This window comes from Rhinoraja longicauda, chromosome 3, assembly GCF_053455715.1.
Source record: "Rhinoraja longicauda isolate Sanriku21f chromosome 3, sRhiLon1.1, whole genome shotgun sequence".
Classification (NCBI taxonomy): Eukaryota; Metazoa; Chordata; class Chondrichthyes; order Rajiformes; family Arhynchobatidae; genus Rhinoraja; species Rhinoraja longicauda.
In genome coordinates, this window is record NC_135955.1 from 98,387,188 (window position 1) to 98,458,808 (window position 71,621).

Sequence of the window (71,621 nt, forward strand, 5' to 3'; positions counted from 1 at the left end):
GTTTAAGAAACAGTTGGCCAGGTACCTGGACCGGACAGGTTTGGAGGGTTGTGGACCAAGCGCAGGCAAGTGGGACTAGCGTAGCTGGGACACTGTTGGCCGGTGTGGGCGAGTTGGGCCTGTTTCCACACTGTATCAATCTATGACTCTAATATAAGTTCATCTTTCTTGGAAATCTAGCTGATTCCTGTTGATGCATCTCGTGACTCTGACGACATTGACTTTTGCTGCCATTGCGTGCAGGTCCCAGTGCCGACATCCACTGAAGCAACAGATGGTGTGTCTGAGTCCTTGTGCCAGGCCTTCTCTGAAGTGCTGCTCCCCGTGAAAGATGTCGATGCAGATGACGGCGACGACCCCATGTTGTGCAGTGAATACGTTAAAGACATCTACAAGTATCTGAGGCAACTGGAGGTTCGATTTGTATTGATTATAAATTTAATCCAAGATTCTTTCAATGCCAAGTTGGGTGCTGCAAATTCTCTTCCCACCCCCATTCACCATTTCCTATACAGTTGCTCCTCAGCGTACGATCCACTCCTTTACAGATGACTTACGATGGGTTTATTGCAACGTAACCCCATCGTAAGTCGAGGAGCACCTGTACCACCCGTATCTCTTGTGCCGTTCTGGTCTCCAATGCACTCTTAATCACGGTGCACTACAAGGATAATCACAGGCTGTTGCACTCCCAGTTTGGAGGGTGTGCAATTTTAAGTTTGGTTGTGCAATCTTCACTGCTCTCATGTAAATGATCGTTGCAATAGTAAACTCAATTAGCATGGTTTCTATTTTAACGAGCATTAGAAAGCCAGTTATCATTTTAATCTTATCCTATTGTCTAACTTGCCATTTATATTTAATTCTCTACAACCAGCAAATATTGTTGGGGCAGCCCTTGGGTAGAGCTTTTAGTTTTAGGGAAGTTTTAGCAAGGAAACGGGCTCTTCGGCCCACAGAATCCACAGCAACTATTGACCATCTGATCCCACTGCACAATAAGGCCAATTTACAGCACCCGAGGCCAGGATCGAACCTGGGACTCTGGCCTTGTGAGGCAGCAGCTCTATTGCTGTGCCACTGTGCAGTCAGTATGGAGAGACTCCAGTTTGTCTGTGAATTAAGTAAAGGTCTTGGATCCTACTTCATCCTCTGCAGTAGAAATGCACTGGGTTCCTAGTTACGTGTGCTTTTATTTCGGGGCGTGGCAGCAACAGGGGAGCTGCTGGCCTTTAAAGTTTGACCTTGGGCTCCTCATGTTTGGGAATGCTAGGATATTGGGTGCTTACCTACAGTTCACGTGCAAGTCAGATGCAGCCTACCCTCGGTATTACAGATCCCTGTGGCTGTCAGTTTTTAACTAATCAATTCACCAATTCAAATTTTCTTTGCTATAAATATTTTAAGTTAAATGTCTTTTCAATTATATTGTGGGTACAGTAGAATTCTATTGTTTGCAAATGCCTAATCTCTGCTTCCGTGACTTTTAAAAATAAAACAGATACAGCTCGTGGAGGTGAAATTAAAATTAACAGAGAAAAGCAAAGAAGAGCAGTTCATTAAATATTATCAATTGGCCTGATACAGAGTGGATCTCTAGTGCAAATATTCAATCGGGTACATCCAAAGTTTAAAGATCACGAAGCAGCAACTCTTCAAGGAATAGTTGTAAATGTCAACTATCAACTTATCCAAGAAGTTGAACAAAAATAATTGTTTGCAAACATTTTATATGCGAAGAAATCGCAGAGGGTTATGAGCACTGCCCAGTAGCACACAGAATCTGCCTACTAAAATGGCGCCGAAATTTACCCATGGCCTACTACGGTTTTTGGAGTCGAGTGGTCTATCTTGCTCCTCTACTATCTTTGCTTCAGACGTCGTCCATTATTATGTGGGTTATCTGTGTCGATGATGTTTCAATGATTTCTTTATGGTCACGTGTACCAGGGTAGTGCGAGATACCTTTTTTTTTTTTTGCATACGGATCGGCAAGACTTTCCTTGTACATGAGCACAGCCCACGGTCAGTACAGAACGGCCCACTGAGTCCATGGGCAAGAGGTGCCATTTTACATACCCAGCTGCAGCCGGCCGCAAAGTCCCGTTGCAACCGTCACCTATATCCAGTGATCCCCTCAAACTAATGTCCTCCACGCCAGTCCCTCTTCACCCCTGGCTTCCCTCCTGCAGTCGACCTCCAAGGTTGTTCTTACCAGGCCCCTTGTTCAGCACCTACTGCCGTCTGGTTCTCTCCACCCTCTCCCCATGCCTGGTTTACGGGCTGGGATAATGGTGCTGGCTGCGCATTTACGGAGAGCACTGTTTTGGGGGAGTGGGGCTCTTCGCCACTAACTTTCCTCTGGTCTTATCCTGTCCGTTTCCATCGCTTTACACGTATAGGTTTGTGGGTTAGTTATTGCAACGTGAAGGAGGAGGCAGAAATTGAGTTGGCTTTGCTCCAAAGTAGGATGCTAAATATGCTATATATTTCTCCCCCCCCCCCCCCCCCCCCCTCCCTTTTAGATGGAGCAGCCCATAAGACCAAGGTTCCTGGAGGGCAAGGAGATAACGGGGAATATGCGTGCTATCCTCATCGACTGGCTTGTGCAGGTTCAGAGAAAATTCCAGCTGCTTCAAGAAACCTTGTACATGACGGTTGCAATCATAGATAGATTCCTGCAGGTGAGAATGTCTAATGTACTTGAATTGTCAAATGGGCCACCTGGAGAAGGTGGATGTGGAGAGGGTGTTTCCACTAGTGGGAGAGTCTAGTACAAGAGGTGATAGCCTCAGAATTAAAGGACGTTCCTTTAGGATGGGGATGAGGAGAAATTTATTTAGTTGGAGGGTGGTGAATCTGTGGAATTCATTGCCACAGGTGCCTGTGGAGGCCAGGTCAAGGGATACTTTTAAGGCAGAGATTGATAGACTCTTGGTATGTTTGTCTGGGGTTATCATCATCATATCATATATATACAGCGCGGAAACAGGCCTTTTCGGCCCACCAAGTCCGCGCCGCCCAGCGATCCCCGCACACTAACACTATTAACACTATCCTACACACACTAGGGACAATTTTTACATTTACCCAGTCAATTAACCTACATACCTGGGAGGGAGAGATAGATCAGCCATGATTGAATGGCAGAGTAGACTTGATGGGCTGAATGGCCTAATTAGACAATAGGTGCAGGAGAAGGCCATTCGGCCCTTTGAGCCAGCACCGCCATTCAATGTGATCATGGCTGATCATTCTCAATCAGTACCCCGTTCCTGCCTTCTCCCCATACCCCCTGACTCCGCTATCCCTAAGAGCTCTATCTAGCTCTCTCTTGAATGCATTCAGTGAATTGGCCTCCACTGCCTTCTGAGGCAGAGAATTCCACAGATTCACAACTCTCTGACTGAAAAAGCTTTTCCTCATCTCAGTTCTAAATGGCCTAGCCCTTATTCTTAAACTGTGGCCCCTGGTTCTGGACTCCCCCAACATTGGGAACATGTTTCCTGCCTCTAACGTGCCCTGCTCCTATAACACGTATCACCGTGCCCTTTATCCCTCGTGTGGCAGAGTGTCCTAATGCATCTACTGTCTCCTAGGACAGCCCAGTGACCAAGAGGAATTTGCAACTAGTCGGCGTGACGGCTATGCTGGTGGCCTCCAAGTACGAGGAGATGTATCCCCCGGAAATTGGTGACTTTGTCTACATCACGGACAACTCCTACACGACGGCTGCCATACGCGAGATGGAGAGGAGGATTCTGCAGAGGCTCGACTTTTCTCTCGGCCGCCCCCTACCTCTACACTTCCTGCGGAGAGCTTCAAAGATCACAGAGGTTAGTCGACTATCTCGATTGCCTTCATGGGGAAAGCATTGTGAAAAAAAATGGAGTTGAAACATTCTTCCTTGCTCTATATCTTGGTGTTGCTCCATGGTTGAAAGACACAGCATGGAAACGGGGCCCTTTAACATTTGCCTGAGGTGGGGTGGTAAAGTTCCTGCTTTACAGTATCCGAGACCCGGGTTCGATCCTCACTATGGGTGACCCCAGTGACAGGGAGCTCCAGTTTCCTCCCACACTCTTTGGTAGGTTAATTTGCTTTGGTCAAAGGTGTAAATTGTCCCTAGTGTGTTGACTAGTGCCAGTGTACAGGGATTGCAGGTCGGTGTGCTGAAGGGCTTGTTTCCGTGTTGTGCCTCTAAAACTAAAAGCAAAGTTGGTTCAAACTCCACTCTACGTTTGGGGCGTGTAAGAAGGATCCGAGAAAGGGTCTCAATCCGGAACGCCACCCACTCCTCCTCTCCAGAGATGCTGCCGGTTCTGCTGAGTTACTCCAGCTTTCTGTGTCTATCTACATTTGGGGTATTCTGTCATACAGACTCTATCAATACTGACCATCAGTTGCCCTGAGATGTGTCGGGAGTTATGGGGCAGAGGCCGGAGAATGGGGTTGAGGGAAAGAGTCAGAAGGATCTTGACCCAGTGTGGCACTTATGTTGAAAGACTGGAGCGACTAGGCTTGTATACACTCGAATTTAGAAGGATGAGAGGAGTTCTTATCGAAATGTATAAGATTATTAAGGGGTTGGACACGTTAGAGGCAGGAAACATGTTCCCAATGTTGGGGGAGTCCAGAACAAGGGGCCACAGTTTAAGAATAAGGGGTAGGCCATTTAGAACGGAGATGAGGAAAAACTTTTTCAGAGAGTTGTTAATCTGCGGAATTCTCTGCCTCAGAAGGCAGTGGAGGCCAATTCTCTGAATGCATTCAAGAGAGAGCTAGATAGAGCTCTTAAGGATAGCGGAGTCAGGGGGTATGGGGAGAAGGCAGGAACGGGGTACTGATTGAGAATGATCAGCCATGATCGCATTGAATGGCGGTGCTGGCTCGATGGGCCGAATGGCCTCCTCCTGCACCTATTGTCTATCCCTGTTCACTTTCACCAGTTGGATCTTGCTACATGGCGTTAATTTACAAGACTCCTCTGTTTGTACTTTACCCTAATCACAGGTCACCTCTGAGCACCACACGCTGGCCAAATACTTCATGGAGCTGACACTAGTGGATTACGAAATGGCGCACTATCCCCCATCTCGGATCGCAGCTGCTGCTTTTTGCCTTGCTCAAAAGGTCCTGAATGCAGGCGAATGGGTGAGTAGAAGAGAGTTCGGTATTACAACTGAGCATGCCCAGGTCGTGGGTCATTCGGGATAAACATTCTCGCCAGCTGAGCTACTGTGTGTATACGTATACTGTGTGTATACTGCATTTCATGCGTATTTTCCAGTTTTGCTTCTTCGAGGTAAGAAAATACTGCTTTCGAAGCCATTAACTGGGTGTATTTATGGTTCATTTGTACAAAACTACGATGATTTTGATGGTTTAATTGTCTTTTCCTTGGTCGCTTGCGTGACGATTAATAACAACCATTTTTCATTGTTTTTGTTTGGGGGGGATGAAATGTATGATTTCTATAACTATCAATAGATAATATGAAAAGTATTTGTTGGGGTTTCTACCTCTTACTATACCAGTCCATGGGCTGCATGCATGTTTGACTTCTGAAGGTGTTCTGATGTACATGTGTAAGTAAAGTTAGTACAAAACTCAGTCACGAGTCACCTGACTAATCATGTCTCTTCTGATTCCCATAACATTGGATAATTCTAATCAGTATTTGACATTCTAATCTTCAGTTAAAATCTTGTGATTGTATAAATTAGTTCAATATACTTGCACCATTTTCTTTTGCATTGTAACTTGTACTGGGCATGCTTACAGATCGTGATTTGATAAGGTCCACATAGCCGAAACAGATAATAAATAAATGCCCAGCACTGAGATGCATTCTCGACTGCACAGATATATTTATAGAACGACCACTGCATCTGCAGTTGCAGGCTTTGACGTGGTCCGACTACAAGAAACGCAACACTGTGAAACTATTGGTTGGAATTGCCCCAAAAGGCATGGTCACATTATGATCAAAAGCCGATCATCTGATTCACACGTTATTAGGAAGAGTGGATTTTTGAACTTAGTTGATCCTGGGGCTTGCATAATGGTAGATAGAGGATTTCCCATTCAAAAAGACTTGACGTTTCGCCAAGCTATTTAGAGATTCTCCCTCCCAGCGGTGGTTATCATCAAATGACCAGAGAAAAAGTACACAAAGCCAAGAAGGCTGCCAATGCCCGCATTGATGTTGAAAGGTCGTCTAAAGTGGTTTAGCATCCTGAGAAACACTTCACCCATCGGTTTAGTTCCGCATATTGATGATGTTTCCACCGTCTACGCGGCATTAAGTAATTTACTGCATTGGTGTGTAAATGGGATGTTGTTGCACTTGTAGATCATTTTGATCAGAAGTTCAACTTTATGTTCGACCAGATTTGACATGAACTGAAATCCAGAACTCAATCAGTAAATGTACAAAAGTTCATACAACTCTTAATTTCTTTTCGTTTAATCATTTATCAACCCATGTTTCGGTGTACATTGGCCATTAAGTTTACTAGCATCATTCTTTGTTTATCGTGAATGACCTTTGACAAATCCCATGATTCCTTGTGTTTATCGAACCACTTATTAAACCACTTGCACTCTTCAGTAAATGTTTTAATGCGCTGATCCTCTGACTGTTTTGACGCCATTCTTTCAGACCACACTTCTGCAGTACTACATGGACCATCAAGAGGAGGATTTGGTATCCGTGATGGAGCACATTGCCAAGAACATTGTCAAGGTTGATCAGGGCCTCACTAAGCACCTGGTAAGCCTGCCTGTAAATCTTGCTGTACGTCAATGCCTCTTGCTTACCTCTGTGCCTCGTAATGAGGTTTAATGCCCAAAGGACAAACTAGTCAAAGTAACACTGAAGTCCATTGCCATCCAATGTGCAGCAAACTCTTCGGACGCTGTTTGCCCAAAGGTAATTGTGTGGCGCAGCAAGTTCATTGCTAGTGAGTCCCACAGTTTAGTAATCCATCCCCTCTTTTTTTTTTTCCAGTTTAATTATAGACTTTAACGTAAGGCTGAAGCTTGCAGATGTAAGCGTTGGAATAGATCGGGTAAACGCACTGTCTTTTACCCAGGGCAGGAGAATTGAGAACCAGAGAACTAGCAGTTTAAGGTGAGGGTGTCAAAAGATTTAAGAGGAACCCAAGGGGCAACCTTTTTTACACAAAGGGTGGTAGGTGTATGGAACAAGGTGCCAGAGGAGGTACTATCACTGTGTTTAAGAAGCATTTGGACTGGTACAAGGATAGATTTAGTGGGATATGTGAGGTAGACATAGTGTAGACAGGGCATGTTGGTCAGTGTGGGCAAGTTGGGCCAAAGGACCTGTTTCCACCCTATCGCCCAGGTGAAGTTGGCCAGCAGAGGTAAATTTGAGACGGATGAGCTGGTCATGACAAAAATCAGGTAGGGTGGTACGGGTGCTGGGGATTATGGGGTTGAGAGGGAAAAAATGGATCAGCCATGATTGAATAGCAGAGTAGGCTTGATGGGCTGAATGGCCTAATTCTGCTCCTATCACTTACGAACATACAAACTCCGTACAGACAGCACCCGCAATCGGGATTGAACCCCGAGTCCCAGGTAAGGCAGCAACTCTACCACTGCCACCCAAATTGCCACATGTACCTTTGCCAATGAAGTTCCTTGGCATTTCAGTAAAATCTTACCACACGGTGAACAAATAGATTACATTGGGGCAGTGCATAACTCACTGCATTTCCAAAGCCATCTTGCAGCGTTCAAGTTGAAAGTCGTGGAGCCTGGTCAGGGGATGCTGTGTAAGGCAGGCACAGGTTACTGATTGTGGATGATCCGCCATGATCACCATGAATGGCGGTGCTGGCTCGAAGGGCCAAAGCTTCTGCACCACTTTCTATGTCCTCCTCTGTGCTTCAGGTCATGTCTGACCTGCACCTTCAGCCTCTTGGAGCAGCACATGGGAACGTTGGTACAGGATGGGCCATGATCACTTGGACTAGTGGGGGCAGCTTCTGAGGAAAGTGCACAATCGACTGTTGAGATGCTCTGACTTTGATCCAGCGTGAAATATCAATAGGTAGTGATCACATCAATGGGGTACCAGGTCTGATGTGATTTTCTTCTGCCTCATAATTAGCAGAAACCAAATGGCTGTTTATTGAAGTCCTCGGCGTTAAATGCTTTTCAGTTTGAAGGGGCGTTAAGGTGGTGCAGCGGTAGAGTTGCTGCATTACAGCACCAGAGACTCGGGTTCAATCCTGACTACAGGTGCTGTCTGTACGCAGTTTTTATGTTCTCCCCGTGACGTGTGTGGGTTTTCTCCAGGACCTCTGGTTTCCTCCCACACTAAAGATGTACAGGTTTGTAGGTTGACTGGCTTGATATAATTGTAAATTGTCCCTAGTGTGTGTAGGATAGTGTTAGTGCGTGAGGATAGTGTTAGTGCGTGAGGATAGTGTTAGTGTCCGCAGGATAGTGTTAGTGCGCGCAGGATAGTGTTAGTGCGTAGGGTAGTGTTAGTGCGTACAGGTGGTGTTGGTGCGCGCAGGATAGTGTTAGTGCGCGCAGGATAGTGTTAGTGCGCGCAGGATAGTGTTAGTGCGCGCAGGATAGTGTTAGTGTGTGAGGATCGAAGGTCGGTGCATGTTTCTGTGCTATATCAACTATTTTTTTTTGCAACTTGATGCTGGTGTTGTAACTTTCTTTCATGTTCTCTGCAGACCATCAAGAACAAATATGCCAACAGCAAGCTTCTGAAGATCAGCACCATTCCACAGCTCAAATCTAATGTGATTGTAAACTTATCCAAACATCTGATCACCCGTAAATAACTTCCATACCACCTCTTGTATAGTCTTGCCTCTTGCATGTTCCCCAGCACCATGTGCTACTGTAAATAAGTGTAGTTACTATTTTACTTCCACTAATAAAGGACGTTTTTAAAAAGCTTGGTACAAGTCTGTTTGACAACTAATTGTATTTAAGTTGAGCTCTCTCTGCCTCTTGCGATGGAAACCATGCAGTTTGTGCTGCGCTGTCCACTGTGGTATCAATGCCACAGCCAATGTTTCTGGTTCAGTACACCTGTTTGATCTCAGCACAACTGTAGTTGTACAGTGAGGAAACAAGCCTTTTGGCCCAACGTGCCCACGCAGAGCAACATGTCCCAACTACACTCCTCCCACCTGCCTGCATTTGATCCATATCCCTTTAAACCTGACCTATCCATGTACCGGTCGAGTGGTTTCTTAAACATTGCAATAGTCCCTGCCCGAACTACCTCCTCCAGCAAGCATTCGGTCTGAAGAAGGGTCTCGACCCGAAACGTCACCCATTCCTTCTCTCCAGAGATGCTGCCTGACCCGCTGAGTTACTCCAGCATTTTGTAAACCTTCGATTTAAACCAGCATCTGCAGTTCTTTCCTACCTCCTCTGCCAGCTCACTCCATACACCCACCACCCTTTGCATGGAAATGTTACCCCTCAAGTTCCTGTAAAATCTTTCCCCTTCACCTTAAACCTATGTCCTCGGGTTCTCGATTTCCCCCACACTCGGCAAGACTGTGCACTTTACCAATCTATTTCTCTCATGATCTTGTACACCTCTATAAAATCACCCCTCATCCTCCTGTGCTCCAAGAATGGAGTCTCAGCCTGTCCAACCTCTCCCTATAGCTCACACCCTCTGAGTCTTGGCAGCATCCTCGTAAATCTCCTCTGTACCCTTTCCAACTTAACTGCTTTCCTATAACATGGTGCCCAATACTGAACACAATACTCTTGCCCTGTATAACTGCAACGTTCCATCTTATCGAAACATATAAGATTATTAAGGGGTTGGACACGTTAGAGGCAGGAAACGTGTTCCCAATGTTGGGGGAGTCCAGAACCAGGGGACACAGTTTAAGAATAAGGGGTAGGCCATTTAGAACTGAGATGAGGAAAAACTTTTTCAGTCAGAGAGTTGTGAATCTGTGGAATTCTCTGCCTCAGAAGGCAGTGGAGGCCAATTCTCTGAATGCATTCAAGAGAGAGCTAGATAGAGCTCTTAAGGATAGCGGAGTCAGGGGTATGGGGAGAAGGCAGTAACGGGGTACTGATTGAGAATGATCAGCCATGATCACATTGAAGGGTGGTGCGGGCTCGAAGGGCCGAATGGCCTCCTGCACCTATTGTCTAACGTGACCTCCATACTCGAGAGTACGAACAGTCAGTACTGAAAATGCAGGATCTTTTGGTATATATTTTTTAAGATAAATTAGCCTGAAATCCTGGACAATTAAACGTTTTAATTTGGTCAAACTGCATTGCTGACTAAAGGTTCTTTGCTTGATAAAGATGTTATAAATGCACTTCAGTATTTTATAGTTGCGCAACACAGAACCAGGCCTTTCAGCCCACACCAACCAACCAACATCTGCACTAGTCCCACCTGCCTGCTTATGACTAAACTTGTCCTATTCATGCACTTGTCCAAATGTTTCTTGTATGTTGTTTAGTTTAGAGATACAGCGCGGAAACAGGCCCTTTCGGCCCACCGGGTCCGCGCCGACCAGCGATCCCCGCACACATTAACACTATCCTACACCCACTAGGGACAATTTTTACGTTTACCAAGCCAATTTACCTACAGACCTGTACGTCTTTGGAGTGTGGGAGGAAACCTAAGATCTCGGAGAAAACCCACGCAGGTCACGGGGGAACGTACAAACTCCGTACAGACAGCGCCCGTAGTCGGGATGGAACCCGGGTCTCGGGCGCTGCATTCGCTGTAAGGCAGCAACTCTACCGCTGTGCCACCGTGCTGCCACCATTCACTGCCATTTAATCTTTCTTGGCCTTTTTTTTACCTGCCTGGAAAATGCAAATTCATAATGGTGGCAAGCTGGGATCAATTCCCTGGTGCGTGGGGGTAAGGGGGGTTCTAACAAGGAGGTAGCAGGTATTTTGTTTGGAGTAATGTTAAAGGAAAGTGAGAGGGGACCCAGTTAACCTCCTCCTTCTGTATAAATACCAATTCCCCTCCACCTGTCTTCATGCAAGCTTTGAGCCACCCCTATACATCTGCTCTTTTAGACTATAACAGCAATACTGTATGCAAGGTCACGGGAGATGCAAACCACGATCAAGGTTGGGATTGAGCCTGGGTTAAATGTTCTGTGGAGATGACACAGAGAGTGGTGAATCTGTTTTTCACACAGAGTGGTGAATCTGTGGAATTCTCTGCCACAGAAGGTAGTTGAGGCCAGTTCATTGGCTATATTTAAGAGGGAGTTAGATGTGGCCCTTGTGGCTAAAGGGATCAGGGGGTATGGAGAGAAGGCAGGTACGGGATACTGAGTTGGATGATCAGCCATGATCATATTGAATGGCGGTGCAGGCTCGAAGGGCCGAATGGCCTACTCCTGCACCTATTTTCTATGTTTCTATGACCAGATATTCCACTAGTACTGCCCTGCATTGAGTCCACACTGAAATTCAAATCTATCCTTTTATGCCTGTTGACAATCAAAATAATCTGCGGATTCATCCTAAAAATAGAGTCTGGCCTTTTGAAGGTGTTCGGATTACTGAGTCATAGCTAAAGGTGTAAACAGGCAATAGGTGCAGGAGTAGGCCATTCGGCCCTTCGAGCCAGGTACATGGATAGGTTAGGTTTGGACGGATATGGACCAAGCGTAGGCAAGTGGGACTAGTGTAGCTGGGACATTGTTGGCCGGTGTGGGCCAGTTGGGCCGAAGGGCCTGTTTCCACACTGTATAACTCTATGACACTAAGTCTGAAGAAGGGTTCCAACCCGAAATGTCACTCGTCCATTTTCTCCAGAGATGCTGCCGGACCCGCTGAGTTACTCCAGCACTGTGTCTATCTTCAGTATAAACCAGCTTTGGCTGTTCCTTCCTATGCATTTTTCTCAGCCCCTGTCCTTTCTTATTGCTATTCCAATAATAAAGCAACAAAGTGCGGGTGGAGAGTGGTTACAATTAAATGCAGTTCAGGGGTGAAAATGTACAACGAAATGCACACGAGGATATATGGACAATAGGTGCAGGAGGAGGCCATTCGGCCCTTCGAGCCAGCACTGCCATTCAATGTGATCATGGCTGATCATTCTCAATCAGTACCCCGTTCCTGCCTTCTCCCCATACCCCCTGGCTCTGCTATCCTTAAGAGCTCTATCTAGCTCTCTCTTGAATGCATTCACAGAATTGGCCTCCACTGCCTTCTGAGGCAGAGAATTCCACAGATTCACAACTCTCTGACTGAAAATGTTCTTCCTCATCTCAGTTCTAAATGGCCTACCCCTTATTCTTAAACTGTGGCCCCTTGTTCTGGACTCCCCCAATATTGGGAACATGTTTCCTGCCTCTAACGTGTCCAACCCCTTAATAATCTTATACGTTTCGATAAGATCTCTCATCCTTCTAAATTTCAGTGTATACAAGCCTAGCCGCTCCAGTCTTTCAACATATGACAGTCCTGCCATTCCGGGAATTAACCTAGTAAACCTACGCTGCACGCCCTCAATAGCAAGAATATCCTTCCTCAGATTTGGAGACCAAAACTGCACACAGTACTCCAGGTGCGGTCTCACTAGGGCCCGGTACAACTGCAGAAGGACCTCTTTGCTCCTATACTCAACTCCTCTTGTTATGAAGGCCAACATTCCATTGGCTTTCTTCACTGCCTGCTGTACCTGCATGCTTCCTTTCAGTGACTGAGTTTTAGTTTTCAGAATTTGCTGTTTATCATGGAATGTTTCCAGCTTGGAAGAAGGCTATTTAACCCTTGTCCACACTCTCCCAATAGGAGTGACTCACTAATTCTGCTGCCTAGCCTTGCAGGTTTTCAAGAAGGCACAGCTATGCCTCCACATTGTTACAGACCTGATATTCGGCATGTCCCCAACAACTCTCACCACTCACCAACTTCTACAGATGCACTGTAGAAAGCATCTTATCGGGATGCTTCACAGCTTGAAACATAGAAACATAGAAACATAGGTGCAGGAGCAGGCCACTCGGCCCCTCGAGCCTGCACCGCCATTCAATACGATCATGGCTGATCATCCAACTCAGTATCCCGTACCTGCCTTCTCTCCATACTCCATACCGCACCTGGAGTACTGTGTGCAGTTTTGGTCTCCAAATTTGAGGAAGGATATTCTTGCTATTGAGGGCGTGCCGCGTAGGTTTACTAGGTTAATTCCCGGAATGGCGGGACTGTCATATGTTGAAAGACTGGAGCGACTAGGCTTGGTTTGGGAACAGCTGCATCCAACAACGCAAGAAACTGCAGAGAGTTGTGGACGCAGCCCAGACCATCGCACAAACCAACCTCCCTTCCATTGACTCCATCTACACCTCACACTGCCTCGGCAAGGCCAGCAGCATAATCAAGGACCAGCTTCATCATCGCTCTTTTCTCTCTCACTCTCACTTCTCGCTCTCTTTTCTCCCATTGCCAGATTGGATGTGTCTTCATGAGTCCCAATATGACTGGAATGTGACAATAGGTGCAGGAGGCCATTCGGCCCTTCGAGCCAGCATACCAATCAATGTGATCATGGCTGATCATTCACAATCAGTACCCCGTTCCTGCCTTCTCCCCATACCCCCTGACTCCGCTATCATTAAGAGCTCAATCTAACTCTCTCTTGAAAGCATCCAGTGAATTGACCTCCACTGCCTTCCGAGGCAGAGAATTCCACAGATTTACAACTCTCTGAGTGAAAAAGTTTTTCCTCATCTCCGTTCTAAATGGCCGACCCCTTATTCTTAAACCGTGTCACCTTAAAATGTTTGAAAGTTCTCCAGGCCTTGCCGTGGCAGCGTGAGGTATCCATGGAGTCATTGGAAGGGAGGTTGGTTTGTGTGATGGTCTGGGCTGGGTCCACAACGATCCACAATTTCTTGCGGACCTGGATGGAGCTGTTCTCTAGACTTCTCAAAAGGTTTGAAGGGCAATTTTCTAAACCTATTTCCCTGGCTGAAGAGATTAGATTTGGAGACCCAGAATAAACGATTTACCATTTATCAATAAACCATTTAGAATGGATACAGAGAATAACTTCGTCACATTAAGTTTGTTAGTCTTTGAAATTCTCAGTCCCCGGAGGACAATGGGACTGCAGTGATCTGAATTTTGGACTTAATAAGTGAATAGAATGATTTTAGATTTTTAGATTTAGAGATACAGTGCAGAAACAGGCCCTTCGGCCCATTGGGTCCACGCCGCCCAGCGATCCCCGCACACTAACACTATCCTACACCCACTAGGGACAACTTTTACATTTGCCCAGCCAATTAACCTACAAACCTGTACGTCTTTGGAGTGTGGGAGGAAACCGAAGATCTCGGAGAAAACCCACGCAGGTCACGGGGAGAACGTACAAACTCCGTACAGACGGCACCCGTAGTCAGGATCGATCCTGAGTCTCCGGCGCTGCATTCGCTGTAAGGCAGCAACTCTACCGCTGCGCCACCGTGCAGCGATCCCGTGCTGTACCTGTCTAACTATTTCTTAAACGATGGGATAGTCCCAGCCTCAACTACCTCCTCTGGCAGCTTGTTCCATACACCCACCACCCTTTGTATGATAAAAGCTACCCCTCGGATTCCTATTAAATCTTTTCCCCTTCACCTTGAACCCATGTCCTCTGGTCCTCGATTCCCCTACTCTGGGCAAAATACTCTGCATCTACCCGATCTATTCCTCTCATGATTTTGTGCATCTCTATAAGATCTCCCCACATCCTCCTGCGCTCCATGGAATAGAGACCCAGCCTACTCAACCTCTCCCTATAGCTCACACCCTCTAGTCCTGGCAACATCCTCGTAAATCTTTTCTGAACCCTTTCAAGCTTGACAATATCTTCCCTATAATATGGTGCCCAGAACTGAACACAATATTCTAAATGCGGTCTCACCAACGTCTTATACAACTGCAACCTCTGAAGGGAAGAGCCACCCATCTTTCTCCAGAGACGCTGCCTGACCGTCTGAGTAACTTCAGCATTTTGCATCTATCTTCGGTGTTAACCCATAGCTATCTGGATTGTACGTCCCATGGCTTTTATTTATTTCTGTAAATTTGTATTCTCACCTTGTCTTTGGCCTATCGTTTAGAGATACAGCGCGAAAACAGGCCCTTCATCGCACCGGGTCCGCGCCGACCGGCGATCCCCGCACATTAACACTATCCGACATCCACTCGGGACAATTTTTACATTTACCAAGCCAATTTACCTACAAACCTGTACGCCTTTGGAGTGTGGGAGAAAACCGAAGATCTCGGAGAAAACCCACGCAGGTCACGGGGGGGAACGTACAAACTCCGTACAGACGGCGCCCGCAGTCGGGATCGAACCCGGGTCAGCCATGATTGCACGATGGAGTAGAGTAGACACGATGTGCCGACAGGGTTTATTCTGCTCCTATCACTTATGAATAGGAAAAGGAGTGCACCCCCTCAGAAACCATCCAGCCGCCCATCCCATCAGACACCTCCTCCTCCTCTACCTGTCAACAGTCAGCTCTTCCCTCACCTCAGGACCCACATAACTGACCGAACAAACATTCATCTGACCGAGGGTCCCGACCTGAAACGTTGCCTGTCCAATCCCTACACAGACGTTACCTGGCCCACTGACTTCCTCCAGCACTTTGTGCTTTGCTGCAGATTCCAGCATCTGCAGTTCAATAGACATTAGACAATAGGTGCAGGAGTAGGCCATTCGGCCCTTCGTGCCAGCATGCACTGTGATCATGGCTAATCGTCCACATTCAGTACCCCATTCCTGCCTTCTTCCCATATCACTTGACTCCGCTATCTTTAGGGGCTCTATCTAACTCTCTTGAAAGCATCCAGAGAATTGGCCTCCACTGCCTTCTGAGGCAGAGAATTCCACAGATTCACAACTCTCTGAGTGAAAAGGTTTTTCCTCATCTCCATTCTAAATGGCCTACCCCTTATTCTTAAACTGTGGCCCCTGGTTCTCCCCCAACATTGGGAACATGTTTCCTGCCTATAGCGTGTCCAATGCCTTAATAATCTTACATGTTTCAATAAGATCCCCTCTTATCCTAAATTCCAGTGTATACAAGCCTGGTCGCTCCAGTGTTTCAACATACGACAGTCCCGCCTTTCCGGGAATTAACCTAGTGAACCTATGTTGGCCGCCCTCAATAGCAAGAATGTCCTTCCTCAAATTTGGAGAGCAAAACTGCACACAGTACTCCAGGTGCGGTCTCACTAGGGCCCTGTACAACTGCACACAGTACTCCAGGTGCGGTCTCACTAGGGCCCTGTACAACTGCACACAGTACTCCAGGTGCGGTCTCACTAGGGCCCTGTACAACTGCACACAGTACTCCAGGTGCGGTCTCACTAGGGCCCTGTACAACTGCAGGACCTCTGCTCCGATTCTCAACTCCGCAACTGACCAAACCAACATCAATCTCACCGAGGGTCCCGACCTGAAACGTTGCCTGTCTATTCCCTACACAGATGCTACCTGACCCACTGACTTCCTCCAGCAGGGGGAGAGGGAGGAGGGGGGATAAGGGGGATTGAGGGGGATGGTGTGGTGGGGGGGAGGGGAAAGGGGGAGGGGAAGATAAGGGGGGTTGTGGGGGGATGGTGTGGTGGGGGAGGGGAAGGAGGGAGGGAAGGGGAAGGAGGGAGGGAAAGGGAGAGAGAGGGGGGGGAATGGGGGTGAGGGAAGGGAGGGGAAGAGGGAGGATAAGGGGGGGGTTGAGGGGGATGGAATGGGGGGGAGGGGAAGGGGAGAGTGGAAAGGGGAAGGAGGGAGTGAAATGGAGAGAGAGGGGGGGTAGGGGAGGTGGGATAGGGGAGGGGGTGGGGATGGAGGGGGAGGGGAGAGTGGAAAGGGGAAGGAGGGGGAGTGGTGGAGAGGAGGGGGGGAGGGAAAGAGGGAGGGGAGGGGAAGATGGAGGGGAGGGGGAGGAGGGGGAGGGGAGGAGGGATGGGAAGGGGTGGAGAGGGGGAGGAGGGAAGATAAGGGGGGGTGAGGGGGATGAAATGGGGGGAGGGGGTGGAGAAGGAAGGGAGGGGGTGGAGAGGAGAGGGGGAGGGAAAGAGGGAGGGGAGGGGAAGATGGAGGGGAGGGGGAGGAGGGGGAGGGGAGGAGGGATGGGAAGGGGTGGAGAGGGGGAGGAGGGAAGATAAGGGGGGTGAGGGGGATGAAATGGGGGGAGGGGGTGGAGAGGATAGGGGGTGGAGAAGGAAGGGAGGGGGTGGAGAGGAGAGGGGGAGGGAAAGAGGGAGGGGGAGGGAAAGAGGGAGGGGAAAGAGGGAGGGGGAGGAGGGAGGGGAGGAGGGAGGGGAGGGTGCTGCACCAATGCAGGAGAGGTTTGGGTCCACTTGCCAATATACTTGAACATTGGCGTCGGCTGTGTCACCAGCGGACGCCGATTGGTCACGAGTGCTGGACTAGCCCAACCCCCCCCCCCCCCCCCCCCCCCAGCTGCGGGCCGCTTTAAAAGGGCCGAAGGGCCGGCGGCTGGAGTAGCTTTGTCGGTCGGGTCAGCGACCTGGCGAGGGAGAAGGAGGAGAAAGAGAAAGAGGAGGAGGAGAAGGAGGAGGAGGAGGAGGAGGAGGAGGAGAGAAGGAGGAGGAGGAGGAGGAGAAGGAGGAGGAGGAGGAGGAGAAGGAGGAGGAGGAGGAGGAGGAGGAGAAGGAGGAGAAGGAGGAGGAGGAGGAGGAGGAGGAGGAGGAGAAGGAGGAGGAGGAGGAGAAGGAGGAGGAGGAGGAGGAGAAGGAGAAGGAGAAAAAGAAGGAGAAGGAGGAGGAGGAGAAGAAGGAGGAGAAGGAGGAGAAGAAGGAGGAGGAGGAGGAGAAGGAGGAGGAGGAGAAGGAGGAGAAGGAGAAAAAGGAGGAGGAGAAGGAGGAGAAGACGGAGGAGGAGGAGGAGGAGAAGACGACGGAGGAGGAGGAGGAGGAGGAGGAAAAACATGGCTTGGCGAGTCAGACGGGTGAGTTGGAGTTGAGTGCTTGGCCAGTCGGGGGTTGCCTTGCCTTGCCGGGGGTGGGGTGAAGCCAGACATACTCTATCTAGTGTTGGGGCGCTGCAAAAGGCAAGGGGGGTAAGGGGGGAAAGGGGGGTAAGGGGGGGGGAAGGGGAAGGAGGTCTCGAACTCCCGGCGCTGCTGAACCACCGGAAGAAAAAAAAAGATCAACCAAAAAAATGGACTAGGAATGGACCTCTCCTTACTTTCAAACAGAAGACGAAGGACGAGCAGAAGAATGTGGACGAGCTGGAGACCAAAGCAAAGGGTTCCGGAGGCATTAAGAAATCTGGCGAGAAATATCTGCTCACTGGGACATCCAAATTAGACCCATTGAAACGTTTCGCGTCCATTTATCTCACTGGGGTGGGGGGTGGGGGGGGTGGACTGTCTTGGAGACCTACATTTGCAAAGCGTCTCTCTTTTGTAAAAAATAAATTGTTTGGGCTTTCTACCTTCCCTTGTAAGTTGTGCAGGGAAATAACTGCGGGTGCTGGTACAAACAGAAGGTATCACAAGAAATGCTGGGGTGACTCAGTGGGTCGGGCAGCATCTGTGGAGAACGTGGATAGGTGATTATTCACAGAGTGCTGGAGTAACTCAGTGGGTCGGGCAGCATCTGTGGAGAACGTGGATAGGTGATTATTCACAGAGTGCTGGAGTAACTCAGTGGGTCGGGCAGCATCTGTGGAGAACGTGGATAGGTGATTATTCACAGAGTGCTGGGGGTAACTCAGTGGGTCGGGCAGCATCTGTGGGGCGAAGGAATGGGTGACTGAAGGAAGGGTCTCGACCCGAAGCACCACCCACCCCTTCTCTCCAGAGATGCTGCCTGCCCGACCCGCTGAGTTACTCCAGCATTTTGTCACGATACCCTCGCTTGTGTAAAGTTGTACACAACCTGTTTGCAGCTGCCGGCTGCTGGCCGTTTCCCCACACGGTCCAGACCTGTCCCTGCCTCTTGTGGGCACCGTCCTGACTGTGTCCACCGCCCTAACAAACCAGGGGGCAGGGCAGAATCTCCAAACATACCTCCCCATGCCTTGCTTCACCAAGCAACCCACCCACCCACCCACCCACCCACCGCCGGCTCCATGCTTCCCAATTCTCTCCTGCCTCTGTGCTGCAGAATCTCCGTTAAATCAAAAATAAATTCCCCAGTCGATGAAGTTCATTTCGCTGCACATCTTTCATTTCACTGCACATCGTGTATGTGAATGTGACAAATAAACTTGACTTGACTTGACTTGCAGCAAGTGTTGTTTCAGAAGGCGTCTGTCTGCATAGTCTGATGCAGGGCATGGAAGTCCAGTCAAGTCAGTTTTATTCGTATAGCACATTTAAAAACAACCCACGTTGACCAAAGTGCTGTACATCAGTTCAGGTACTGAAGGGTGCAAGCGAGAAGAGACTTGGTCTTGGTGTCATGACTGGTACAGACGTTGTGGGCTGAAGGGCCTGTCCTGTAATGTTCTGTGTAATGCTGAATTCTTAAACTACCCCCCCGCCTTTTTTTAAAAAGTTTGCAACCACCCTTTAATTTTTTTTAATTGATTTGTGTGTGAAACATAGAAAATGGGTGCAGGAGGAGGCCATTGCCTCCTGTGTGCAGTTTTGGTCTCCAAATTTGAGGAAGGATATTCTTGCTATTGAGGGCGTGCAGCGTAGGTTTACTAGGTTAATTCCCGGAATGGCGGGACTATCATATGTTGAAAGACTGGAGCGACTAGGCTTGTATACACTGGAATTTAGAAGGATGAGAGGAGATCTTATCGAAACGTATAAGATTATTAGGGGGTTGGACACGTTAGAGGCAGGAAACATGTTCCCAATGTTGGGGGAGTCCAGAACAAGGGGCCACAGTTTAAGAATAAGGGGTAGGCCATTTAGTACTGAGATGAGGAAAAGCTTTTTCAGTCAGAGAGTTGTGAATCTGTGGAATTCTCTGCCTCAGAAGGCAGTGGAGGCCAATTCTCTGAATGCATTCAAGAGAGAGCTGGATAGAGCTCTTAAGGATAGAGGAGTCAGGGGGTATGGGGAGAAGGCAGGAACAGGGTACTGATTGAGAATGATCAGCCATGATCACATTGAATGGCGGTGCTGGCTCGAAGGACCGAATGGCCTCCTGCACCTATTGTCTATTGTCTATTTGGCCCTTCGAGCCAGCACCGCCATTCATTGTGATGATGGCTGATCATCCACAATCAGTAACCCGTGCCTGCCTTCTCCCCATAATCCCTTGATTCCCCTAGCCCCCAGAGCTCTATCTAACTCTCTTTTAAATCCATCCAGCGAATTGGCCTCCACTGCCCTCTGCGGCAGAGAACTCCACAAATTCACAACTCTCTGGGTGAAAAAGTTCCTTCTCGCCTCAGCCTTAAATGACCTCCCCTTTATTCTAAGAAGGTTATTCTTGTTGTACTTCGTGGTCCGGTATCTGTTATACCTTCGTTATGACTCTGGACTTACCACAAGCACACGTGTTACAACAAAGTAGTCCTTGCAATATCACAACAATTCTTAGAAGTTAAGGACAAAGTGCTGGAGGAGCTTGGTGGGTCAGGCAGCATCAGGTGGTGCAGTGGTAGCGACCTGGGTTCCATTGTGACTATGGGTTTTGTCTGTATGGAGTTTGTATGTTCTCCCTGTGACTGGGTTTTCCGATTTCCACCTACATTCCAAAGATGTACAGGGCTGCAGGTTAATTAGCTTTGGTAAAAAATGTGAATTGTCCCTTGTGTCTTGGAGAGTGCTAGTATATCAGGATTGCTGGTTGGCATGGACTTGGTGGGCTGAAGGGCCTGTTTCTGTGCATAGAAACATAGAAAATAGGTGCAGGAGTAGGCCATTCGGCCCTTCGAGCCTGCACCACCATTCAATATGATCATGGCTGATCATCCAGCTCAGTAATCTGTACCTGCCTTCTCTCCATACCCCCTGATCCCTTTAGCCACAAGGGCCACATCTAACTCTCTCTTAAATATAGCAAATGAACTGGCCTCAACTACCTTCTGTGGCAGAGAATTCCACAGACTCACCACTCTCTGTGTGAAGAAATGTTTTCTCATCTCGGTCCTAAAAGACTTCCCCCTTATCCTTAAGCTGTGACCCCTGGTTCTGGACTCCCCCAACATCGGGAACAATCTTCCCGCATCTAGCCTCTCCAACCCCTTAAGAATTTTATATGTTTCTATAAGATCCCCCCTCAGTCTTCTAAATTCCAGCGAGTACAAGCCTAGTGCATCTCTAAACTAACCTGTGGAGGGAATGGGTAGATGATGTTTTGGGCTGGGACTCGTCTGCAGCCTTTGTTTTACAGCTGTTGTGTAAATTATATTTTATTTTGCCTTGTTTTGGAGTTCTTTATCTTATCCCTTGACTTCTCCCACTTAAATATCCTCCACAGCGAATACAGATAAGATTCACTAGACCTTGCTATGGCGCCCAGGTTAAACACAACATGCTGGAGTAACTCAATGGGTCAGGAGGCATCTCTGGAGAAACTGGATGGGTGTTGTTTTGGGATGGGGCCCTTCTTCAGACATGGTGCCTAGTGTAGATTTCCAATTAGTTTTTAATGGCTCCTTTTTTTAAAAACTTGCTTCCCTTCTTGTCCATGTGTTTATAAATGTTTTTGTTTTCTTAATCTTTGCTGATGTGAATCTTTAGAACCTGCTTTTTAAAAAATCAACAATTATTTGCCTTTTCTTGCCAAATTTTAATGTGGCCTCTTGTGTCTGTTAATGAAGACCTGGTCAATTATTTCCCGTTGATATCAAAGCCACTGTTTTCAAGTGTCTTGGATTTAATGATTCCTAATTAGAACTGCAGTTCTACTCAGGATTTCACCTGATTTGTGTAGTCTTGCTTACACACTTTGTCTGCTGCTCTCCAATATAAAATGCACAAAACCTCAAACAAATGAGGGCAAACAAGAACTTTACTTTTCTCTCTTGCCTTTGAAAACACTCATTATTTACACACTAAATGAAATCTCTTTAATACTTATGTTTTGTTTGACAAAGCCCAGGACACGATACTGCTGTATAATCAATAAAATTGAACTGGTGACCAAAAATATCTTGAGGTGGTTTAAAATTGTAGTGATAATAAGTCGTAAATTGTAACGGTTAGCTACTTTGGTTCGGTGCAATCCCCACAATCTTAAAGTTAAATGCTGACATCCTCCATAGTTCAGACACAAGACCCAGGTTCGATCCTGACTAAGGGTGTTGTCTATACAGCGTTAGTACATTTTCCCTGTGACCTGCAAGGGTTTTCTCCGGGTGCACTGGTTTCATAGAAACCAAGAATAGAAAAATAGGTGCAGGAGTTGGCCTTTTGGCTGTTTGAGCCAGCACCACCATTCAATATGATCATGGCTGATCATCTAAAATCAGTACCCCGTTCCTGCTTTTTCCCCAATTCTAACCCTCTTTTGAAAACATCCAGTGAATTGGCCTCCACTGCCTTCTGTGGCAAAGAATTCTGCAGTTTCACAACTCTCTGTGTGAAAAAGTTTTTCCTCATCTCAGTCCTAAATGGCCTGCCCCTTATTCTTCAAACTGTGACCCCTGGTTTTGGACTCTCCCAACATCGGGAACATTTTTCCTGCATCTAGCCTGTCAAATCCTTTAAGAATTTTATGTTTCTATAAGATCCCTTCTCATCCTAAATTTCAGTGAATACAAGCCCAGTTGACCCATTCTTTCATCATAAGTCTGTCCTGCCATCCTGAACCTACACTGCACTCCGTCAATAGCAATAATGTCCTTCCTCAAATTAGGAGACCAAAATTGCACACGATACTCCAGGTGTGGTTGCACCAGGGCCCTGTACAACTGCAGTAGGACCTCCTTGCACCTAAACTCAAATCCTCTCACAATGGAGGCCAACATTCCATTGGCTTTCTTCACTGCCTGCTGTACCTGCATGCTTACCTTCATTGACTGGTGTACAAACACACCCAGGCTTTGTTGCATCTCCCCTTTTCCTAATCTGACACCATTCAGATAATAATCTGCTTTCCTGTTCTTGCCGCCAAAGTGGACAACCTCACATTTATCCACATTATACTGCATCTGCCCACTCACCCAACCTATCCCAGTCACCCTGCAGCCTCATAGAATCCTCCTCACAGTTCACACTGTCATCCAGCTTTGTGTCATCTGCAAACTTGGAGATGTCGTCTTTAATTCCCTCATCTAAATTGTTAATATATATTGTAAATAACTGGGGCCCCAGCACTGAGCCTCGCGGCACCCCACTAGTCACTGCCTGCCATTCTGAAAATGACCCATAAATTCCTACTCTTTGCCTCCTGTCTGTCAACCAGTTCTCTATCCATGTCATATCATATTATATCATATATATACAGCCGGAAACAGGCCTTTTCGGCCCACCAAGTCCGTGCCGCCCAGTGATCCCCGCACATTAACACTATCCTACACCCACTAGGGACAATTTTTACATTTACCCAGACCAATTAACCTACAAACCTGTACGTCTTTGGAGTGTGGGAGGAAACCGAAGATCTCGGAGAAAACCCACGCAGGTCACGGGGAGAACGTACAAACTCCTTACAGTGCAGCACCCGTAGTCAGGATTGAACCTGAGTCTCCAGCGCTGCATTCGCTGTAAAGCAGCAACTCTACCGCTGCGCCACCGTGCCGCCCATAATGTCAATACGTCAATACCCTACCGCCAATACCATGTGCTCTAATTTTGCACACTCATCTTTTTTTGTGTGGGACCTTGTCAAAGGCTTTTTGAATGTCCAGATACACCACATCCACTGGCTTGCCCTTATCCAATCTACTTGTTGCATCCGAAAAAAATTCCGGAAGATTAGTCAAGCATTATTTCCCCTTCATAAATCCATGCTGACTTTGACCGATCCCGTCACTGCTTTCCAAATGCGCTGCTTTTACATCTTTAAGCATCTTCCCCACTACCAATGTAAGGTTAACTGGTCTATAATTCTCTGCTTGCTCTCTCCCTCCTTTCTTAAAAAGTGGGGTTACATTAGCTACCCTCCAGTCCACAGGAACTGATCCAGAGTCGAGAGAACTTTGGGAACACTTGTTTCCTCCCACACTCTGAAGACTTGCGGGTTTGTGGGTTAATTGGCTTTGGTAAATTGTTCCTAGTGTATGGGGATCGCTGGTCAGTGTGGACCTGGGTGGGCTGCAGGGCCTGTTTCTGCACTGTTTCACTGTATACACTGGAATTTAGAAGGATGAGAGGAGATCTTATCGAAACGTATAAGATTATTAAGGGGTTGGACACGTTAGAGGCAGGAAACATGTTCCCAATGTTGGGGGAGTCCAGAATAAGGGGCCACAGTTTAAGAATAAGGGGTAGGCCATTTAGAACTGAGATGAGGAAAAACTTTTTCAGTCAGAGAGTTGTGAATCTGTGGAATTCTCTGCCTCAGAAGGCAGTGGGGGCCAATTCTCTGAATGCATTCAAGAGAGAGCTGGATAGAGCTCTTAAGGATAGCGGAGTCAGGGGGTATGGGGAGAAGGCAGGAACGGGGTACTGATTGAGAATGATCAGCCATGATCACATTGAATGGTGGTGCTGGCTCGAAGGGCCGAATGGCCTCCTCCTGCACCTATTGTCTATTGTTTCGCAAAACTTAACTAAAACTTTAGGTGGGGAGAAAAAAAATAACACTAAGTTAATGGCCTTTTATTAATAACTTGTGTTCAGTGCAAATTAATGTAACATTGCATCCGCATGTTTGAACTTTCAGAATCTTGCAGCGTGGGAACAGGCCCTATGACCCAACTTGCCCACACCGGCCAACATGCCCCACTTGCCTCCATTTGGCCCGTGTCCCTCTAAACATGCCCTATCCATGTACCTGTCTAATTGCTTTTTAAACATCGTGATTGTACCTGCCTCAACTACCTCCTCCGGCAGCTCGTTCCATACACACACCACCCTTTGTGTGAAAAAAGTGACTCCTCTGATTCCCATTCAATCTTTCCCCCCTCACCTTAAACCTATGTCCTCTGGTTCTTGATTTGCTCTACTCTAGGCAAGATGCTCTGTCTACCTGATCTATTCCTCTCATGTGTACAGTATCATGGTTTGATTTGCCTTGAACTTTGTGCAATGTGTCTTTCCAGGTTCCACGTGCTGCTACAGCAGATGTCCAAGTAAAGAGCCTTCAAACAGTGACTGCCTTGGAAGATCGAGCTGCTTTGGTGGATATCAAAAACAAACCGTTTGGCATCAAGTTGGGCCTTAAAAAGGTGAACCTGCTTCATTGTCACAACTTCCACAATTTTTACGTTGTCCTGTGATTAATGATTTGCTTTAAATCCACTCTAGTTCAGAGATACAGCACGGAAGTTTAGAGATACATTCGGCCCTCTGAGTCCGTGCCAACCAGAGATTCCCCCGCACACTAACACGCATTAGGAACAAGTTTTGACAATTATAGCAAGCCAATTAACTTACAAACCTCCACATCTTTGGAGTGTGGGAGGAAACTGGTCTCTGAGAAAACCTACGCAGGTCACGGGGAGAATGTACAAACTCTGTACAGACAGCACCTGTAGCCAGGATCGAACCTGAGTCTCTGGTGCTGTGAGGTGGCAACTCTACTGCAGTGCCACCGTGCGGCCCTGGTATAAACTGGTAGGATATTTGTATGAAGGGTCTTGACCTGAAATGTTACCCATCCTTTTTCTCCAGAGATGAACTGGCCCTCTGAGTTGCATTTCCAACATTTAAGAAACATTTAGACAGGTACATGGATAGAGCAGGTTTAGAGGGATATGTGCCAAGGCAAGTAGGACCAGTGTAGGTGGCACATGTTGGCTGGCATGGGCCGCGCTGTAAGACTCTATGACTCTATGAATAATGGAAGGTATTTATTCACAAAATGCTGGAGTAACTCAGCAGGTCAGGCAGCATCTCTGGAGATTGACTTCTCTGACTTTAGATAGTTCCTCTGTCATATTATATGGAATAATGGATGGTGCTTCCAATTTCAATGGAAGCACATCCTAATATGGAGTCTAGTTCTTGCTGACATGTTTCAGCTTTAGGGTCTTTTTTTTGATCGATTGAAAGATACAGCATAGAAACAGGCCCTGCAGACAATTGAGTCCATGGTGACCATCGATCACTAGTTCCATTATCCCACTTTCACATCCACTCCCTACACTAGGTCATAAGTGATAGGAGTAGAATTCGGCCCATCAAGTCCTCTCCACCATTCAATCATGGCTGATCTAACCCAACCCCATTCTCCTGGCTTCTCCCCATTACCTCCGACATCTGTACTAATCAAGAATCTTTCCATCTCTGCCTTAAAAATATCCACTGATTTGGCCTTCACAGCCTTCTGTGGCAAAGAATTCCACAGATTCACCATCCTCTGACTAATGACATTTCTCCTCAGTTCCTTCCTTTAATTCTAAGGCTGTGACCTCTAGTCCTAGACTCTCCCACTAGTGGAAACATCCTCTCCATCCAGGTACAGTAGATACAGGGTGGCCCATTTGTCAATTAAACAAGCACATTAGACATTCTTACCTGCAGGAATCGATCTATGATTGATATGGTCAGGTACAAAGTTTCTTGAAGCAGCTGGAATTTTCTCTGAACCTGCACAAGCCAGTTGATCAGGATAGCACGCATATTCCCCGTTTATGTCCTTGCTCTCCAGGAACCTTGGTCTTATGGGCTGCTCCATCTAGTCCTAGACTCTCTACATCCACTTCATCCAAGCCTTTCACTATTCGGTGAGTTTCAATGAGGACCCCCCTTCACTCTTCTAAACTCCAGCGAGTACAGGCCCAGTGCTGACAAACGCTCATCATAGGTTAACCTGTGGAACCTAGTTGCACCAGGTGCAATTTAGAGGCTAATTTGCCCACATGTCTTTGGAATGTGGGAACAGCCGGTGGAAATGCATAAGGTCATTGGACGAACTCCATGTGGTCAGCACCCAAGGTCAGGATTGAACCTTATCGTTGTATCTAGAGTTCCTTTTGATACTTAAAACATCAAGTATATTTTGAGGAATGGTTCTTTGCCTCTTGCTTTAGAGACAGTGGTAGTTTTCGACCCTAAACATCACCCATTCCTTCTCTCCGGAGATGCTGCCTGTCCCGCTGAGTTACTCCAGCATTTTGTGCCTACCGTGGGTAACTCTTTTTTACATTTTTTAGATTTTTAGATTTAGAGATACAGCGCGGAAACAGGCCCTTCGGCCCACCGAGTCCGCGCCGCCCAGCGATCCCCGCACATTAACACTATCCTACACACACTAGGGACAATTTTTACATTTGCCTAGCCAATTAACCTACATATCTGTACGTCTTTGGAGTGTGGGAGGAAACCGAAGATCTCGGAAAAAACCCACGCAGGTCACGGGGAGAACGTACAAACTCCGTACAGACGGCGCCCGTAGTCAGGATCGAACCCGAGTCTCCGGCGCTGCATTCGCTGTAAGGCAGCAACTCTTGATAAGCAAGGGGCTAAAAGTCCTAGTAAGCAAAGGGTTAATGAATTGCTGGGCGACAGTCTTGTATATTACATTATGGTTGCAATCTGATCAGCTTGAGTGACACAGCGGTAGAGTTACCACCTTACAGCGCTCGAGACCAGGGTTGGATCCTGACTGAGTGCTGTCTGTACGGAGTCAGTACATTCTCCCTGTGACCGTGTGGGTTTTCTCCGGGTACTCTGGTTTCCTCCCACATTCCAAAGACGTGCAGGTTTATAGATTAATTGGCTTCTGTAAACTGTGCCTCGTGTGTAGGACTAGAACTAGTGTATTGGTGACTGCTGGTTGGTGCACACTTGGTGGGCCGAAGGGCCTGTATCACTAAACTAAATGAGCTGGTTAGCCAGTGCGGTAGGCTTGTGACCAAATATCCTACTCTGCTTGAATTTGTATGAATTTCCCGTTGAACCTGGGCAAGACTCAAGAGTGGCTGTTTTAATGGGAATTAATTAAGGGGCCGATGCAAAGCAAAAGGAAGGGAAATCTTTTTTAAATAGCAAGAATATTTTTACGCACTTTCATAAGCTTTTGAAAAGCTCTTTAGTTTTCATAATTTCAAATAATAGCCCAGCCTGTAAAGCTAGGGGCAAGCTAGACAAAGTGATGGAGTAACTCAGCGGGTCAGACAGCATCTCTGGAGGAAGAAGGATGGGTATTTTTTTTCGTCGGGACCATTCTCCAGAAACATCACCCATCCTCTTTTCCAGAGATACTGCCTGACTTGCTGAGTTACTCCTGCAGTTTGTTTATCTTTGATATAAACCAGCATCTGCAGTTCTTTGTTTCTACACGAGGGACAAGGTTTGGTTAGGAAGGCTTTCAAAGATGCTTCCCAGTGGCGTTCGGGAGACTATACAAGCCTACAAAGCTTTAGGCATTAAAGAATGTGGTGGTCATATCTTGGTGTGCCATTTTGATGGACAAAAATACCACTACCTAATATTTAAAGTTCTGATTTAGAAACATAGAAACATAGAAAATAGGTGCAGGAGTAGGCCATTCGGCCCTTCGAGCCTGCACCGCCATTCAATATGATCATGGCTGATCATCCAGCTCAGTAACCTGTACCTGCCTTCTCTCCATACCCCCTGATCCCTTTAGCAAAAAGGGCCACATCTAACTCCCTCTTAAATATAGCCAATGAACTGGCCTCAACTACCTTCTGTGGCAGAGAATTCCACAGACTCACCACTCTGTGTGAAGAAATGTTTTCTCATCTCGGTCCTAAAAGACTTCCCCCTTATCCTTAAGCTGTGACCCCTGGATCTGGACTCCCCCAACATTGGGAACAATCTTCCCGCATCTAGCCTCTCCAACCCCTTAAGAATGTGCTGATGCACAAGAGAAATATCCACATTTGCCACAACTAATTTGAGGTTCGTCATTAAAATTTCTACTCGTGTATTTAAGATCTGTTGCTCTCAATATTTGGTTAATGAATCTATTAAATTCAGTTGTATTGGTTTCCTGGTGCAGGCTGAAATGGTGACTAACTCAGAGATGGCAAAATCTCTCTCTCCAAGAAAGGAAATTCTGGTGAAGACGTTGAGACAGCCGGAGGTTCCACTGCAGGAATTCTTCTTCCCAGAAGAAGTGGTAAAGATTGAGATTTAAACTTGGTTGACAGATCGAGTAAAACCGTGCATATTTGCTTCGAATAAAGAGAAAGTGCTTGAGTAATTCAGTGGGCCAGGCAGCATCTCTGGCGAACATGGACAGGTGACATTTTGGGTCAGGACCCTTCTTCGGTCATCTTTATGTCCCGATCCGAAATGTCGCCTATCTATGTTCTCTTGATGCTGAAACATTGTAGATGCTAGTTTACACCAAAGATAGGCACAGAGTGCTGGAGTAACTCAGCAGGTCAGGCAGCATCTCTGGAGAAAAAGGATGGATGATGCTGGCATCAGTGAATGGTAGGGCTCAGGGGAGTGTTGTCGAGCAGAGGGTTCTCGGAGTGCAGGTACATAGTTCCTTGAAGGTGGAGTTGCAGTTGGATAGGGTGGTCAAAAAGGCTTTTGGCACATTGGCCTTCATCAGTCAGAGTATTGAGTATAGAAGTTAGGAGGTCATGATGCAGTTGCATAAGACGTTGGTGAGGCCACATTTATCGTGTTCCGTTCTGGGCACCATCTTATAGGAAATATGTTGTCAAGTTACAAAAGATAGAGATTTACTAGGATGTGGCCAGGACTAGAGGGTTTGAGCTATAGGGAGAGGTTTAATAGGCTGGGACTCTATTCCTTGGAGCGCAGGAGGATGAGTGGTGATCTTGTAGAGGTGCATAAAATCGGAGAAATAGATTGGGTAGATGCACAAATAGATTGGGTAGAGTCTCTTGCCCAGAGAGGGAGAATTGAGGACCAGAGGACATAGGTTTAAGTTGAAGGGGAAAAGATTTAATAGGAATCTGAGGGGCAGCTTTTCCACACAAACAGTGGTGGGTGTATGGAACGAGCTGCCAGAGGAGGTAGTTGAGGCTGGGATTAGAAGCATTTAGACAGATACATGGCTAGGGCAGGATTGGAGGGATATGGGTCGTGCAGACAGGTTGGACTAGTGTAGATGGGTCATGTTGGTCTGTGTGGGCAGGTTGGGCCAAAGGGCCTGTTTCCACACATGTACCACTCTCTGACTTTATGACACAGTCTGCAATGATGTATCTCTTTAGGCATCGTACTGATCCTGGTCAACAATTGACCTAACGGGGAACCACCCTGCCTGAGATCATCTGTTGCCGGCCCTGATTTTGGATTTTCTCCCCATCCCCCTTTACAATCAGTTTGAGGAAGGGTCTCAACCCAAAAAACATCACCCATCCTTTTTCTCCAGAGATGCTGACTGACCCACTGAGTTATCCCAGCACTTTGTCCTTCTTTTGTAAACTAGTATCTGCAGTTTCTTTCTTTGGTTTAAATGCTGACCTTTGGTAATCTGGAGCACGAGGGAATTGAAATGAATTTTTGGCAATCATTGTTTAATAAGTTTGAATTTCCAATTTGGCCAATACAAATTGCAGTTAAAGCTTGCTTACCCCTGCAACTTGAGGATGTAATCTTCTTTGAGTTTAGAAATTGGCTTTTCCCTGCATGGCACAGAATTTTTCAGATGGGTTCAACAGTAAAAATGGATCCTTGAACTGGTTTAAAATTTACAATGGATTAAAGTTTGAGCAGTTTTGTCAACTGCTTTGTGTGAAAGGATATGTGATCCCAGTTTGCATAGGCCCTTGATTTCCTAACTGTTTACGGCATTGTTTTAAATATATAATGAAACTACTTGATAATTGAACATTTGGCCAATGCCTAGCTGCTGATTAGTTACACTGAGCACCATTTTCAAAACAGTCTTGATTTGCCATTTGATTAAACTTGAATGTTTCAAAGAGATGGGTGTTAGCCTCTGTAACTTTGAATGGGATTTGCCATTTTAGAGTCAGACAGCGTGGAAATTGTCCCTTTGGCTCGTTCTACCCATCTGCACTAGTTCTACCAACCTGCGTTTGGCCCATATCCCTCTAAACCTGTCCTATCCACGTACTTGTCCATTTGTTTCTTATCCCATCTTTATACCATCATTTTAGGCGATGTGCCACTTTCTCTACGGGTAGATCATATATTTGATGGAATTTAATGCAGAGAAATGTGAGGAATTGCATTCTGGGACGTTTAACAAGGGCAGGACCTACACAGTGAATGGTGGGCCTCTGGGGAATGTTGTAGAGTAGGGGGAGTGCAGGTGCATGATTCCTTGAAGGTTGAGTCGCAGGGAAATAAGGTCGTCAAAAAAGCTTTTGGCACATTGGCCTTCATCAGTCAGAGTATTGAGTAGAGAAGTTCAAAGGTCATGTTGCAGTTGTATAAGATGTTGGTGAGATTGCATTTGGAGTATTGTGTTCAGTTCTGGGCACCATGTTATAGGAAAGATATTGTCAAGCTTGAAAGGGTTCAGAGAAGATTTACAAGGATGGTGTCAGGGCTAGAGGGTGTGAGCTATGGGGAGAGGTTGAGTAGGCTGGGTCTCTATTCCTTGGAGCACAGGAGGATGAGGGGTAATCTCTTAGAGGTGTATAAAATCATGAGCAGGATAGATTGATATGGACCAAACGCAAGCAGGTGGGACTGGTGTAACTGGTGTAGTTGGCCAGTATGGTCAAGGTGGGCCAAAGGGCCTGTTTCCACATTGTATCACTATGACAATAAAGTCATAGAAACTAGAAATGTTAAATTATGTTGCGTTTCAGAGCTTCAACTTGAGATGCTTAATTCTGTGGGACATGTACCACTTCTCCAAGTTAATATTTCACAAATATTGTACAGGTGCCACCATTGCCAATGGACATTTCAATATGTTCATCTGAACTCTATGATGCCTTCTCTGTCGAGATCCTTCCTGTTGAAGATGTTGATATAAAGGACAATGATCCAGTGCTCTGCAGCAACTATGTTAAAGATATCTACAAGTATTTGCGGCAACTGGAGGTTAGTTTTCCTTTTTCTGAACTTTTACCTAGAGTTGTATGCATCAGTGTTGATTAATTGTGGAATGATACTGGAGTAATGCAAGTGATTTTGGGCCCCATATCTGAGGAAGGACGTGCTGGCTCTGGAGAGGGTCCAGGGGAGGTTTACAAGAACGATCCCAGGAATGAGTGGGTTGACATACGATGAGCGTTTGACAGCACTGGGCCTCGACTCGCTGGAGTTTAGAAGGATGAGGTGGGACCTCATCGAAACTTACCAAATAGTGATAGGCTTGGATGGAGTGGATGTGGAGAGGATGTTTCCACTAGTGGGAGAGTCTAGGGCAGGAATCGTAGCCTCAGTATAAAAGGACGTTCCTTTGGCGAGGAGATGAGGAGGAATTTCTTTACTCAGAGGGTGGTGAATCTGTGGAATTCATTGCCACAGTAGGCTGTGGAGGCCAAGTCAATGGATATTTTTAAGGCAAAGATAGTCTCTTAATTAGTACGGGTGTCAGAGGTTATGGGGAGAAGGCAGGAGAATGTGGTTCTTCTTGCGTTTGAGGCAGCAGAAGTTATGAAGCTGCTTCTGCTGTCTCTGTTTGTTGTCGTTCGCCTGACTGAGGTCAGTTGACAGGGCTCACCACGGGGAGGTCGGCAACGTGAGCCCCGAGAATGTGGTTTAGTGGAGAAGATAGATCAGTCATGATCGAATGGTGGTGTAGGTTAGATGGGACGAATGGCCTAATTCTACTCCTATCACTTATGAATACTTTATTGTCAATGTTATTATGTATAGTAAAATGCTTTGTTTTGCATACAACCCAGTAAAATTATACAGTGGACCTCGAGACCAGTAGAGTAAAATCACACAGTAGACCATACAGTACCAAGGGCCATCACGTTTCTGAAGCCGACAAAGTTACAAAAGTTCGCCGAACAGTAACATGAATGACTAGTAAATTGCTATTGAGGGCGTGCAGCGTAGGTTTACTAGGTTAATTCCCGGAATGGCGGGACTGTCATATGTTGAAAGACTGGAGCGGCGAGGTTTGTATACACTGGAATTTAGAAGGATGAGAGGGGATCTTATCGAAACGTATAAAATTATTAAGAGGTTGGACACGTTAGAGGCAGGAAACATGTTCCCAATGTTGGGGGAGTCCAGAACCAGGGACCACAGTTTAAGAATAAGGGGTAGGCCATTTAGAACAGAGATGAGGAAAAACTTTTTTAGTCAGAGAGTTGTGAATCTATGGAATTCTCTGCCTCAGAGGGCAGTGGAGGCCAATTCTCTGAATACATTCAAGAGAGAGCTAGATAGAGCTCTTAAGGATAGCGGAGTCAGGGGGTATGGGGAGAAGGCAGGAACGGGGTACTGATTGAGAATGATCAGCCATGATCACATTGAATGGCGGTGCTGGCTCGAAGGGCCGAATGGCCTTCTCCTGCACCTATTTTCTATTGTCTATTGTCTAAATCTAGTACAATGTACTAGAACAGTACACTTTGTTCAATTTCTCTTTTGGGTGGGGAGTGACTTTTGAAGTTTGGGATGAAATACTGCTGTTGCTCTAGGTCCAGTTGACATGGGTTTAAGGCATGGGTTCCCAACCTTTTTTCATCCCGTTTACCCCCGGCAACTTTTTGAAAGTATATTTACCCCACCCCGTTGTTCAGTAATTTGGGTTTCCACTTCTACCATAATCAAGCAACTGACGAAGGGGAAATTTTAAAATACTGTTTTTAACATTATTATTTTAAGTTCAAATAACACCGTAATGGTTGGTGAAATTTACCCCCTAGCCTCAATTTAGAATTCAGAATTGTCCTGTAGCTTTAAGCTAGTCGAGCAAGTGAGGCTCGCCTTTGTGGGGGGGGGGGGGGGAGCATTGAATAGGTAACCGAGATGCATCTTAGACAATAGACAATAGACAATAGGTGCAGGAGGAGGCCATTCGGCCCTTCGAGCCCGCACCGCCATTCAATGTGATCATGGCTGATCATTCTCAATCAGTACCCCGTTCCTGCCTTCTCCCCATACCCTCTGACTCCGCTATCCTTAAGAGCTCTATCTAGCTCTCTCTTGAATGCATTCAGAGAATTGGCCTCCACTGCCTTCTGAGGCAGAGAATTCCACAGATTCACAACTCTCTGACTGAAAAAGTTTTTCCTCGTCTCAGTTCTAAATAGTCTTCTGAGGAAGATTAAGATGGTAATGAAAACTTAGTGCATGTCTGTATTACTGAGCATGCGAACATTTACTAGATGTGTACTTGGTCAGGACTGACATGGATAAGTCTCTTTTAAACAAAAAGCCAATTCAAAGATGTAACCCAAATGGAGCAGACGATGGCCCATGTACAATGATATAGGACAGCAATGGTGCCCAACTGATCCATGCCAACTAACATGCCCCATTTAAACTAGTCCCATTTGGCACATATCCCTCTGAGCCATTCCTGCCTGTGTGCCTGCCCAAGTGCCTCTTAAATACTGTTACAGTACCTGCCTCGACTACCTCCTCTGGCATCTTCTTCCATATGCCCACCACCCTCAGTGTAAAAAGTTGCCCTTGGGTTCCTTATCAAATCCTGCCCCTCTCATTTTGAGTGTATATCCTCTGGTTTTTGATTCTGGGGACTCCAAGCATTTACCCTCTGATTTGAAACACTGCCAAGATTACCCCTCAGCCTCTTGAGCTCCAAGGAATAATGTCCTAGCTTGTCCAACCTCTTCCTTTAGCTCAGCCCCTCAGCTGCACCCAAAGGTAAAGGTGCCTGAGCGGCACGGTGGCGCAGCGGTAGAGTTGATGCCTTACAGCGAATGCTGCACCAGAGACCCAGATTTGACCCCGACTACGGGCGCCGTCTGTACGGAGTTTGTGCGTTCTCCCCGTGACCTGCGTGGGTTTTCCCTGAGATCTTCGGTTTCCTCCCGCACTCCAAAGACGTACAGGTTTGTAGGTTAATTGGCTGGGCAAATGTAAAAGAAATGTCCCTGGTGGGTGTTGGATAGTGTTAATGTGCGGGGATCGCTGGTCGGCGCGGACCCGGTCGGCCAAAGGGGCCTGTTTCATGCGCTGTATCTCTAAACTAAACTATCTACCACCTCCTATTAGCTGAGTTTGGTGTGGTATTCCATACTTTCAAAGGAGTTTTTAGATGGACACATGGACGTGGGTCACCTGAAGGCAGAGGAGATTAGTTTAACTTGGCATGTTTGGCACTGAGATTGTGGGCTGAAGGGCCTGTCCCTGTGTTATTAACACCACTGAGTGCTACCAGTTCAGCCACTACAAATTCATGTATCACATTGCTCAATTGTGCTTGTTCAAAAGGTGTTCAGAACAAGTAATAAAACTTTATCAAAAAACAAAACAATTACATTTTGAATTTGGAGACAAACCACAAAAACTATTAGCACGTCAGTTACGAAAAATGGAAGGGGAAAAAATAATTCAGAAAATTAGAACAGAGACAGGAGAATTATTAAAAATGCCCAAGGACATAAATGATAGATTTCTCCAATACTATCAGAACCTTTATTCAACTAAAACCGTAGCACAATCAGAAGGAATAGCAGACTTTTTAAAAAAATGTAATTTACAAGGTTTAGATTCAAAAGATAGAGAAGTACTAGAAAGGGAGATTACGATAAAGGATATTGAGGAGTCTATTGGTTCTTTAAAAAATGGTAAAGCAGTAGGACCAGATGGTTTAGGCTCCGAATTTTATAAAAAATTTTATGATTTGCTTAGCCCACGTTTACATAGACTGTATGAGTATATATATACTCAACAGAAACTTCCAGATACTCTAAATGAATCTATAATAACACTTATTCCTAAAGCTGATAAAGATCCGGAAGACCCGGGATCATACAGAGCAATTGCACTTTTAAATACAGATCAAAAAATTTTAACTAAAATACTAGCGCATAGATTAAGTACAGTGATGAATAAATTAATACACCCTGACCAAACAGGCTTCATTCAGAAACGATATTCATACTATAATCTAAGAAGATTATTTAATATTATATATTCCAAGAGAATTATTAAGGAAGATCTAGCAATAATCTCACTTGATGCTGAAAAAGCATTTGATCAGGTTGAATGGTCTTATTTATTTTCGGTGATGGAAAATATGCAGCTAGGGGAGAAATTCTGTACATGGATAAAACTGTTATATACAAATCCCACGGCCAGAATATTTACAAACCAAAGGTTGTCATCGAAATTTAGCCTATCTAGAGGTTGTAGACAAGGATGCCCGTTATCCCCATTATTATTTGCGCTTGCTATTGAGCCACTGGCAGAAAGAGTTAGGGGGCATCCGGAAATACATGGATATAACACAAAGGACACAGTGAATAAAATTTCTCTATACGCAGATGACGTATTAATTTACATTACAAAACCAGAAATTAGTATTCCAAACTTATTAAAGCTAATAACCCAATTTGGTTCACTTTCAGGATACAGAATAAATTGGAATAAAAGCGAAATTATGCCAATAAGGGAACATAATAAACAGATAATACAACAATTTCCATTTAAAATAGTAAATGAAAAATTTAAATATCTAGGTATCTATGTAACTAAGATATATACATCATTATTTAAAGCAAATTTCCCCCCATTACTGAACAAACTACATAAGAATATTCAATATTGGAAAACACTCCCTATCTCAATGGTTGGCAAAATTAATGCCATAAAAATGATTTTTTTACCGCAAATATTATACCTTTTTCAGACAATTCCGATATATCTGACAAAAAACTTTTTTAAAAAATTGGACTCTATTGTTAATGATTTTATCTGGGATTATAAGAATCATAGGATAAACAAAAGACACTTGTGTAAATCAAAAATAAATGGAGGCCTGGCTTTACCCAATTTTTTGTTTTATTTCTGGGCAGTTAATATTAAAAATATGAATTTCTGGTTGGAAGAAATAGATCATCAACCAGACTGGTTAAAAATGGAAAAGGAGGATTGTTTACCTTTTGATATTGGTTCGATATTATTTGCTACGTCTAAATTAAACAAAAAAATTTATAGGGAAAACCCTATAATATTTAGTGCTATACGAATTTGGAAACAATTAAAAAAGACATTAAAATTAGATAATTTATCACTTTTTCTTCCAATTGTGAATAATCCTTTGTTTAAGCCTTCATGGGTAGACGGGGGTTTTACACAATGGAAGGATTATGGAATTAAAAATATGGGACAACTTTATAAGGAAGGCACTTTTCTGACATTTCAGGAGTTGCAACAGACTTATGGTCTTCGTGGAAATGATTATTTCAGATATCTTCAACTTAGAGATTATGTAAAATCGAACTCCCAAAATTTTCGAATTAGAAATTCAGAAATTCTTGATGAATGTTGGAACAAACATCCTAATACAGAAAAATTAATATCTTATATATATAATATCTTATTAGACAGTGACATTCCCTCCACGGACTTATACAGACAAAAATGGGAAAAAGAATTAAACCAAGTAATTACGAAAGATACTTGGGAAGAAAGTTTGCAACATATACATCAGTGTTCACTAAACGCCAGACATTCTCTAATACAATTTAAAGTAATACATAGGTTACACTATTCAAAAACAAAACTACATAAAATTTTCCAACATATCTCACCTAAATGTGATAAATGTCAACATTTAGAAGCTACATTATTTCATATGTTTGCAAACTGTATAAAAATTAAAAAATTCTGGGTAAATATTTTTAGCATAATATCTAAAGTAACCAGCACACAATTGGACCCAGATCCAAAATTAATTATACTCGGAATATTAGAATTAAATCAAACATTTAGAACAACACAAAGAAACTTTATGGATTATAGTTTAATAACAGGAAAAAAATTAATTCTAAAATTTTGGAAAGGCCCTACGTCCCCCACAATCAAAATGTGGATTATAGAAATGACGGAGACCTTAAACGTGGAAAGAATCAGATTTTCCCTGTTGGATAAACAGGAATTATTTATTGGAATATGGTCTCCTTTTATTGATTACTTAAAGGGTCAGAATGGTTCAGCACAGGAACCTGACTAGCACTCGGACTAAAGAATGGATGAAATGCTATACTTTGAAATGTACGAATATATCTCGAATGAAGTTTTTGTTATTTTAATAAATTTCTCCACTCTTCTTTAACTAACTTTTTCCTTATCTTTATAATCTGTTTTTGTTTTTGTTTTTATTTTTCTTCTCTCTTTTTTCTTTCTTTACTTCATCTAGTTCTTTAGTTCTATCTAGTTTAAAAAAAAAGGGGCAAAAGGTATTGGAGACAATATAATAATAATTGACAATATTATCAATTTAAAAATGTATGACTGTAAAGATGTAAACAGGTTATGTACCTATCTCCAATAAAAAATTTATTCAAAAGGTGTTTAGTTCTATTTCCAATGAAAGATTCTATGAATTTAACACATGAAACACTATAACGTCCATGGCTTTACCACTAAAATGTTGCTTGGACAGTTTGCAGCCCAGCGGTATGGTTATTGAATTTTTTAACTTCAAGTAACCTTGAAGGATATTCTTGCTATTGAGGGCATGCAGCGTAGGTTTACTAGGTTAATTCCCGGAATGGCGGGACTGTCATATGTTGAAAGACTGGAGCGACTGGGCTTGTATACACTGGAATTTAGAAGGATGAGAGGAGATCTTATCGAAACGTATAAGATTATTAAGGGGTTGGACACGTTAGAGGCAGGAAACATGTTCCCAATGTTGGGGGAGTCCAGAACAAGGGGCCACAGTTTAAGAATAAGGGGTAGGCCATTTAGAACTGAGATGATGAAAAACTTTTTCAGTCAGAGTTGTAAATCTGTGGAATTCTCTACCTCGGAAGGAAGTGGAGGTCAATTCTCTGAATGCATTCAAGAGAGAGCTAGATAGAGCTCTTAAGGATAGCGGAGTCAGGGGGTATGGGGAGAAGGCAGGAACGGGGTACTGATTGAGAATGATCAGCCATGATCACATTGAATGGCTCGAAGGGCCGAATGGCCTCCTCCTGCACCTATTGTCTATTGCACTCCTCTCTTTCCGTCCCTCTCCCAGCCTCGCTGTACTAGTTTCACTGTCGTCCTGCTTCGTTTCACTGTTTGTATAACTCGTTATCACCTTCTCCACAACCAACAATGGACCACTGTGAGCTCCACCTTTCCCTTGTGGCTTTGATTTGTCCTCTTGCATACCATTCACAAGTGACAGGAGCAGAATTAGGCCACTCGGCCCATTGTCTGCTCTGCCATTCAACCTTGGCTGATATATCTTTCCCTCTTAACCCCCATTCTCCTCCCCATAACCCTTGACACCAGTACTAATCAAGAATCTATCTCTGCCTTAAAAATATCCACTGACTTGGCCTCCACAGCTTTCTGCGGTAATGAATTCCACAGATTTTCCACCCCCTGACTAAGAAATTCTTCATCTCTTTCCTAAAGGAATGTCCTTTAATTCTGAGGCTCTGGTCCTAGGCTCTCCCACTGGGTGGAAACATCCTCTCCACATCCACTCTATCCAGGCCTTTTGCTGTTCATTCACTCCTGTAAAGACCCTACTCCCAATTCCTCCGTCTACGCCGCACTTACGCCCAGGATGAGGTATTCCATACAAGGGCATCGGAGATGTCCTCATCCTTTAGGAAACAGGGGTTACCCTCTTCCACTATAGATGAGGCTCCCACTAGGGTCCCCTCAATATCCCACAGCTCTGCTCTTGCTCCCCCTCCCCCTATTCGTAACAAGGACAGAGTCCCCCTTGTCCTCACCTTCCACCCCATCAGACATCGCATACAATATATTATCCTCCAAAATTTCTGCCACCTCCCAACGGGATCCCACCACTGGCCACATCGGCCCATCTCCTCCCCTTTCTGCTTTCCACAGAGACCGTTCCCTCCGAAACTCCCTGGTCCACTCGTCCCTTCCCACGCAAACCACCCCCTCCCCAGGTACTTTCCCCTGCAACCGCAGAAGATGCAACACCTGTCCGTTTACCTCCCCCCTCGACTCCATCCAAGGACCCATACAGTCCTTCCAGGTGAGGCAGTTCACTTGCACCTCCTCCAACCTCATCTACTGTATCCGCTGTTCCAGGTGTCAACCTCTCTACATCGGCAAGACCAAACGCAGGCTCGGCGATCGTTTCGGTGAACACCTCCACTCAATCCACCTTAACCTACCTGATCTCCTGGTGGCTCAGCACTTTAACCCCCCCTCCCATTCCCAATCTGACCTTTCCGTTCTGGGCCTCCTCCATTGTCATAGTGAGGCCCAATGCAAATTGGAGGAACAGCACCTCATATTTCGCTTGGGTAGCTTACACCCCAGCGGTATGAACATTGACTTCTCTAACTTCAGATAGTCCCTGGTTTCCCTCCATCCCCTCCCCTTCCCAGTTCTCCCACTAGTCTTCCTGTCTCCGACCACATTCTATCTTTGTCCCGCCCCCTCCCCTGACTCAACCTGAAGAAGGGTCTCGACCCGAAACGCCACGCTTTCCTTCTCTCCTGAGATGCTGCCTGACCCGCTGAGTTACTCCAGCATTTTGTATCTACCTTTTTGATTTAAACCAGCATCTGCAGTTTTTCTCCTAGTTCATTCACTTGTTCTGTGTGGCTTTTTTTAATATCTCTTGTTTCCCTCTCCTCTGACTCGCAGTGTGAAGAAAGGTCTTGACCTGAAACGTCACCCATTCCTTCTCTCCAGAGATGCTGTCTGACCTGCTGAGTTACTCCAGCATTTTTCTGCCTACCTACAGAATGTGACCAACCTGATCTCCCGGTGGCTGAGCACTTCAACTCCCCCTCCCACTCCCAGTCTGACCTTTCTGTCATGGGCCTCCTCCAGTGCCAATAGTGAGGCCCACCGGTAATTGGAGGAACAGCACCTCATATTTCGCCTGGGCAGCTTGCAGCCCAGCGGTATGAACATCGACTTCTCCAACTTCAGATAGTTCCTCTGTCCCTCTCTCCCCTCCCCCTTCCCAGTTCTCCCTCTAATTTCCTGTCTCCACCTATATCCTTCCTTTATCCCGCCCCCCTGACATCAGTCTGAAGAAGGGTCTCGACCCGAAACGTCACCCATTCCTTCTCTCCTGAGATGCTGTCTGACCTGCTGAGTTACTCCAGCTTTTTCTGCCTACCTACAGAATGTGACTAGTCCTTTACCCCACAGGTTGATCAGGCAGTAAGATCAAACTACCTGGCAGGACAGGGGATAACGGGAGCCATGCGCGCTATCCTAATAGACTGGCTCGTGCAAGTGCAAGTAAAGTTCAAGCTGCTTCCAGAAAGCCTATACATGACGGTGTCAATCATAGACAGATTTCTCCAGGTAAGTGTTCTGGGAGGGGGGGGGGGGGGGGGGGGGAGAATGGGCTCTGTATTGTTACCGGCAAACTATCTGCCCATCTATTTTTAATCTGTCGATGACACCTGGAAGAAATGTTTAAAATGAGTGGATTAAGCCAATTTCCAGTGATTACCTGTCTCGGTTCTATAAGTGTCATGGACATAAACAGTGAAGGAACAGCAAAGGAGCAATATGCTTTCCCAACCAGTTCCATTCAAACTTTGGCCTTTATTCTTAATGCATTGAGTTCTCCAATTTGGAGTGAATAAAATCATGAGGAATAGATTGGGTACATGCACATTGCTCTTGCCCAGAGTAGGGGAATCGAGGCCCAGAGGACATGGGTTTAAGGTGAAGGGGTAAAGATTTGATAGGAATCTGAGTGGTAACGTTTTCACACAAAGAGTGGTGGGTGTATACCTCTTTGGATCTTTCACCTTCGGCGGCACGGTGGAGCAGCGGTAGAGTTGCTGCCTTACAGCGAATGCAGCGCCGGAGACTCGGGTTCGATCCTGACTACGGGCGCCGTCTGTACGGAGTTTGTACGTTCTCCCCGTGACCTGCGTGGGTTTTCTCCGAGATCTTCGGTTTACTCCCACACTCCAAAGACGTACAGGTATGTAGGTTATTTGACTGGGCAAATTTAAAAATTGTCCCTAGTGTGTGTAGGATAGTGTTAATGTGCGGGGATCGCTGGGCTGGCGCGGACTCGGTGGGCCGAAGGGCCTGCTTCTGCGCTGCATCTCTAAAAAGAAATCTAAACCTTGTTGTGGTGAAGAGGCTTGCGTGCCCCCATGATTCCGAGAGCGATGTTGTCGGAAGCACTAGCTTCTGGTGAGACCACCCGATGGCGGTAAGATCGAGGATGAGGGTCCAGACCAAGAACGGCAGACCAGGCGGACGAAGTTATCTTGAACTCAACGGCTGTGACGGCGGATGAAGGCTGCAACAGATCTATCAGCTCCAGTCGTCTTGGTTCCCTTGCCATTGGAATGAGTTGATTGATTTGTGAAGGGCCGTGTGCTTCTCGGAGTGCAACATCAAGCACACGTTAAACAAACGCACACACGGGCGTCTTTCTTTATGTGAGCAGCACAGAACTTCACTCAAGACTTTCGGCGATGGGGGAAGGGTGACGGGAGCGGGTCACGTGACGGCTGGAAGCTCCTAGTCAAGAGCCGGCACGGAATCGATGAATACTTGATTCAATCGCTCAAGTTTGGACAGAAGCGGGAAAGTTGTTCGGAGGCAGTATTCATGTCTGAGCAGCCCTATTTTGGATCCACTCTGCCCACCCTGAACTGGGAAGGGGTTAGAAAAGGTGCCCAAAGAATAGTCTGCTTCGCCTCGTTCACCCTGTCTGGAAAACCGCGTCCAGGAGGATCGCCACCATGCGGTCGAAAACCATCAAGAAGCAAAACTATGAAACTTGGAATATACGAACTCTGATGGACAACCCAAACCAGAGAGAAGAACCACCTTTGAACAACTGACTCGAGCCTTTAGCCGAGAAGATCTTTCCGGAGACACAAAGCTATCCACATCATTAAGGACCACTTACCCCCAGGGATCGAAATCGTCTGCAGAACAGATGGCAGACCTTTCAATCTTGCCCGTCTCAAGTCCAAGACTAAGACATCTACGAGTTCCCTCATCGAGATCCGATACGCAGACTACAACAGTGTTGCAGCTCTCTCAGAAAATCATCTGCATCAGATCCTGACTGCCTTCAACAGTGCAAACACGAAACTTGGACCTACCATCAACTCCAAGAAGACTCCAAGAAGACTCGGGTTATCTACCAATCGTCACCAACTGAGACAAATCGGAAAGAACCGTCAATTCAACTTGGTGAAACAACCCTGGAAAATGTGGATCACTTTCCGTACCTTGGAAGTCACCTCTCCTCCAATGTCGACCTTGATGACGAGGTCCAACATCGTCTTAAGTGTGCTGGAACAGCTTTTGGACGTCTTCGAACGAGAGTCTTTCAAAATCGGGGCATCCGAACAGACACAAATGTTAGTGTACAAAGCAGTGGTGGTTCCAATGCTCCTGCATGCATCAGAAACCTGAACAACATACCGATGCCATTGGAAACTACTTAGAGTTCCATCAACGATGTCTTCGAAGCAGCTTAAATATCAGCTGGGAAGACAGAAGAACCAACGTCAGCGTGTTAAATGAAGCAAAAACATCAAGCATCGAAGCCTTTGTCATCAAGAACCAACTAAGATGGAGCGGTCATGTTGTGCAGCTGGAAGACGAGCATCTACCAAAGCAAACCTTCTACTCCCAGCTTAAAGAAGGCAAACTAAAAGAGGCGGACAAAAGAAGAGATTTAAAGACGCTTTAAAAGCCAGCATGAAGAAATGTGAAACCGACATCGACAATTGGAAAACCAATGCCAAGGACTGGAAACTCTGTCAAACCATCATCCAAAAAGGAACAGTGACCTTCAAAGCCAACTGATGCACAGAATTAGAAGAAAAGGGGAAGTTAACGGAAGGAGAGGCAGCAATAAGCAAAGCCCAATCTGACATCTGGAATTACCTGCCCTGAGTGCCGAAGAAACTTCAAAGCCAGGATTGGACTCGTAAGCCACCTGAGAGTTCATGAAAACATAGAGCATCATCCTCGACCTCGAGGAACAGCCACCACGATGACAGTGGGTGTATGGAACAAGCTGCCAGAGGAGGTAGTTGAGGCAGGGACTATCCCAATGTTTATACAGGTACATATAAGAAGATAACTGCAGATGCTGGTACAAATCGAAGGTTTTTCTTCACAAAATGCTGGAGTAACTCAGCAGGTCAGGCAGCATCTCGGGAGAGAAGGAATGGGTGACTTTTCAGGTCGAGACCCTTCTTCAGACTGATGTCAGGGGGGCGGGACAAAGGAAGGATATAGGTGGAGACAGGAAGATAGAGGGAGATCTGGGAAGGAGGAGGGGACGGGAGGGACAGAGGAACTATCTAAAGTTGGAGAAGTCGCAGCCCAGTGGTATGAACATCGACTTCTCCAACTTTAGATAGTTCCTCTGTCCCTCCCGCCCCCTCCTCCTTCCCAGATCTCCCTCTATCTTCCTGTCTCCACCTATATCCTTCCTTTGTCCCGCCCCCCCCTGACATCAGTCTGAAGAAGGGTCTCGACCCGAAACGTCGCCCATTCCTTCTCTCCCGAGATGCTGCCTGACCTGCTGAGTTACTCCTGCATTTTGTGAAATAAAAACCTTCGATTTATACAGGTACATGTATAGGACATGTTTGGAGGGATATGGGCCAAACGCCGACAGGTGGGACTAGTGGAGCTGAGACATGTTGGCCGGTGTGGGTAAGTTGAGCTAAATGGCCTGTTTCTGTGCTGTATAACTCTGATTCTACAACCCGCCCCCCCCCCACTTACCCTGTTCCTTTCAACCTATATCCCTTCCTCTGGTTTCAAATTTCCTGCCTCTTCTTATCTCAGGCTTTTGTCATCTTCCCATCTCTGGCCTCTGCTCGCCCATCGGCCAAACACCACTTGTCTTGCCTGCATCCACCTATCACTCGCCCTTTCCCATTGCCACACTGACCTTCCTGTCCTGGACCACCGAGAACGAGATGCCACACAGACTGGAGGAACAGCACCTCGTATTCCATCTGGGCAGCTTACAACCCAGTAGTATGAACATTGAATGCTCCAATTTGAGGTGATCTCTAATGACACCTCGAAGGTATTTATTTCACAAAATGCCGGAGTAACTCAGCGGGTCGGGCAGCATCTCAGGAGAGAAGGAATGGGTGACGTTTCGGGTCGAGACCCTTCTTCAGACTGATGTCAGGGGGGGGCGGGACAAAGGAAGGATATAGGTGGAGACAGGAAGATAGAGGGAGATCTGGGAAGGGGGAGGGGAAGGGAGGGACAGAGGAACTATCTAAAGTTGGAGAAGTCGATGTTCATACCACTGGGTTGCAAGCTGCCCAGGCGAAATATGAGGTGCTGTTCCTCCAATTTCCGGTGGGCCTCACTATGGCACTGGAGGAGGCCCATGACAGAAAGGTCAGACTGGGAATGGGAGGGGGAGTTGAAGTGCTCGGCCACCGGGAGACCAGTTTGGCCAACGCGGACCGAGAGCAGGTGTTCAGCGAAGCGATCGCCGAGCCTGCGCTTGGTTTCGCCGATGTAAATAAGTTGACATCTAGAGCAGCGGATGCAATAGATGAGGTTGCAGGAGGTGCAGGTGAACCTCTGTCTCACCTGGAAAGACTGTTTGGGTCCTTGGATGGAGTTGGGGGGGGGAGGTAAAGGGACAGGTGTTGCATCTCGTGCGGTTGCAGGGGAAAGTGCCCGGGGATGGGGTGGTTTGGGTAGGAAGGGACGAGTGGCAGGGGAAAGTGCCCGGGGATGGCACCTCGTACTTCACCCCCACACCCCTCACATGTATTTCTCCCCTTCCCTTTCCTCTTGCATTCCTTCCTCTAGCTTCACAATTTGTAACTCTTCAATCCTTCTGTCTCACACTACCCTGCTTTAAACTCTTTCCTTTGTTCCAACCATCTGCCTACAAACTCCCCTCACCTGTGTCCACCTATTACCTGCCATGCTCTGTCCTGCCTCTCCTCTCCCAGCTACCTTTCACCCACCCTCCTCCCCCAAATCTGTCTGAGGGTCCTTCCTGAACCTATCAATGTTCTCCAGGTATACAGGGGAAGAGAAAAAGACATTCTGGCCTTCCATCACAGTGAGGAGATGACCTGGAGGAGACTCACTGTGATGGATGTTTCTTTTGTTTGGTGTTGGTTTATGATTGTGTGTGTTATTGCATTTTTATTGATTATTCTTATTGGTCTTATTGTTGAACTGCGGGTAAGTTTTCATTTCACTGCACATTTATGTGTATGTGACAAATAAATTGACTGTGACTATGATACTGCCTGACCCACTAGGTTAACCCCAGCACCTTTTGTCCTTTTGTAAACCGGCATCTGCAGTTGCTTGTTTTTACTTGCCAGGGTTTGTCTCGCCCCACCAACCACTCTTCCAGCCTTCCCCTTGCTGCAGTCAGTCTGAAGAAGGGGCCTGACCTGAAACGTCACCTATTCATGTTCTCCAGAGTTGCTGGCTGACCTGCTGGGTTACTCCAGACCTGTCCCTTCTGTAAATCAACATCTGCAGTCCCTTTAAATACTAGCTTTATTGTACGTAGGTCTTTGATAAAGCAAACGTTATAAATGCAATTCAAGGCAGAAGTAATTCTGAACTCTTCTGCTTTATAACATGGACTACTCTTGTCTCCCAGGATAACCCAGTAACCAAGAAGAACCTGCAGCTTGTTGGCGTGACGGCGATGTTTGTTGCTTGCAAATATGAAGAGATTTTTCCTCCAGTCGTTGGAGACTTCGTGGTCATCACGGACAACGCTTACAGCAGCGCTCAAATCCGTCAGATGGAGAGGTGGATACTGAGGAAGCTTAACTTTTCCCTTGGCAAACCTCTTCCACTGCATTTCCTCAGAAGAGCATCAAAAGTTGCAGACGTAAGCACTTTTTCTTACAAGTCTACGTTGCTTTCATGACTGGGGAGAATGGGGCAACGAAAGCTTTTTTGCTGTACCTCCGTGCGCGTGACAATAAACCAACATTTGTCAGGGGTCACTCACGGGTGTCGGGGGTTATGGGGAGTGGCAGGAGAATGGGTTTGGGGAAAAGATAAATCAGCTGTGATTGAATGGCAGAGTAGACTTGATGGGCCGAATGGCCTAATTCTGCCCCTAGAACTTATGAACTTGCGACAGACAAGACAGATCAATGTAGAAAATATTCAGACGGGTTTCCTGACAGAAACCTGTCCACAGTTCCAATGGAAATTGTGGTATCACGTCAAGCTTATATTTTGTATACTGCCCATTTCTGTGAATTCTATATGGCTTAAATTGAATGGTCCCATTAGATTTAGATTTAGAGATACAGCGCGGAAACAGGCCCTTCGGCCCACCGAGTCCGCGCCGCCCAGCGATCCCCACACATTAACATTATCCTACACCCACTAGGGACAATTTTTACATTTGCCCAGCCAATTAACCTACATACCTGTACGTCTTTGGAGTGTGGGAGGAAACCGAAGATCTCGGAGAAAACCCACGCAGGTCACGGGGAGAACGTACAAACTCTGTACAGACGGCGCCCGTAGTCAGGATCGAACCTGAGTCTCCGGCGCTGCATTCGCTGTAAGGCAGCAACTCTACCACTGCGCCACCGTGCCGCCCATTGAATTTCCTGCAATTCCAAAGGAAAGGCGATCGATCTGACTGCGGAAACTATCGTGGAATTGCCCTGCTAGCAACAGCAGGCAAGATCCTCGCCCACATCATGAACAACCGACTCAAGCCTTTAGCCGAGAAGATCCTTCTGGAGACACAAGCCGGTTTTAGACCATCACGTGGGACAGCCGACATGATCTTCACAATGCGTCAACTACAAGGAAAATGTTGTGAACAACTTCAACCTTTCTACACGGCATTCATCGACCTCACTAAGGCCTTTGACTCGGTATCAAGGGAACTCTTATGGGACGTCCTATCCACCCATGGATGTCCTGAAAAGTACCTTTGAATCCTGAGACACCTCCACGATGACATGCTTGCCACAGTCATGACCAACAACAGCAAGTGTGAGCCATTCCAAGTCAGATCAGAAGTGAAACAAGGATGCGTGATTGCCCCAACTGTGTTCACCATCTTCATTGCGACAACCATCCACATCATCAAGGACGACCTTACCCCCAGGGATCGAAATCGTCTACAGAACAGATGGCAGACTTTTCAATCTTGCCCGACTCGAGTCCAAGACTAAGACGTCTACGAGCTCCCTCATCGAGATCCAATACGCGGACTACAACTGTGTTGTAGCTCTCTCAAAAAATCATCTGCAACAGATCCTGACTGCCGTCAACAGTGCAAACACGAAACCTGGACTTACCATCAACTCCAAGAAGACTCGGTTATTTACCAATCGTCACCAACTGAGACAAATCGGAAAGAACCGTCAATTCAACTTGGTGAAACAACCCTGGAAAATGTGGATCACTTTCCGTACCTTGGAAGTCAACTCTCCTCCAATGTCGACCTTGATGACGAGATCCAACATAGTCTTAAGTGTGCTGGGACAGCTTTTGGACATCTTTGAAAGAGTCTTTCAAAATTGTGGCATCCGAACAGACACAATGTTAGTGTACAAAGCAGTGGTGGTTCCAACCCTCCTGTATGCCTCAGAAACCTGGACAACATACCGACGCCATCTGAAAACACTTCAAACACTTCAACGATGTCTTCGAAGCAACTTAAATATCAGCTGGGAAGACAGAAGAACCAACGTCAGTGTGCTGAATGAAGCAAAAACATCAAGCATCGAAGCCTTCGTCATCAAGAACCAACTAAGATGGAGCAGTCATGTTATTCGGATGGAAGACGAGCGTCAAGCAAAGCAAGCCGCCTACTCCCAGCTTAAAGAAGGCTAAAGCGAACCTTCAAAGCCAGGATTGGACTCATAAGCCACCTGAGAGTTCATAAAAACAACGGAACGTAGATCATCAGCCTCGACCGCAAGGGATAGCCACGACGATGACCTATTTAGATTGTTTGAATTTCCTGCAATTGTCTCTAACGAGTATAATTTAAGGGCCACAGTTTAAGAATAAGGGGTAGGCCATTTAGAACTGAGATGAGGAAAAACGTTTTCAGTCAGAGTTGTGAATCTGTGGAATTCTCTGCCTCAGAAGGCAGTGGAGGCCAATTCTCTGAATGCATTCAAGAGAGAGCTAGATAGAGCTTTTAAGGATAGTGGAGTCAGGGGGTATGGGGAGAAGGCAGGAATGGGGTACTGATTGAGAATGATCAGCCATGATCACATTGAATGGCGGTGTGCTGGCTCGAAGGGCTGAATGGCCTCCTCCCGCACCTATTGTCTATTGTCTATAATTTAATCTTTCAAGCTTTTGTATCTCGCATAGTAAACACTGCCAAGTCCATCATCGGTACTGGCTTTGCCACGGTTGATGGAAGCTGTAGGAGGTCCTGCCTCAAAGGCAGTCAATGTCATCAAAGACCCACACTACCCTGGCCACACTCATTTCAATCCTACCACTGGGCAGAAGATCCAAGAGCCTGAATACCATGACCATTAGGTTCAAGAATAACTTCTTTCCAACAACCACTGGGGGGCAGCACAGCTGCCTCATGGCACCAGAGACCTGGGTTTGATCCTGACCTTGGGTGCTGTATGTGTAGAGGTTGCATGTTTTCCCCGTGATGGCATGGGGTCCCTCTTACATCCCAAAGACATGTGGGTTTGTAAATCAATTGCCAGGTGTGTGGGGGGTGGGACAATGCAGAATTAATGCACAGGTGATCGACGGTCTGCATGGACTCAGTGGGCCGAAGGGCCTGTTTCCATGCTGTATCTATAAACTAAGAATCGGGCTCTTGGCGACTACACAACACTAACATCAACTTTGAACTTCCATAGTTCGTCTCTGGTTGCACGAAGGACCTTGGGTTTTTTTGCACCAGCATTACGGTTACTATTACAGACACAAAAAGATGGAGTAACTCAGCAGTTTATTCACAAAATGCTGGAGTAACTCAGCGGGTCAGGCAGCATCTCGGGAGAGAAGGAATGGGTGACGTTTCGGGACACCCATTCCTTCTCTCCTGAGACGACCCGAAACGTCACCCATTCCTTCTCTCCCGAGATGCTGCCTGACCCGCTGAGTTACTCCAGCATTTTGTGAATAAATCGATTTGTACCAGCATCTGCAGTTATTTTCTTATAGTAACTCAGCAGGACAGGCAGCATCTGTGGAGAGAAGTAATGGGTGATGTTTGGGGTCGAGATCCTTCAGACCGATCACTGTTTCTAATGCTGGTTACAGCTACTGAATTTTTAATTGATCTGTGTCACATTTGACAATAGACAATAGGTGCAGGAGTAGGCCATTCGGCCCTTCGAGCCAGCACCACCATTCAATGTGATCATGGCTGATCATTCTCAATCAGTACCCCCGTTCCTGCCTTCTCCCCATACCCCCTGGTATGTAGGCCTATTGAGCTGCTGCAAGGTATGAATTTCATTATTGCATTGAGTACAGATGAGAATTAAACACTGCTGACGTGCTCGACATGCCATTTTGTTTAGGCCAGCACAGAACAACATGCTCTCGCCAAATACTTGATGGAGCTGACTATGGGCGATTACGACATGGTCCATTTCCCTCCATCCCTGCTTGCTGCTGCTGCCTTCCACCTCACCCAGAAGCTCCTCCACGCTGGTGAATGGGTGAGTATATTTTGCACGCTGCCAGTAATTGTGGCTTGAACCTATGTATGCATAGTGCAATTGTGGTTTAGTTCAGTTTTTCTGGTTTGGAGATACAGCAGGAAACAGGCCCTTTCGGCCCACCGGGTCCGCGCCGACCAGTGATCCCTACACATTCTAGCCTTAGAGGGAGTACAGAGAAGGTTCTCCAGATTGATCCCTGGGATGGCAGGACTTTCATATGACGAAAGACTGGATAGACTAGGCTTATACTCGCTGGAATTTAGAAGACTGAGGGGGGATCTTATTGAAACATATAAAATTCTTAAGGGGTTGGAGAGGCTAGATGCGGGAAGATTGTTCCCGATGTTGGGGAAGTCCAGACCCAGGGGTCACAGCTTAAGGATAAGGGGGAAGTCTTTTAGGACCGAGATGAGAAAACATTTTCCAGTTCATTGACTATATTTAAGAGGGAGTTAGATGTGGCCCTTATGGCTATAGGGATCAGGGGGTATGGAGAGAAGGCAGGTACAGGTTACTGAGCTGGATGATCAGCCATGATCATATTGAATGGCGGTGCAGGCTCGAAGGGCCGAATGGCCTATTCCTGCACCTATTTTCTATGTTTCTATGTTAACACCAACCAACCCCCACTCACGAGGGACAAGTTTTACATTTACCAAGCCAATTAACCTACGAGCTCCGTCATCGAGATCCAATACGCAAACTACAACAGTGTTGCAAATCTCTCTCAGAAAATCATCTGCATCAGATCCTGACTGCCTTCAACAGTGCATACACGAAACTTGGACCTACCATCAACTCCAAGAAGACTCGGGTTATCTACCAATTGTCACCAACTGAGACAAATCGGAAAGAACCGTCAACTCAACTTGGCGAAACAACCCTGGAAAATGTGGTTCACTTTCCGTACCTTGGAAGTCACCTCTCCTCCAATGTCGACCTTGATGACGAGATCCAACATAGTCTTAAGTGTGCTGGAACAGCTTTTGGACATCTTTGAAAGAGTCTTTCAAAATTGTGACATCCGAACAGACACAATGTTAGTGTACAAAGCAGTGGTGGTTCCAACCCTCCTGTATGCATCAGAAACCTGGACAACATACCGACGCCATCTGAAACTACTTAAAGTTCCATCAACGATGTCTTCGAAGCAGCTTAAGTATCAGCTGGGAAGACAGAAGAACCAACGTCAGCCTGCTGAATGAAGCAAAAACATCAAGCATCGAAGCTTTCATCATCAAGAACCAACTAAGATGGAGTGGTCATGTTTAGTTTAGAGATACAGCGCGGAAACAGACCCTTTCGGCCCACCCTGTCCGCGCCGACCAGTGATCCCCGCACATTAACACCATCCTACACCCACTAGGGACAATTTTTACATTTACCAAGCCAATTAACCTACAAACCTGTACGTCTTTGGAGTGTGGGAGGAAACCGAAGATCACTGAGAAAACCCACGCAGGCCACAATTGTATCTGCTCCCACCACCTGTGGTAGTTCATTTTGGGCAAAAATTTAAAATCCCCACCCATATCCTTTAAAGTTTGCCGTTCACCTTTAAAGTTATTCCTTTGACCTTGCCATTTTAACCCTGGAGGTTTGACGGTCGGTATATCAAAACTATATATGCCTCTTTTTTATAATTTTGTGTCCTTCGATCGGGTTTCTCCTCAACCTGACATTCCAGATTAAACGATCCAAGCTTGTTCAACCTTGTAGCTTAATGCCCCTAAATCCAGGCAGCAATCAATAAACATCCTCTGCATTCTCTCTCGCGTCACCTTCTCCGTTCTGTAATGAGGTAGTTGTTTTTGGAGCCAAAGAGGAAACGATTAAAACTCAGCACTCAGCATCAATTGGCGATGTTAAAAACCACAGACACAGCCAGAAATCTTGGTGTAGTCATGGACTCGGCCCTGAATTTCAACAGCCACATTAAGACAATTCTTAGCCTACTAAGACAAAGTCAGCCTACTATCAATTTAAGAATATATCGAGGGTTAAAGGACTTATGGCTCAGCAGGATTTGGAAAAACTTGTCCATGCATTTATCTTCAGTAGATTTGACTACTGTAATGCTGTCTTTACATGTCTCCCTAAAAAAATGATTAGACAGCTGCAGCTGATCCTGTTCGAGTCCTCACTAAGACCAAGAAAGTGGATCATATTCACAAAATGCAGGAGTAACTCAGCAGGTCAGGCAGCATCTCGGGAGAGAAGGAATGGGTGACGTTTTGGCTCGAGACCCTTCTTCAGACTGATGTCAGGGGGGCGGGACAAAGGAAAGATATAGGTGGAGACAGGAAGATAAAAGAAGGGTCTCGACCCGAAACGTCACCCGTTCCTTCTCTCCTGAGATGCTGCCTGACCTGCTGAGTTACTCCTGCATTTTGTGAAATAAATACCTTTGTTTTGTACCAGCATCTGCAGTTATTTTCTTATAAGAAAGTGGATCATATCACTCCAGTTCTGAGGTCCTTACACTGGCTTCCAGTCTGTCAAAGAATTGATTTCAAAATTGATTTATAAAGCACTGAATGGTTCAGGGCCAAAATACATTTATGATCTTCTGCTACATTATGAACCACCCAGACCTCTCAGGTCGTCTGAGACAGGTCTGCTCTCTGTCCCCAGAGTCGGAGCTAAACATGGAGAAGCAGCATTTAGCTTTTATGCACCACGTATATGGAACAAACTCCCAGAAAACTGCAGGTCCGCTGCAACTCTCAGTTCTTTTAAATCGGGACTTTTCTGTTTGACGCTGCCTTTTATTAAATCTAATAATTATTCACTTCTTACACAGCACTGTAACTTCTATTCTTGTATTTTATACCTGTCACATTCCATTTTAGCTTGTTTTTATTTTCTATTCTCTTCAATGACTGTTTTTAACTGCTCTTTAATGTTTTATGTAAAGCACTTTGAATTCACAAAATGCTGGAGTAACTCAGCAGGTCAGGCAGCATCTCGGGAGAGAAGGAATGGGTGACGTTTCGGGTCGAGACCCTTCCTCAGTCTGAGGAAGGGTCTCGACCCGAAACGTCACCCATTTCTTCTCTCCCGAGATGCTGCCTGACCTGCTGAGTTAATGAGCATTTTGTGAATAAATCGATTTGTACCAGCATCTGCAGTTATTTTCTTATAAGCACTTTGAATTGTCTTGTTGCTGAAATAGACAATAGGCAATAGGTGCAGGAGGAGGCCATTCGGCCCTTCGAGCCAGCACCGCCATTCAATGTGATCATGGCTGATCATTCTCAATCAGTACCCCGTTCCTGCCTTCTCCCCATACCCCCTGACTCCGCTATCGTTAAGAGCTCTATCCAGCTCTCTCTAGAATGTGCTCAATAAATAAACTTGCCTTGCCTTGTTTTTTCAGACTCCCCTCTTGCAGTATTACCTCTCGTATGAAGAAGAGGATCTTCTTCCAGTTATGCAACACATAGCAAAAAATGTTGTGCAAGTCACCAGCTGTCTCACCAAGCACACGGTAAGTTGTTCTCAAACTTTAGCAATATTGGCACTACTTAACGTCTTCAAAGTTGGTCTTTCTCTGTTTAGTTTCATCGAGATGTCCGAGTCCCCACTGACCAGCGATCACCCCGTACACAGTCGGGACAATTTACAATCTTTCTACTGAAGCTAATTGACCTACAAAACCTGTACATCTTTGGAGTGTGGGAACAAACCTGAGCACCCGGGGAAAACCCACGCAGGTTACGGGGAGAACTACCAAACTCAATACAGACGGCACCCGTGGTCAGGATCGAACCCGGGTCTCTGGCGCTGTAAGGCAGCAGCTTTATCGCTTTGCCACCTTGCCGCTCCTTATGTCATTCAACAAAACATGTCAACCTTGCCTGAAGTGCAGAAAGATGTCCTGGCAAAATATTGCCCAGGGGCCCTCAACACTGAACTATATGATGGTCGCTGTATTCCAGCCTGGTCAAAAATGTACCTTTAGACACGACAAATTGCAAGCAGCAGTGCATAAACACCCTTGTGAACACACAACAGTGCAACGCACGAACATGCTGTCCAGTCCACAGTGTCTGTGCCAAATATGATGCCAGGTTAAACTAATCTCCTCTGCTGCATGTGATTCGTATCCCTCCATTCTCTGCTTATCCATGCACCTTACTAAAAGCCTTGTGCATCACTTTCTGCCTCTGCCACCTCTGGCAGTGCATTCCACGCACTCAATGCTTTCTTTTTTTTTTTAAACGTTCCCCTAAATCTTTAAACTTTGCCCCTCTCACCTTAAAGCAATGCCCTTTGATCTTTATTTCCACCCTGGAAAGAACGGTTTGTCTGTCGACCATATCTATTCTTCATAATTTTGTATACTTTGTGTCTCCCGTATTGTGCAGAGATAAAAAAATAAGTAGAGAAATAAGCAGTAAAATAAGTAGAGAAATAGTCCACGTGCCTGACTAAGTTTTAGATTTTTAGATTTAGAGATACAGTGCAGAAACAGGCCCTTCGGCCCACCGGGTCCGCGCCGCCCAGCGATCCCCGCACATTAACACTTTGGACAATTTTTACATTTGCCCAGCCAATACATACCTGTACGTCTTTGGAGTGTGGGAGGAAACCGAAGATCTCGGAGAAAACCCAGGCAGGTCACGGGGAGAACGTACAAACTTCGTACAGACGGCGCCCGTAGTCAGGATCGAACCTGAGTCTCCGGCGCTGTATTCGCTGTAAGGCAGCAACTCTACCGCTGCGTCACCGTGCCGTGTTTTCTACATTTGTGCATTAGTTAAAATTCTTGCAAGCCAGGTGCTTTGGTTTAATTTAGAGATACAACATGGAAACGGGTCCTTCGGCCCACCGGCCAGTGACCCCTGTACACCTACACTATCCTGCACACTAATTGTAGCCAATTAATCTACAAACCTGTGCATCTTGGAGTGTGGGAGGAAACCGGAGCACCCGGAGAAAACCCACACAGGTCACGGGGAGAACATACAAACTCCGTGCAGACGGCGCCCGTAGTCAGGATGGAACGCGGGTCTCTGGCGCTGTAAGGCAGCAACTTTACCGCTGCGCCACCGTGCCGCCATTATGTGCATTTATCAGATGCTGTTGTCTTTTCTCTTTGCTGCAGACTGTGAAGAACAAGTACGCTAGAAAGAGTGAACTGAGGATCAGTACCGTCATGCAACTGACTTCAGTCCTGATTCTCAATTTGTCAAGATCACTAAACGCCAATTGGCATCAAAATTAAGTGTATTGTTTGCACAACTTGACTCACTATTTTAACCTGTAATTTATTGTTTTATCTCTTTTAATTAATAAAGCATTTATTTTCCGTGTGCTTCGTCCCCTTTGATCTCTCATTTGCACACCTTGCCCTTCTGTCCATCTCTCGTTTCCCTCCCCCCTGACTGTCTGAAGGGTCCCAACTAGGGATGCCAACTATCTCACTCCCAAATACAGGACAAGGTGATGTCACCGCCCCGCGCCCCATGTGACCTCATCCAGCCAGCTCCACCAACGGTGGTCACCCAGGCCGGGAGGCGGGTTGCGACACAACCTCCGTTCTGCGGCGCCGGGGCCTCCGGACCTAGGCTGTCGGAGCCTAAACTGTCGGGGCCTAATACGGGACAAACCAATTTAGCCCAAAATAACAAAATAAAATCTACACTAACAACCAACCGAGAAGCGAAAGGTGCATGTTGCTTTATCGATGTAGATGACCTTGGCGTAACTGCCCAAGACAGTGACTTCAGTGCTGTTGAAGAACGACTCTCATGCCCCCAACAAACTAACACCTTACTATGAAAAGAACCACCTCTGTGCAAATCCATCAAGGACACAGGTGTGTGCATTCCATCTGCGCAACTGAGAAGCCAAGCTCTGACTGAACGTCACCTGGTCTGGTATCCCTCTTGAAAACTGCGATCACCCAGCATCTCTCAGAGTCACCTTAGATTGTTGTCTCTCCTTCAAGACGCATGTTGAGAAGACAACAGCTAAAGTCTGTGCAAGAAACAACATTGTCAGCAAACGTACTGGAACAAGATGGGGCACAATTCCTGACACTCTACGATCAACTGCCTTGGCCCTTTGCTACTCCACAGCAGAGTACGCATGCCCAGTCTGGGAAAGATCAGCCCATGCTGAGAAGATTGATCCAGCCATCAATACAACCTACCGCCTTATCACTGGATGTCTTAGACCAACATCAACTGACGGCCTGAACATACTATCTGGTATAGCGCCACCAGAGATTCGTCGCAGTGCAGCAAGCAGCAGAGAACGCCATCGCCAGACCACAGATGTACGACATCCCCTATTCGGCCATGAACCCGCAAAGAGTCGGCTAAAGTCCAGGAAAAGCTTTCTCAACGAAGTTGAACCGAATGCTGAAGATGAAGGTACTAGAGTTGCATTATGGGAAGAGAGACTAGCCAATCTCCCGTCAACGACGTCCATGTCCATAAGAGCCAAAGAAGAACTCCCTCCTGGGGCCGAATCAAGCTGGGCTGAATGGAAATGCCTCAACAGACTGAGAACTGGTGGTCGTAGTAGTCAGAGAGAGGGCCTGCTGGTGCCGGTACTGGTCGTCGTAAAGCGACTCTCAAGAAGTGGGGTTATCTAGACACTGAAGACATCACCTGCACATGTGGCACTGAACCACAAACTATGAGACCTATTGAGACGTTCTCTATTGGAGCTCGAATGCAAAGTTGGGGACCCCGCAGTGAACAATGATATTGCTCAGAGTTGTGTTCAGTTTTGGCTGAAACACAATATCTAGCATCTGTGGGCACGATAAGAAGAAGGCTGCCAAAATACGGGATGTCCCGACTAATACGGGACAGTTGGCAACCCTGGTCCCAACCCAAAACGTCACCCATTCTTTCTATCCAGAGATGCTGCCTGTCTTCCTGAGTAACTCCAGCACTTTGCGTCTATCTGTCTCAGCATTTATTTTAAACTAGACCAAGTGGACCCGTTGGGCCCAAACCTCTCCTGCATTGGTGCAGCGCCCTCTCCTCCCCCACTCCCCCTCCCCTCTCCCCCCCCCTCCCCTCTCCCCCCCCTCCCCTCTCCCCGCTCCCCCCCCTCCCCTCTCCCCCCCCCTCCCCTCTCCCCACTCCCCGCTCCCCCCACTCCCCACTCCCCTCTCCCCACTCCCCGCTCCCCCCCTCCCCTCTCCCCACTCCCCGCTCCCCCCACTCCCCTCTCCCCACTCCCCCCCCCCTCCCCTCTCGAGCTATCAGACTTTACTGGACTTTATCTTACACTCATACATTATTCGGTTTATCATGTACCCTGTGGACGGCTTGATTGTAATCAGGTAGAGTTTTTTTGCTGACTGGATAGAAACATCGAAACATAGAAAATAGGTGCAGGAGTAGGCCATTCTGCCCTTCGAGCCTGTACGCACCGCCATTCAATATGATCATGGCTGATCATCCAGCTCAGTAACCTGTACCTGCCTTCTCTCCATACCCCCTGATCCCTTTAGCCGCAAGGGCCACATCTAACTCCCTCTTAAATATAGCCAATGAACTGGCCTCAACTACCTTCTGTGGCAGAATTCCACAGATTCACCACTCTCTGTGTGAAAAAAAACATTCTCATCTCGGTCCTAAAAGACTTCCCCCTTATCCTTAAGCTGTGACCCCTTGTTCTGGACTTCCCCAACATCGGGAACAATCTTCCTGCATCTAGCCTGTCCAACCCCTTAAGAATTTTGTACGTTTCTATAAGATCCCCCCTCAATCTTCTAAATTCCAGCGAGTACAAGCCGAGTCTATCCAGTCTTTCTTCATATGAAAGTCCTGCCATCCCAGGAATCAATCTGGTGAACCTTCTCTGTACTCCCTCTATGGCAAGAATGTCTTTCCTCAGATTAGGAGACCAAAACTGTACGCAACACTCCAGGTGCGGTCTCACCAATGCCCTGTCCAACTGCAGCAGAACCTCCCTGCTCCTATACTCAAATCCCCTCGCTATGAATGCCAACATACCATCCGCTTTCTTCAATGCCTGCTGCACCTGCATGCCTACTTTCAATGACTGGTGTACCACGACACCCAGGTCTCGTTGCATCTCCCCTTCTCCTTATCGGCCACCATTCAGGTAATAGTCTGCTTTCCTGTTCTTGCCACCAAAGTGGATAACCTCACATTTATCCACATTATACTGCATCGGCCATGCATTTGCCCACACACCTAACCTATCCAAGTCACGTTGCAGCCTCCTAGCATCCTCCTCACAGCTAACACTGCCACCCAGCTTCGTGTCATCCGTAAACTTGGAGATGTTGCATTCAATTCCCTCGTCCAAATCATTAATATATATTGTAAATAGCTGGGGTCCCAGCACTGAGGCTTGCTGTACCCCACTAGTCACTGCCTGCCATTCTGAAAAGGACCCGTTTATTCCTACTCTTTGCTTCCTGTCTGCCAGCCAGTTCTCTATCCACATCAATACTGAACCCACAATACCGTGTGCTTTAAGTTTGCATACTAATCTCTTATGTGGGACCTTGTCGAAAGCCTTCTGGAAGTCCAGATATAACACATCCACTGGTTCCTCTACATCCTTTCCTTGTCCTGCCCCCTCCCCTGACATCAGCCTGAAGAAGGGTTTCGAACCGAAACGTCACCCATTCCTTCTTTCCTGAGATGCTGCCTGACCCGCTGAGTTACCTTCTGTGATACCTTCGATTTGTACCAGCATCTGCGGTTATTTTCCTGCACAACTGGCCGCTGCACTGTGATTTCCCCTCAAGGTATGTCTACTTTGAAGAAGTTCCCCTCCTCTCTTCGACGAGGGTTTAGCAACATGCTCCCTCACTGCTCCCCCTCTGTGATTCCTCCTGCCCTCCTACTCTACGACCGCATTTTGCTTCCTGTCTCCAACTACATCCTTTCTTTGTCGTCCCCCCCCTGACATCAGCCTGAAGAAGGGTTTCGACCCGAAACGTCACCCATTCCTTCTCTCCTGAGGTGCTGCCTGACCCGCTGAGTTACTCCAGCATCTTGTGACCCCACTGATCAGCGATCACCCCGTATACTAGTTCTATCCTATACACTTGGGACAATTTTGCAATCTTTCTACTGACGTTAATGAACCTACAAACCTGTACATCTTTGGAGTGTGGGAAGAAACCAGAGCACCTGGGGAAAACCCACGCAGGTCACGGGGAGAACTACCAAACTCAATACAGACGGCACCCCTAGTCAGGATCGAACCCGAGCTGTGTAGACAATGTCACTACCACATAACGCATTTGTGTCTTTCCCAATAACAAACCATGGATGAACAAAGACGTCCAACTCCTGCTAAAAGCCCGCAACATGGCTTTCCTGTCCGGCAATACAGAGCTGTACTGCGGCCAGATTGCTGGTCGGCGTGGACCCGGTGGGCCGAAAGGGCCTGTTTCCGCGCTGTATCTCTAAACTAAACTAACAAGCATTTAATCTTGCACTCTTAACAACCCAAGGTACACAGCACCTAAAAGTCGTCAGAGGTGTGCGTTTTGCCTGAAGGGGGAGGGGAGAAGAGGGAGTGACCAGGGTGAGACTGGTCCTTGATTATGCTGCTGGCCTTGCCGAGGCAGCGTGAAGTGTAAATGGAGTCAGTGGAAGGAAGGTTGGTTTATGTGATGGTCTCGGCTGCGTCCACATTTGAAGGAAGTATCTCTGAAAGCTCTCGGGTAGAACAAGGTTGTGGTTGGGTTGGACCGGGAACCGCTCCAGTAGGCCGAGCACGCGGGACGACCAGACGCGCGGGACGACCAGAAGTGGCGGCAAAACATGGCAGCGCCCGCATGTGTAAATATGCAAAAGGAATCTCACTGGGCAGTTGCACATGTGACAACTAAAACACCATTGAACCACTGAAGTTATAACCATTGCACCCCTGACCTCTAGCCCAGCCTCATTAAGTTCGCATTGGCATGCTTGCTGCAGGCCTCTGCTAAGCAACTTCCAGCTAAATCCCAATGTCACTTAGCAACCACATGAAACAAACACCGACATTTGAGCTCGCCAGTAATCTCTGGTTCGACCTGAAGTTTGGAAGAAGAGTGGAAATCAAACGTTTTGTGCGTTAAGTCTTGTCGGCTGGGCTTGCAAACGTATGGGACTGAGCGTGGCAGAGGTCAGGATGTCACGGGTCGATTCCGGGATGGTCTAAACGCAAGTGGCAATCGCAATCTTCAGACCATGTCTAGACCGTTCGGCAGCCAGAAAAAGAGAGTGACATTCAGAGGGTTGCAAACCAACAGTGAGTAACCAACCGCACATATCCCAACACTGGCCTGAATGCAACCTGGGAGTGCCCTGCCCAGTTTAGTTTAGTTGAGTTTAGAGATACAGTACGGAAACAGACCCTTTGGCCCACCGAGTCCGCACCGACCAGTGATCCCTGCACATTAACGCAATCCCACACACACTGGGGACAATTTACAATTTTACAGAAGCCAATTAACCTACAAACCTGTACGTCTTTGGAGTGCGGGAGGAAACCGGAGCACCCGGGAGAAAACCCACGCAGGTCACAGGGAGAATGTACAAACACTGTGTCTATCTGCTCAAAGGAACTGCAGATACTGGTTTAAACCGTAGATAGACACAAAATGCTGGACGTCTCAAGAAGGGTCTCAACCCGAAACGTCACCCATTCCTTCTCTCCAGAGATGATGCCTGTCCTGCTGAATTACTCCAGCATTTTGCATCTATCTTCTGTCTATCTTTACACTGTGAATGGCTTGTCTTTCCGCTGACTGGTTAGCAAGCAACAAAAGCTTTACACTGTACCTCAGTACACGTGACAATAAACTCAACTGTTAACCTCCTGTTTAATAACCTGATAATACCTGTATAATAAGCTATTTTTGTTGCCCGCTGAATTTTCCTCCTGTGTTGAACTGGGTGGCACGGTGGCGCAGCGGTAGAGTTGCAGCCTCACAGCGCCAGAGACCCTGGTTCAAGTCTGACTACAGGTGCTATCTGTGCGGAGTTTGTACGCTCTCCCCATGACCGCGTGGGTTTTCTCCAAGATCTCCGGTTTCCTCCCACACTCCAAAGATGCACAAGTCTGTAGGTTGAAGGTAGACACAAAATGCTGGAGTAACTCAGCGGGACTGGCACCCATTCCTTCTCTCCAGAGATGCTGCCTTGGTGGTGATTTGGTGGGCTGAAAGGCCTGTTTCCACGCTGTATCTCTAAACGAAACTAAACTAAGCTAAACACATCGGCCCTCAAAGCAGGTTTACTTATAACCCTTCTCATGTCCTTCCTCTAACAGGAGCAAAGGCAGGTGAAAGCACGCATCACCATGGGACTGTAATCCGGACCCACTTCGCTTCCCTGGTCAAAGAGCTAAAGTTATCTTCCCCCTTCTACCGGGCTCTGAAGGAGAAGGGAGTCTTAACCACCGAGCAAGTCGGACAGATTGAGGTAGTGATCATCTTTGATCTTTTGTTTTGATTTCTGTTCTCCTTTGAAGCTTGGCACCGTGACTTGCCAACTGTGCAGAAGGAAATAACTGAACAGATAAATACACAGATACCAAGAGCAGGCTCAGAGATCGTTTGTAGACACAAAATGCTGGAGTAACTCAGCGGGTTGAAAGCTGCCCAAGCGAAATATGAGGTGCTGTTCCTCCAATTTGCCTCTATGACAGTGGAGGAGGCCCAGGCCAAAAAGGTCAGTGCAGGAATGGGATAGGGATGTCTTCGACACTTTCAGAAAACCTTCGACACTTTCAGAAAGCCTTCGACAAGGTCCCACATAGGAGATTAGTGGGCAAAATTAGGGCACATGGTATTGGGGGTAGGGTACTGACATGGATAGAAAATTGGTTGACAGACAGAAAGCAAAGAGTGGGGATAAATGGGTCCCTTTCGGAATGGCAGGCAGTGACCAGTGGGGTACCGCAAGGTTCGGTGCTGGGACCCCAGCTATTTATGATATACATTAATGACTTAGACGAAGGGATTAAAAGTACCATTAGCAAATTTGCAGATGATACTAAGTTGGGGGGTAGTGTGAATTGTGAGGAAGATGCAATAAGGCTGCAGGGTGACTTGGACAGGTTGTGTGAGTGGGCGGATACATGGCAGATGCAGTTTAATGTAGATAAGTGTGAGGTTATTCACTTTGGAAGTAAGAATAGAAAGGCAGATTATTATCTGAATGGTGTCAAGTTAGGAGGAGGGGGAGTTCAACGAGATCTGGGTGTCCTAGTGCATCAGTCAATGAAAGGAAGCATGCAGGTACAGCAGGCAGTGAAGAAAGCCAATGGAATGTTGGCCTTCGTAACAAGAGGAGTTGAGTATAGGAGCAAAGAGGTCCTTCTACAGTTGTACCGGGCCCTGGTGAGACCACACCTGGAGTACTGTGTGCAGTTTTGGTCTCCAAATTTGAGGAAGGATATTCTTGCTATGGAGGGCGTGCAGCGTAGGTTCACTAGGTTAATTCCCGGAATGGCGGGACTGTCGTATGTTGAAAGGCTGGAGCGATTGGGCTTGTATACACTGGAATTTAGAAGGATGAAGGGGGATCTTATTGAAACATATAAGATAATTAGGGGATTGGACACATTAGAGGCAGATAACATGTTCCCAATGTTGGGGGAGTCCAGAACAAGGGGCCACAGTTTAAGAATAAGGGGTAGGCCATTTAGAACGGAGATGAGGAAGAACTTTTTCAGTCAGAGGGTGGTGAAGGTGTGGAATTCTCTGCCTCAGAAAGCAGTGGAGGCCAGTTCGTTGGATGCTTTCAAGAGAGAGCTGGATAGAGCTCTTAAGGATAGCGGAGTGAGGGGGTATGGGGAGAAGGCAGGAACGGGGTACTGATTGAGAGTGATCAGCCATGATCGCATTGAATGGCGGTGCTGGCTCGAAGGGCTGAATGGCCTACTCCTGCACCTATTGTCTATTGTCTATTGTCTATTGTCTAAAATGTTTGGCAATCGGGTGATCACGTAGGCCAAGGCGGACTGAGCGGAGGTGTTCAGTGATCCGAAACGTCACCCATTTCTTCTCTCCAGAGATGCTGCCTGTCCCTCTGAGTTACTCCAGCTTTTTGTGTCTATCTTTGAGCTTAGTTAGTTAGTTGGTTAGTTTATTGTTACATGTACCGAGGTACAGTGAAAAGCCTTTGTTGCGTGCTAACCAGTCAGCGGAAAATCAATACAGGATTAAAATCAAGCCATCCACAGTGTACACATACATAGTAAAGGGAATAATGTTTAGTGCAAGATAAACTCCAGTGAGGGTGAATCAATAACTAAAGGACTTCGGTCTAAGGTGAGAGGGGTAACATTGAATAGGAACCAGAGCGGCAACATTCTCACTCAGAGGGTGGTGGGTGTATTGAACGAGCTGCCTGAAGAGATAGTTTAGGTAGGTACAATAACAACATTTACAAGACAGTTGGACAGGAACATGGATAGGAAAGGTTTAGAGGGATTTAGGCCAAATGAGGGTAAATGGGACTAGCTTAGATGGGGCATCTCAGTCAGCATGGGCAAGTTGGGCCGAAGGGCCTGTTTCTTTGCTGTGTGACTATTTGGTGAACCCGACAGAATTGTGACTGCCATTTTGTGTTTTCTTACATCAAAGCTATCATGTAATGTACACTAGGAAAAATAATATACGTGACTTTAGTTAAACAAACTGAAACCAGTGACTGATGATCCATACAGCTAGAGAGCCTGCCGGAACTGAAGGTGGCCAGACTTCTTGAGATTGTTAAAAATGCCGAGAGCCACCTGTTCAAGTCGTTTTGCAGCGTTCTGGGGGAGCTGGGATATTGGTACCTCGCTCAGACTCTTCGAACGGCCACTGAAGACCAGGACTGGACATCTTCTGCAGGTAAAGAACAAACAGAATTGATGTGGACACAAAATTGATGTGCTTTCCTCCCACACTCCAAAGAACATAGAAAATAGGTGCAGGAGTAGGCCATTCGGCCCTTCGAGCCTGCACCGCCATTCAATATGATCATGGCTGATCATCCAACTCAGTATCCTGTACCTGCCTTCTCTCCATACCCCCTGATCCCTTTAGCCACAAGGGCCACATCTAACTCCCTCTTAAATATAGCCAATGAACTGGCCTCAACTACCCTCTGTGGCAGAGAATTCCACAGATTCACCACTCTCTGTGTGAAAAAAAACTTTCTCATCTTGGTCCTAAAAGACTTCCCCCTTATCCTTAAACTGTGACCCCTTGTTCTGGACTTCCCCAACATTGTCCCTGGCATGTAGGATAGAAGTAGTGTACGGGGTGTTCGCTGGTCGGCGCGGACACGGTGGGCGGAAGGACCTGTGTCCACGCTGTATCTCTAAACGAAACTAAACTGTAGAGTGATTTTTAACTTTTAACTAGACCAAGTGGACCCGTTGGGCCCAAACCTATTTTACATTGGTGCAGCACCCTCTCCTCCCACCCTCCCCTCCCCCAACCCCCCTCCTCCCTCCCTCCGCCAAAACTTACAGTTTTGGTTTCCTAATCTGAGGAAAGACATTCTTGCCATAGAGGGAGTACAGAGAAGGTTCACCAGATTGATTCCTGGGATGGCAGGACTTTCATATGAAGAAAGACTGGATTGACTTGGCTTGTACTCGCTGGAATTTAGAAGATTAAGGGGGGATCTTATAGAAACTTACAAAATTCTTAAGGGGTTGGACAGGCTAGATGCAGGAAGATTGTTCCCGATGTTGGGGAAGTCCAGAACAAGGGGTCACAGTTTAAGGATAAGGGGGAAGTCTTTTAGGACCGAGATGAGAAAGTTTTTTTTCACACAGAGAGTGGTGAATCTGTGGAATTCTCTGCCACAGAAGGTAGTTGAGGCCAGTTCATTGGCTATATTTAAGTGGGAGTTAGATGTGGCCCTTGTGGCTAAAGGGATCAGGGGGTAAGGAGAGAAGGCAGGTACAGGATACTGAGTTGGATGATCAGCCATGATCATATTGAATGGTGGTGCAGGCTCGAAGGGCCGAATGGCCTACTCCTGCACTTATTTTCTATGTTTCTCCCCTCCCTCCTCCCCTCCCTCCACTCCTTCCCCCCCCCTCCCCCCATTCCTCCCCCCTCAACCGTTATCCTCCCTCCTCCCCCCCTCCCTCCCTCCCTCCCTAGGAGATAGATTTAAATTTTAAAATGTGAATAACTTTAAAAATATAACACCAATTTCAATGAAACTTCTTCCATTAGCACCAAAGGGACGGCGGTGAGTAAAGTGGGCCTAAAACTGTCGCGCTATCGTGTACCGTTTTGGCTGTAGTTCAGGAACAAACAAACGAGAGTTTTAGTATATAGATGAACCTCAGTTGCAAAATGAAATCAGTTAATGTTGGAAGTGCAGTCAGCATCTGTGATGACGAGAAACGTGTTAATATTTTCAGTGTGTTTCTCCATCTCTTAAACATCAGCTGAAGGTAGTATCTGAAACATCATAGTGTTTCTTCCTCACAAATAGAACATAGAACAGTGCAGCCTAGGTACCAACCCTTCGACCCACAAACCTCCTCAGATGTTTCTATGATTAAAAAATGGCAGGCTTGCGTATAGGCATACAGAACAGCAGATCTTTGATTTAGGCAGCAAAACACAAAGTGCTGGAGTAACTTAGCGGCTCAGGCAGCATCTACGGAGGGAATGTACAGACTACCTTTCTGGTCTGGACCATTCTTCAGACTGAAGAAGGGTTCCAACACAAAGCATCATCCATCAGTGTAAAGAAGGGTCCTGACCTGAAACATCGCCTAACCATTGAATGTAGAGTATACAGTTAAAGGCAATATCTTTAACATCATTGATGTGCAGCGGGATCTTAGGAGTCCAGGTTCATTGCTCACCAAAGGTGGCAGCACAAGTAGATAGTGTGGTAAAATATTCATTATTTGCACTATTGCCTACATTGCGAGGGGTATTGAGTACAAGAGTAAGGAAGTCGTGATGCAGTTCTATCAGACTTTGGCTCGGCCACATTAGGAGTATTGCGTGCAGTTCTGGCTGCTCCATCATTACAACCAAGATGTGGAAGCTTTGGAGAGGGTGCAGAGGGGGTTTACCAGAATGTTATAAGAAAATAACTGCAGATGCTGGTACAAATCGAAGGTATTTATTCACAAAGTGCTGGAGTAACTCAGCAGGTCGGGCAGCATCTCGGGAAAGAAGGAATGGGTGACGTTTCGGGTCGAGACCCTTCTTCAGACTGATGTCAGGGGGGGGGCGGGACAAAGGAAGGATATAGGTGGAGACAGGAAGATAGAGGGAGATCTGGGAAGGAGGAGGGGAAGAGAGGGACAGAGGAACTATCTAAAGTTGGAGAAGTCGATGTTCATACCACTGGGCTGCAAACTGCCCAGGCGAAATATGAGGTGCTGTTCCTCCAATTTCCGATGGGCCTCACTATGGCACTGGAGGAGGCCCATGACAGAAAGGTCAGACTGGGAATGGGAGGGGTAGTTGAAGTGCTCGGCCACCGGGAGATCAGTTTGGTAAAAAACAGAATGTTGCCTGGATTAGAGGGTTTCAGTTACAGGGACAGGTTGGATAGACTTGGATTGTAAGTCACATCGTCTATCCTGCATCCCATTAATGATTTTATTTTTGTGTGGAGTCCAGGTGGCTCCAAGCCAACAGAGCTGCCAAAGGGAGATTGGAGTTCTGTGACGCATAATCATTCAATCCCTGACCCAGGTGAGGTTACTCAATGCTTCAATGGTGCTTTATTGTCACGTGTGCAAAACAGTGAAATTGTTTTTCGAGTCTCCAGATTTGAGCCATTTCCAAAATACGACACAACTGCTGGCATTTTGAGTACACTGACTGTGTCTTCATTTCATTTTGCTGTTGGTAGGAAGCATTTCTATAAATGATAAACCAACCATGAAAGAAATCTTTCTCATTTCCAAAGAAGCCAATAAAAATCTGAAAGAAGACAACCTGGAGTTGGGTCAAAAGGTGGAATTCACGAGGGAAGAATATTTACAAAGGTAAACCCAATATATGTATATATATATATATTTCTTTAATTGTCCCACACCGGGGAAATTTAGTGTTACAGCAGCAAAGTGGATGGTAAGAGATCATTCATTATAAATAAAAGTAAAAGTAAAGACAAGGATAAATTGTCATCAGTTTACTGTGTATTCCTTAACTGTTTACTGTGTATTCCTTAACTGTTACTGGTCTGCTGGGAGCCTGCTGCTGAGTGCTGGTTGTACAGTCTCACAGCAGCAGGAAGGAAGGACCTCCTATATCTCTCCTTCACACACTTGGGGTGAAGGAGTCTGTCACTGAAGGAGCTACTCAGTGCAGTGACAGTGTCCTGCATGGGGTGGGAGTCGTTGTCCAGCAGCGAAGTTAACTTTGCCATCATCCTCCTCTCTCCCACTGCCTGTACTGAGTCGAGGGGGCAACCCAGGACAGAGCTGGCCTTCCTGACCAGCTTGTCAAGTCTCTTCCCCTCCGCCGCTGAGATGCTGCTGCTCCAGCAGACCACCCCATAGAAAATGGCTGATGCAAATTATTTTCGAAATATAGAGGTCGAGAATTTAAGTTTAATTACATGAGCTACACAGTACAAACAACTTAGTTTAGTTTAGATATACAGAGCAGAAACAGGCCTTTTGGCCCAACTAGTCCGTGCCGACCAGCAATCCCCGGACACTAGCACTATCCTAAACACAATTTACAATCTTTACTGAAGCCAATTAGATTTTAGGCTCAACCTTCGTCACTGTCCACACCTCAGATTTTGGTGTCATCTGCAAACTTACTCATCAGACCACCTGCCTTCTCCTTTCTTTTCGAATGACCTGTTTCTGCTACCATAACATTCCTGGGGGAGAACTGAACTGACAAAGAGAATGAAAAGAAATGGGGAAGGAGGAATAATTAACATTGACGCATGAGATTGCAGATGCTAGAATCTCAAGCAAAAAATAAAGTGCGGGAGGAACTCAGTGGGTCTGGTAACATCTGTGGAGGGAATGGGCAGACGTTTCAGGTTGGCTCTTCAAACTGAGAATAATTCAGAGAAATAATTAATATTGATCTAACATTGATCAAACTTCAATTACCTTTCCCTTTCACATTTGGCATGTTCAACACTGCACATGTGTAGGAAGGAACTGTAGATGCTGGTTTAAACCGAAGATAGACACAAAATGCTGGAGTAACTCAGCGGGACAGACAGCATCTCTGGAGAGAAGGAATGAGTGACATTTTGGGCCGAGACCCTTCCCCAGACCGAGAGTCAGGGGAAGGGGAGATAGAGATAAGGAAGTGTATGGTGTGAGAACGAGACATCAAAGGGGATGGAAATCAAGAAAAATGTAGAATAGGTCATTGTTAGCTAGAAGGTAACAACAAAGCAAACAGAGATAAAATGTATTCAAGACAGTCAGACTGGTCGGAGAACTGGGAAGGGGGAGGGATGGAGAGAGAAAGCAAGGGTCACTTGAAGAAGGGTCCCAAACCTGAAACGTCTTCTTCCAGAGATGCTGTCTGACTCTGAGTTACTCCAACCCTTCTTGTAAACCAGCAACTGCAGTTCTTTATGACTACATCTATGTAATTATGACAAGGCTGATTTAACATGACATTATTTGACTTCAACCACAGATTACAAGTACTTGAAGAAGAATTAGCTTCTGTGACTCGCGAAAGAGACACGAATGTGAGAGAACGTGATATCACAATGTTAGAAATTCAAGAGCTACAAAATCTCAACCACGAGCTTGAGGAGCTGATAATTAAGCTGGAAAATTCTAATTTTAATGCAACACGGAAATATCCTGGAATTAGTGTCGACTTTGTCCCTGTACAGCCAATGACTGATGGGAAAATAAGGCTGCTACTTACCTTCAATCAATATAGGCAAATAAATGATTAAGTTGGGATACAGCATGCAAACAGGCCCTTTGGCCCACTGAGTCCGCACTGACCAGCGATCCCCATACACTAGTTCTATCCAACACTCTAGGGACAATTTGCAAAAGCCAATTAACCTACAAACCTGCACGCCTTTGGAATGCGGGAGGAAACCGATCACAGGGAGAACGTACAAACTCTAGAGACAGCACCCATAGTCAGGATTGAACCCAGGTCTCTGGCACTGTAAGGCAGCAACTCTACCGTTGCGCCACTGTGCCGCCCCCAATGTTATCCATTGAGGAGCTGTTTGTGATATTGTACTTGCAGATTGGCACTTTATTTGAAAGAAAATCAACTCACTATAAAGATAAGCAAAACAAGATGGTGGAACATAGAAAATAGGTGCAGGAGTAGGCCATTCGGCCCTTCGAGCCTGCACCACCATTCAATATAATCATGGCTGATCATCCAACTCAGTATCCTGTACCTGCCTTCTCTCCATACCCACTGATCCCTTTAGCCACAAGGGCCACATCTAACTCCCTCTTAAATATAGCCAATGAACTGGCCTCAACCACCTTCTGTGGCAGAGAATGCCACAGATTCACCACTCTCTGTGTGAAAAAAACCTTTCTCATCTCGGTCCTAAAAGACTTCCCCCTTATCCTTAAACTGTGACCCCTTGTTCTGGACTTCCCCAACATCGAGAACAATCTTCCTGCATCTAGCCTGTCCAACCCCTTAAGAATTTTGTGAGTTTCTATAAGATCCCCCCTCAATCTTCTAAATTCCAGCGAGTACAAGCCGAGTCTATCCAGTCTTTCTTCATATGAAAGTCCTGCCATCCCAGGAATCAATCTGGTGAACCTTCTCTGTACTTCCTCTATGGCAAGAATGTCTTTCCTCAGATTAGGAGACCAAAACTGCACGCAATACTCCAGGTGTGGTCTCACCAATGCCCTGTACAACTACAGCAGAACCCCCCTGCTCCTATACTCAAATCCCCTCGCTATGAATGCCAACATACCATTCGCAGTGGGAACAGTGGGACAGGCAGCATCTGTGGAGGGAAATGAACCAACAAGGTTTTGGTTTGGTACCCTTCTTCGAACTGATAAGATTGAATTTATTGAGAATTATCATGGAGAATGAAAAATAAAGATGAAGCTAGAAATACGTTTTCTGTTTAATTATGTAAATCTTTAACATTAATAACTCTTTCATTCAAAACACAGCCTGAGTTGGCATCAGGTTCAGCAGACATTGTGGGCCGAAGGGCTGATTCTTGTGCTGGACTGTTCTACGTACTAAGAGTTATTTGTGTGGATTGATCCTAGTATTTATGCATTTGGAATCAGCAAATAACTAGAAAACAGCCAGAGATTGTTTCGTTTTTATGAAAATAAGCTCAAGTGGTGAATTTTATTTCAAATATTATGCAAAATAAATGTGAAAACATTTTCATTTAAATACATTAATACTTAAGGGCCATGCAGTTGCAGGCTGAAGAACAGCATCATCCTCTTAGAAGATTTAGCACTTCACGTGATGTTGAATACAGAAATTGAATTGAGTTATTTTTGCTGTATTTTATATTAATGCTATTTAGCCTATTAAGTTGATTTCATAATTTCTAGGAGCAGAATTAGGCCATTCGGCTCAAGTCTATAGCCTCAGAATAAAAGGACATACCTTTAGAAATGAGACGAGGATGAATTTCTTTAGTCAGAGGGTGGTGAATCTGTGGAATTCATTGCCACAAAAGGCGGTGACACCAAGTCAATAGATATTTTTCATGTTCATAAGTTATGGGAGCAGAATTAGGCCATTCGGCCCATCAAGTCTACTCCACTATTCAATCATATAACATATAACAACTACAGCATGGAAACAGGCCTGTCCGGCCCTACCAGTCCACGCCGACCATTCTCCCTGACCTAGTCTCATCTACCTGCACTCAGACCATAACCCTCCAATCCCCTCCTATCCATATACCTATCCAATTTACTCTTAAATAATAAA

At 46.3% G+C, this 71,621-nt stretch overlaps 3 protein-coding genes across 4 annotated transcripts in view; all 3 read left to right on the top strand.

The window, feature by feature from the left end:
- The window catches only part of LOC144592208 (G2/mitotic-specific cyclin-B1-like), a 15,575-nt gene extending 6,654 nt beyond the window's left edge, over positions 1-8,921 (top strand). For both annotated transcript variants that reach the window (XM_078396733.1, XM_078396731.1), the window contains exons 4-9: positions 244-414; positions 2,526-2,684; positions 3,600-3,836; positions 5,014-5,154; positions 6,665-6,775; positions 8,724-8,921. In XM_078396733.1, the coding sequence (XP_078252859.1) occupies positions 244-414; positions 2,526-2,684; positions 3,600-3,836; positions 5,014-5,154; positions 6,665-6,775; positions 8,724-8,834 (930 nt within the window). In that variant the 3' untranslated portion in view covers positions 8,835-8,921. The remainder of the gene's footprint in view (positions 1-243; positions 415-2,525; positions 2,685-3,599; positions 3,837-5,013; positions 5,155-6,664; positions 6,776-8,723) is intronic.
- A 9,057-nt stretch (positions 8,922-17,978) lies between these two features.
- LOC144592280 (G2/mitotic-specific cyclin-B1-like) lies at positions 17,979-55,967 on the top strand. The gene is made up of 10 exons (XM_078396809.1): positions 17,979-17,999; positions 18,249-18,398; positions 25,169-25,294; positions 28,897-29,161; positions 31,879-32,042; positions 41,244-41,402; positions 46,702-46,938; positions 50,594-50,734; positions 54,117-54,227; positions 55,848-55,967. The coding sequence occupies exons 1-10, from the start codon at positions 17,979-17,981 to the stop codon at positions 55,965-55,967; spliced, it is 1,494 nt and encodes a 497-aa protein (XP_078252935.1).
- Positions 55,968-60,803: 4,836 nt separating this feature from the next.
- On the top strand, positions 60,804-70,664 carry LOC144592497 (uncharacterized). Its single transcript, XM_078397097.1, has 6 exons — positions 60,804-60,988; positions 62,012-62,163; positions 64,415-64,583; positions 67,344-67,418; positions 67,579-67,714; positions 69,348-70,664. The coding sequence occupies exons 1-6, from the start codon at positions 60,928-60,930 to the stop codon at positions 69,616-69,618; spliced, it is 864 nt and encodes a 287-aa protein (XP_078253223.1). The 5' UTR covers positions 60,804-60,927; the 3' UTR covers positions 69,619-70,664.
- Positions 70,665-71,621: the final 957 nt, after the last annotated feature.

Excerpts from the sequence above, each read along its gene's own strand:
- LOC144592497 (XM_078397097.1), top strand. The coding sequence starts at position 60,928 with ATGTCTAGACCGTTCGGCAGCCAGAAAAAGAGAGTGACATTCAGAGGG. Across the intron at positions 64,584-67,343 it reads GGACTGGACATCTTCTGCAG|GTGGCTCCAAGCCAACAGAG; the intron begins GTAAAGAACAAA and ends TGTGGAGTCCAG. Across the intron at positions 67,715-69,347 it reads AGGGAAGAATATTTACAAAG|ATTACAAGTACTTGAAGAAG; the intron begins GTAAACCCAATA and ends CTTCAACCACAG.
- LOC144592280 (XM_078396809.1), top strand. The coding sequence starts at position 17,979 with ATGGCTTGGCGAGTCAGACGG. Across the intron at positions 25,295-28,896 it reads TCAAGTTGGGCCTTAAAAAG|TGCACAAGAGAAATATCCAC; the intron begins GTGAACCTGCTT and ends AGAATGTGCTGA. Across the intron at positions 29,162-31,878 it reads CTTCCCAGAAGAAGTGGTAA|AGGTGCCACCATTGCCAATG; the intron begins AGATTGAGATTT and ends CAAATATTGTAC.